Source organism: Lontra canadensis, unplaced genomic scaffold (assembly GCF_010015895.1).
Source record: "Lontra canadensis isolate GAN:19392208 unplaced genomic scaffold, GSC_riverotter_1.0 scaffold9, whole genome shotgun sequence".
In the NCBI taxonomy this organism is placed as follows: domain Eukaryota; kingdom Metazoa; phylum Chordata; class Mammalia; order Carnivora; family Mustelidae; genus Lontra; species Lontra canadensis.
In genome coordinates this window covers 19952502-20023725 of record NW_022631003.1, presented here as the reverse complement: position 1 = coordinate 20023725, position 71224 = coordinate 19952502, and the positions used below count along the sequence as shown (strand labels likewise).

General features: G+C 45.9%; 2 protein-coding genes across 3 annotated transcripts; one reads left to right on the top strand and one right to left on the bottom strand.

Moving 5' to 3' along the window:
• Nucleotides 1-3620: 3620 nt before the first annotated feature.
• GPRC5D (G protein-coupled receptor class C group 5 member D) lies at nucleotides 3621-11459 on the top strand. Of its 2 annotated transcripts, XM_032855417.1 has the most exons (3): nucleotides 3621-4515; nucleotides 10168-10235; nucleotides 11388-11459. In XM_032855417.1, the coding sequence occupies exons 1-3, from the start codon at nucleotides 3621-3623 to the stop codon at nucleotides 11457-11459; spliced, it is 1035 nt and encodes a 344-aa protein (XP_032711308.1). The 2 variants fall into 2 exon arrangements, with proteins under 2 accessions (XP_032711308.1, XP_032711309.1); XM_032855418.1 differs by lacking the exon at nucleotides 10168-10235 and having other exon boundaries at nucleotides 11388-11455.
• A 17495-nt stretch (nucleotides 11460-28954) lies between these two features.
• GPRC5A (G protein-coupled receptor class C group 5 member A) lies at nucleotides 28955-48648 on the bottom strand. Its single transcript, XM_032855034.1, has 4 exons — nucleotides 48287-48648; nucleotides 32557-33485; nucleotides 30246-30304; nucleotides 28955-29919 (listed from the first exon to the last, which is right to left on the bottom strand). Exons 2-4 carry the CDS (start codon nucleotides 33482-33484, stop codon nucleotides 29827-29829), a joined length of 1080 nt encoding a protein of 359 aa, XP_032710925.1. The 5' UTR covers nucleotide 33485; nucleotides 48287-48648; the 3' UTR covers nucleotides 28955-29826.
• Nucleotides 48649-71224: the final 22576 nt, after the last annotated feature.

The window sequence follows — 71224 nt, the reverse complement described above, 5'->3', positions numbered from 1 at the left end:
CGCCATCACACAGCCAGTCACGACAGCGATAGTGTTTCTCACAGGAGGCAGAGTATCTGATGCTCTCTCATAGCCTAGGCTTTTTCCTTCCTCCTGGTCCTGACCTACATGTCATGTCTAAGTGCTTGTCTCTTTCAAGGCTTGTCCTCCTGATATGGGAAGCGTCAAGAAGGCAGCCGAGGATGGCAACAAAAACGTGCCAGCAGCCGGACAACCCTGGCTGGCCCCTCTCACATTCCCTACCTTGGGTACCTCCCTTCCTCCCTCTGGGCCTCTGCCTCTGTATTATGAAATTCCTCGTGCCATAGTTTTGTTTTCCTTAGTATTAATTATCAGTGGAAGGGTTAGACCAGGTTACCTTCCAGCTCTGTTTCTAGAAGAGAGAGACAACACAAATGGGTGTTTGGCAAAAGGCATTTGACCTCTTGACTGTTTTGTCTTCATCTTTATTGGACTTGTTGTAATCAATATACTTGAATTCATCAAAGCCGTATCTGAGCTGTTTGGTGTGATGTTGTTGCTACATAAAAGTCAAAAGAAAGGAAACGTGAGTAATGTGGATTTGTGTAGGCAAAGGGAGACTTCGTTTCCTTAAAGCCTAGCAGCATATGGGTTAATTCCGTGACCCCAGGTTTTAGAATAGCAGTAATTAGTACCTGAGACGAGCTCTTTTATCTAACGTGCTCAAAGGGCTTTGTGGTTATTAACCCATTAATTCACCAGCCTCAAGCCATCAGGTCAGGAAGAATCTCCTTAGAAGACAAGTGAGCCAGAAATGGAAACGTCACCACAGTGAGGAGTGGCCATGAGTAACTAGCTGGAAGGAGGGAGGAGGGGAAGGGGACACCAGAACAGTTCTTTTGGAAGAATTAAATGGAAAACCCGCTGCGTTTCTAAAGATAGTAGTTTAACCACTCACCAAGCTCTTTGAGTGAATTCTCATGGATGTCACATCTCCTCATATATCAGGAAAATCTCTTTACCCTAATGTAAACTTTAGATTTGCTTTTACAGATTCTGACAGACAATAATTATGCCTAAAATAAAGGAGAGGACTCTCCTCCATAAAATACTCTTCTCTCTTCTAAGGGGAAAAAAATGGCTCTTTAAAGTTGAGGAGTCCTTAAAGATAGAATGCCACTTCAGAATGAATTTGTCTGGAGTTTGTTAAGGTCCTGACTTATTTGCAGGTGGTTTCCATTAAAAAGCTTCTGTTGGAAAACCACACCGTTAAAAACATACCTTCACAAGGCCTGGAATTCTGTCGTTAGACTCCCTCCTTCAACTGAACAGTCTACCCATCACCTGGGAGGTGATCGCCTCGGGGCCAGGTGCTATGAGGGTATAAAATGTGGAACTTGACCCCACAAGCAGCTATAAATCGAATCAAGGGGATAATGCTAGTACAAATAAAATAAATTAATAAATTTATTACTTACTGCTATTTTTAATTTATTGTTTTATTAAAAATTAATTGATGCAGATAAAATGGGCAGAAAATATGGTTTTCATAATCATGAACAGCACAGCCCCAACAGGCTGTGGAGTTGGCGGTAGGAGGTAGGAGTTGCTGGTAGGAGGTAAGCGGTGAGGGCTCCAGAGTTTAAGGAAGGCAGGAGAGTTCACCGAGGAGGTAAGAGCTATATCTTAGAGGTAGGGGAAGTATTTGGTTAGGAAACGGAACGGTGGAAATAAAACAAAAGGCAACTCAGGCCACGGACAACATCTAAGAGAACGCAAGCAGATGGGAGCTTTGTTTCTTTATGATGCAGTGGGGATACTGACCGGGGGAAACCATAGGGCCAGAAGACCTGAAAGAAATACGTTGGATGAGAAAGTTAAGGTCAGATCACAGGGGTAACTTGAAACCAGACCAGCAGGTACTGATTTGGAGAATCTGGAAGTCTTCTGTCAAAATGCAAATATCCAAGGAAAAGAAACAAGGAGTCAGTTGGAGTGGGGAGTGTGGAGGTGCAGTCAGTATAGGCTGAACACTGCTATGTGCTCCATTGTATGTTGTAGCAGGAGGAACAGAATTTTTATACCAATAGCAACTAGTAGATTCAACTGTGAGTTCTGTTCTGGGCCATGGGAGGGATGCCCCAATGGAATGAAACCCAGAACAAGTGTGTTCTGATGGGGATGAGGAGAGGAATGATAAAGGGAAATTATACCAAAGCCTTCAGTATTACGAGGAAGAGCTGGTCCAGGTAGGGGCCCGCACTTGATGGACAGCCAAAGCCTGAGAAAAGACTTACAATGGAGAAGAAAAGGGAGTAGGAGAGAAGACAAATTTCCCCTAATTCACAATTTTGCCAACTACTGGCCCTTCTAATGCCCATGACCCCTCTTTAAGGCCCAGTAAAACTCGTATTCCTTTGTTGAACGGATGCTCTTTTGGCTCTCACAATAAAAAATCGAGCTGTAAGGAGGACTCCAGAGAGGGCTCTTTAAGGAGTAGGTCAGAAGAAGAATGAAGTATCCCGATGTACTGCCAACCGAGGGCTACTGGGGCTTCCTAAACACAGTGTAGTCTACGGAGAGGAAGAAGTCTTCCCTAAAGTCACCTCCAGTACCTCCTAAGGCCAAGGTGCCTCTGGTTAGCAATAGAATAGAAAATAATTGTTCTCACCAAAGAAACTTCTGTAGAAAAGTTGCTGGGAAACTGGAATAGGCGTGTCTTTCTGGCCTTCCGGTTCTTTTTATAGGCAGTGCAGGAACCTGAGTGAGGGCCTCTACTCCTTCCGCCCATTTGGGGAGAGATTAAAGAAGCTGAGATTGTCTCTTTCTTACTCATTGGGAGTTACAACCTTGCAGCCAGTAGAGCCTCAACTTCCAGCGTGGACACAGAGAAGGTAGGTCGGAATGAAGGGGCCATGCCCGTAGCTATAAACCCGGATGGCTCCAGCCATCTGGCTTGGCAATAACTGAAGAGGAATAGAGAGCTAGGAGTATTCAATTGCAAGGTACTATTTTTCCTCATGAATAGGTGGGATTTTTTCCTAGGCAACCTCAGGAAATACATAGATTTTGGTGCTCAACTGTTGAAAGAGTTATCTGAAGGCAGGGACCGTTCTGTATAATTCTTTGATGAACAAAGAACAGATTTTTAGCAGTAACATGTTGCGTTGGAATGGCTTAGATTAAAAGAAGGAACAGCCACTAGAACTACGAAGAAAAATGATCTGCCTGTCTCCAGGCAGTGTGGCAGTATCTTGAATGATCCAATGATCCATTGATGTTGACAACCTTTGTTCTGGAGCCTGATATAACTGTAATCTCGCCCATCAGGCAAACATTGTCACACACCCTATTTTATGAAAAGCGTTCTGCCTCGAATTTCAAAAAGCCTTGGTACAGACTGCGACATGAAAATGGATGACATATCTGGAACCTCCGAGTGAAGAGTGTTCTGCTTTTCCTGGCAAGACAGAGCCAGGAGAATTTTAAGGGTCTGATGGTTTGGGGCTCTTGCATATTTGGGAAGGAGAGACATTATGGGGCCCAAACAGGACTAGTCAACAGGCACTTCTGCATGAGGATGTAGTCCGAAGTCTGTCCCCTCTTTCTTTTGCAGGGAGACCGAAGTCCGTTCTCGTGAGGTCCACCCACAAGTCACCATGTATGAGGACTGCGTCAAGTCCGCTGAGGACTATTATTTTGTCTGTGAAAACGAGGGCGCATGGGGCATTGTGCTCGAGTCCTTGGCAATAATTGGCATAGTGGTCACAATTATACTACTCTTGGCGTTCCTCTTCCTCCTGCGAAGGGTTCAAGACTGCTGCCTGTGGAACACCCTCCCCACTCAGATCCTCTTCCTCCTGGGTGTGCTGGGACTCTTCAGCCTTGCCTTTGCCTTCGTCGCTCAGTTCAATCAGCAAACTGCCCCTGTGCGCTACTTTCTCTTTGGGGTTCTCTTTGCTATCTGTTTCTCATGCCTCTTGGCTCATGCCTCCAACCTGGTGAAGCTGGTCCGAGGTAGAGTCTCCCTCTGTTGGACAACAATTCTGTGCATTGCTATTGGTGTCAGCTTGTTGCAGGTGATCATTGCCATTGAGTATGTGACTCTCATGATGACCAGGGGCATGATGTTTATGCATATGACCCCTTGTGAGCTCAACATGGACTTTGTTGTCCTCCTGGTATATGTCCTCTTCCTGATGGCCCTCACCTTCTTCGTCTCCAAAGCCACTTTCTGTGGCCCATGTGAGAACTGGAAGCAACACGGAAGACTCATCTTTGTCACTGTGCTCATCTCCATCATTATCTGGGTGGTGTGGATCTCCATGCTCCTGAGAGGCAACCCACAGCTCCAGCGGCAGCCCCAGTGGGATGACCCCGTCATCTGTATTGCCCTGGTCACCAATGCATGGGTTTTCCTGCTGCTGTACATCATACCGGAGCTCTGCATTCTCTACAGATCGACCAAGCAGAACTGCCCTTTACCGGGCAACACCTGCCCTGCCCCAGCCTATCAATGCAGCTTCAGAGTGGAGAACCAGGAACTCTCAAGAGGTACTTTCCCAGGGGATTTGGGGAGCAGGGAGGCTCTCCCAAGGGAGAAACAGGAGAGAAATTGAGAAACCGGGTGAACCAAGAGGGAACAATAAGGAAATGGCCACAATATAGGTGGGTGACTTCAGAGTTCCAGCATGGAGATAGAAACACCCAGAATTGATGTTAAATTTTTATGAGAAATCAGTGCTTCCAAAATACCAAGAGTTATGGGGAAGAGGCCAAGACAGAAATGAATCAAAGGCCCTAAATAAAGAGGGTGTGGCTCTAAGTGCTCACGCTGGGTAAAGAAAGGCACCCCCTATAAAGTGAGTTAACCACCCCAAATTAGGCTTGGACCAAGCAATTGCATGATGTATGATGCTAAGTCCAGATGTTTTGGCTATCAAGGGCACAAGTCAATCCCAGCAACGGTGATTGGGTTTTTTTTTAATTTAAGTCTTGAAATTAGTTTGCCCAAACATCATAATAAACTGATTCATAGGACTCATCACCTCATTAACAGCACAAAGCCCAATAACTCCTGGATTTCTACTTTTCATACCATTCACTGCATGAAAGTCTTCAAGGTTTGCAAAAAGTGACAGGAAGAGCCACTGAATCAGAATTCTAATAAAGGCTCAGATGTGTCATCACTAATAGAAAAAAAGCAACTTGCTTATGTAACATTTTCATAAAAATTTCTGGTCAGATTTTTATTGTTCTCAAAGACCAAGCCACCTGCTATACTTTTTGCTAATGAATAAAGTAGATTAACTTTGACAACAAAAATGCTTGGACCCTAACAACCTGGGGGAAATAGTGGCTAATTCTGGTTATCTAGAAATATGTCAAAACACATTCATTCCTTTCTGAAACATCTGGCCTGTTATTCATAACCCAATATCATAGTTTTACATCAATTTTTATGTCTTAATAGGCATCTGATTCTTTACAATTTATTTCTAATGTGCAAAAATTACATTATTTTATATATTGTAGAGCACACATAATGTTCACCAGGCTCAAAAAAATTAATAGAAGCCTTCCCTTTAAGTGCATACACATTTTTTGAGCTATAATCTATGGTTAATTACACATTCAAATTAAATGCTGCTTAGATAGATGCATCCATTAATTCTTTTCAGTGCAGTTGACAGAGTCGGAAGTTGACACTATACATCCTTCCTATAAGAGTTTTTCTTTCCTTGCTGATGGTGCATCATCAGATCACTAAGGTTTGTGGCAGAATTGCAGAGTCAATCCCCAAAACTACTTCTCAAAGTCCTCATCAGCAGATAAAACTTCTTGTGTCTGTTTTATTGTTGTCGTATGTTTCCAGGATACAAAAGTCAGAGAGAAAGAGAGAGGAGTTCTCAGAGTTTTATAATACCCCAAACATACCTGGATTTATAACAGCCAATATTCTATACCCCAAAACACAGGTGTTTCAAATGTTCTCAGGATGTCTTGGTGGCAGAACAAGGGCGTGCAAAAAACACGTTTCCCGGTGATATCCTCATTACTCATGCATGGTTAGAAAATCCGTTTCTGAGCAGGAAATGGCCTGCCAGTGATAGTCATTATCAATGCAGTTTGATATCGTTTGTTTGTTTGTTTGTTTGTTTTAATTTGACAGACAGAGATCACAAGTAGGCAGAGAGGCAGGCAGAGAGAGGAAGGGAAGCAGGCTCCCTGCTGAGCAGAGAGCCCGACTCGAGGCTCGATCCCAGGACCCTGGGATCATGACCTGAGCCGAACGCAGAGGCTTTAACCTACTGAGCCACCCAGGCACCCCTTGATGTTTTTTTTTTTATTAAAAAATTAATAATGTAGTAAAGAATATACAGATTGCTCTCCAAATTGGGCAGAATAACCAGAAACTTAAAAGCTGGACAACAGAATCAGATTTTAGGTCAGCTGGGAAAAATACAAATATCAAAAATTAGAAGAATGATTAAAACTTAGTACAAAATACAGGATTACACCAAGCTGGGAAAAACATACAACACAAGATAGATAAGAACCAGACAAGTAGAGTCTGATAACAGGAACTTGAAAAACCCTAAGTGTGCCCTGTAGGTCACAAGCTGGTGAGAGGAAAGCAGCTTACCACTGTCTTTGTTTTCATTGGCTCAAAAAACAGTCACAGTACCGTATCAACAGACGTGTGGTCAGCCAGAACAATCAGGCTATTGTATTTGGCACTGGTCAGTCTCCAAGGAGAATACCCATTCCAGTTCTGGCGTCCACCAATGAGAAGTATGGGGGAACTTGGGGAGGCTAAGGGAGAACCACAAAGATAATTAAAGGGTTATAACATGCAACCAAAGTGGAAAGGTTAAGACAATGAAACAGGTTCCCAATGTGCCTTCATCATAGACTATTCAAATTCTCTCTCTAAATTCTGTACCGAAACATGACATTTTGTTTAAGTCCATGAGACATGCATTTGTCATGTGACTCTTCTGATGACTACTGCTTATTGCTATGCCTCCGGTCACATAACTATTTTATTTACCACTGGGTTGTGGGACCAGAATTATTTATCAGAAAGAAGAGTAAGACCAGAGGAGATGAGCAGGGAATTTCACAAGTATGAAGACCTCTCTTGAAGAAGCTGCTGTCCTGTTGCTTTCTGTCTCCAACTAAAGACAAGGTGTAGAAATGAACTCAAACCAAAGCATGAAGGATTTAGATTAAAAATGAAAATAAGAGTAGGTAAACACTGAAATAGATTGGTAAAGGAGATTAAGGACTCCATTTCCCTGAGAGAGTCTTTCAAAAGAAGATTAGGCTTTATCTTCCTGAAGTGGTTATGGACTTAATTCCGAGATAGAAAAACATCTGGCTGGAGAACGAAAATGCATTCAGGAATGTTACTACGGACCCCCAAACAAATGGGCAGAAATATTTTTTGCCCTCTATTATAAATGCGTTCCTAGAAAGCTGTATATTGATTGCACTTTTTAAAAAATCAGTTGCCCTTTTAACTGAGAATTTTAAATGCCATATAATTTGTGGAGATCGTAAATATTGACTATCAGCCACGATTCTCTCTCTCTCTCTCTCTTTTGTTTATGGAGGGAAAACTCCTGTTAGGATTATCACTACTGTATCTGCTTTAGCGTACTTAAGATATTGTTATGTCAAGTTTGCTAAAAGCAAGACCCATGTATATTTTAAACTATCACATTGCTATGGGCATTTTTTTTTTGTTCATTGCTTGAAGGTATACAGACAAACCTAGTATGATTCTTTTTTAAGGTATTAAGACAAAAATAATGAGTCTATGCAGTGTAAAAGGGGGCCAATAACTATAAAATGATGTGAAACAAGAGAATGTTCTTGCAAACTTGCAAACTTAAGTCCATCAGGTTGTTTTCCATATATGTATATATGGAAAACAACCTATACATATATATATATATATATGAAGCTGGTATTTGCTATAAGGAAATTATATATATATGTACACACACACACACATATATATAAAATCCTTAATATAAGGGATTTTTAAAATTTATTTATTTGAAAGAGAGAGAGACCATGAGCAAAGGGAGGGACAGAGGGAGAAGCAGACTCCCCGCTGAGCAGGAAACCCAACAAGGAACTCAGTCCCAGGACCCTGAGATCATGACCCGAGCCAAGGGCAGACGCTTAACCGACTGAGCCTCCCAGGTGTCCTGCAAATACCAGCTTTCGCTGGACAACCCTTCTGGGCAATTTTCAGCGTTTTCGTTTTTTTTTTTTCTTCAAGACATCCCCCCAATCCTTCCTAGAACAAACCCAATTTCAACGGTCCCAAGCAGTGTAATTTTTGTTTTTTCGCAGGAACAAATCACAAAACTGTTTTCTCACCCTCAGGAGCTACAAGTGACAGAGAGACAAGTGGTATAAAGTAGGGAAGAAGACAGTGAGTCTGGGCAGGACTTGTTTGGTCTGAGGACAGATACGACAAGCATTCGACATTCCTGAAGAGGCAGGGAGCGTGAGAAAATTGGGCAGCGTGCGGCAGCAGAAAGAATGCAGAATCTGGGTGCCCTGACTTTGAGGCTCACCTCTGCTTCCTGCCAATTTCGAGGCAAAAGCAAGCTCCTCAACCTCTAGGAGTTCAGGCTCGTAGTCTTGAAATGATGGTTATAGTGTCCTCACCTCTTCTCCATGTAAACAGAAGGTCTTTCTTACTCAACTCAGATTTCATACCACGAAATGGTTGCAGGTTTAATAGAGAGAAACACTCAGCCTTTTGGTAAATCCATGAGCGACAACTAGTGCTGGAAACTTCTGGAGAAGGCGGCTTCTCCAATTTATGATCTAGTCTGATGAGAATGCTGGATGAATGTTGGTCACCAAGGAGCTGAGTGTCAGAAAGTCTCAAGGAACTCAAGGAATTATGCCTCAAGGAGCAAAGTTAAACCAAGAATTCAGCTTATTCTGCCCCCAAGGAAAGAAGGGCATTCCAAATTTCACGGGATCCAACCCTCTAAAAAATATCAGTAGGATGATGGTGTCAGAGCACCAGTTATGACCACACCACTGGATACTAATTCTCAAAGCACAGCAGTATGGTGTTTTCTTTTTCTTTTCTTTCTTTTTTTTTTTAAGATTTTATTTATTGATGGATAGACAGAGACACAGAAAGAAAGGGAACACAAGCATGGGGAGTGGGAGAGGGAGAAGCAGGCCTCCTGCTGAGCAGGGAGCCCAATGTGGGGCTCAATCCCAGGATCCTGGGATCACGACCTGAGCCGAAAGCAGACACTCAAGGACTGAGCCACCCAGGTGCCCCAGCAGTATGGTGTTTTCTATACGTCATGCCCGATTTGAAGGGCTGTATATGTATTGATTAGCTTAATTTTCAAGACAAGCCTATGAAGTAGATTTACTGTTATGATCATCATTGTCCCTCTTTTATTCCTATCAGGAAACAAAGGCAACCAAAGGTTAAAGAATGGGGCCCTAGGTTAGCCCACGGCTAGCGAGTGAGAGACCCGCTAAGCATGAACATTCAGGGTGAGGCCACGCCTGTGACCATCAAACAACGAATATGTATGGAGCGAGGCCCTGGTGTTAGGGCAGACATGGCCTGTCCTCACAGAGCCTACAGTCTTGTCGAGGAGACTGACATTAAACAAATAACCATGCATGTGATTATTCTATGACAGGAGAAAATTATCTCTAGGGATCTTGTTTTATTACATCTGGTATTTTATAAAGCTGAACCAAAGCTTGCAGAGTATCAAGCCTGAAGGGACTTTAGAGATGATCTAGGTAAGGCCTTGTATTTTCCTGTGGAGGACAGTGAGGTACGCAAGGTCACACAGGTAGTACTACGGGAACAAAGACCTTGACCCACTGCGAGCAACGCTCTTTCTCTAGGTGATGACCAACGTCCGGCATCTTCAGTCACAAAACACAGATGAATACGCAGATGCTACCCATAGCCAACCTTCCTCATAAGCTTTAAAAACACTCTTTTTAAAAATCATAGATTTAAAAAACAAACCAAAACCAAAACCAAAGACAGCAAAAAACAGCCTCAACTGAGAATTCCTTTTCAAAGGGTCAAGAGCCTCTTCACAAGCCCCCAGGTCTTCTCATAGTCCTCGTGTGCTGTTTCCAGGTGAATCTGACACTAACCCAGCCCTTCCCATCTTTGGCTTTCAGCCCGAGACAGTGATGGAGCTGAGGAGGATGTAGCATTAACTTCATATGGTACCCTCATTCAGCCGCAGGTAAATGTGCTCATCTACGGTCCCCGAGGGACAGAGCAAGGACTCCTTCCTTAGGAGAGTTGTCAGGCTTCATTTCCAATGTCTGTACCAACCTGAGAGAGGAGAGGTACGGTGGGCTCGTCTCCACAAGCATGCAAACCTTGAGCTATCCAGATAAAACCCGTCCTGGGGCAGGGCAATAAAGGCAAGGGATGCCGGCCCCTCTGCCCAAGCCCCTCCCGATCCCCACCGCCACGCATCAACAAGGTACTCGGCTATAGGCGAATGCCGCTGGCAAGGAAAAGCAGCTCGAAAGGTTGGTGTGAGTGTGACGAGGAAGAGGCTCACTCCTTCTCGCCTTGGGGACCGCAGGGAATTGTAAATACGTATGAGGTCAGATCTGTTTCTACTGTCTATTGGTGGTCTAAATGAATCCCCTGAGCCCTGCTAGCCGACTCTCTGTGTTGCTGTGTAGCTCCTAGAGCCCAAGCTGCCCCCGAGAACTGGGTTAGTGCTGTCACCCTCCCTCATCACCAGATGGGCGTAACCCATTTTAATCCTTTCAGGCAAAAGCGGAAGGAGCATGACTGAGTAGAACTGGAGGTGACTTGTGTTTGTGTCGGATGCCTTGAGGGTGTACAGAGGCAGGCAGCCAAAAATACCACACTGCGACACAGTTCTTATATTCTGGTCCCCATAACTAAAATCTGAGGGTGGAAGTCATGCTCACACTGGTTGTTCGAGGAACTGTACGAGGCCACTCTAACTAGCTAATGCCTCTGGTCTGTTACCTGAGGCTTGGCCTTTTCCTGGAAGAAGGGCACACAGACCAGGACACAGAGAGAGCATTTGCTGTAATTAACCCTCTAGAGGGCATTAATAGGATGAGAAAATATTTATCATCCTCTCCAAGAATTTCTTGGATTACTTCAATTTCCAGTGATCAGCTATTCAAGAATCTTGCAGAAATAGCTTGTTACTGGTTAAAAGGGAAGACGGCTTTAAAAAAAAAAAAGTTTTTATGTGCATAGCCTCCATGGTTTTTTTGTTTGTTTGTTTGTTTTTCTTAACAAAGGATTAAGTGATGCTGAAATGATATTTCAAACATAGCTCTGGAAAGTATCACCCCTTGCATTGACTCAGAAAATTGACAATGCCTTTCTTCTTTTCCAGACTGTTGATCCCACACAAGAGTGTTTCATCCCACCAGCTAAACCAAGCCCCCAGCAAGATGCAGAAATATAAAGTCCACAGGAAATATGCATAGTGGAAACTCAGAAGACCATCCTAATGTAGCCCTGATGGGTCACTGGGGAGCCCAGAGTCATGTTCCAGCCAAGTACCGGCTCATCCTTCCTTCCCCGCTTCCCAGCCCTTTCCATCCATCCGGACCCTTCATCAGAAGACTACTGTCTCAAGCATAATTACAATCTTGCTGGCCACCCTAAATTGACTATGTGTCTCTTTCTTCTTTCCTGAAACTGAAGGACTTCTTTCCTTAGCAGTGCGAGAACAAATTGGCAGCTCTTACTAATAGGGCCAAAAGACCCTGGCCTGAAAAAATTAGGGTCATGTACTTTGATAAAATATAGAGGTTAGTAGCAACTTACTCCTGCATTACTTCTGTAGTCATTTTTTATAAAGGGCCCCTGTATAAATATGATTGACCCAGAATTTGTGATAAAAGTTATAGCAAAATCCTCGGGATCCCCATGATTGGGCATTTTATTTTATTCTTTTAAAAATTTTATTTATTTATTTGAAAGAGAGGGAGAGAGAACAAGCAGAGGGAGAAGCACAGCATCCCGCTGAGCAAAGAGCTAGATGCGGGTCTCAATCCCAGGACCCTGAGATCATGACCGGAGCTGAAGGCAGACCCTTAACGGACTGAACCCCCCAGGCACCCCTCGATTGGACGTTTTAAATAACACAGACTTCAAGGCTTGGATTCTGGCAGGGCTTCTCCCATGGTTTTAGCACTCCATGCCAGCAGACATGGCTGAGGTCAGTGACCTGCTTTGATGAACCAACAACAGCAAAGAAAGAGCCACCCTAGTTGATGCTCATAAATGATTTTAGGTGGTGCATATAAAAAGCACAGTCTGCCTGTCTTGATGTTTCCAGTGAGCTGAGGCCTCTGCACTAATTACTCTGCCTTCATTGCTCCTGCAGTCCCACATCCTTCCCAACGGACCCACCTGTTCTCACGGCCCACGTGCTGTATATAACAGGTACAACAGGACCAGAGTTAGAAGTGTGCCACCAGAGGGCTTCTTAGGGTCTGATTTAACCCTCTCACCTTCCAGATAAGAAAACAGAACTCTAGAGCAATGAAATGACTTGCCCAGCGCCTCACACAGTAGTTAGTGGGAGTCCAAGTCTTCCAACTCATAGGCCACTCCTCTTCCCATTCAGTAAGGCTTCTCCATGCCTATATTTCTGTATTGACAAGTACAGTGTGGACCCACTGAGAACCAAATGTGATAGTTCAGACCAATGAGTGCTGAGTGCCTCCTATGTGAAAGCAATCTGAAAAATAGTTAAGACTCCATACATGGGGAAAAAAAACCCAGCCTTTTTTTGTGAGCAATATACAGCCTGAATTGCTCAATGCCACCAAGCATTTCCTGAGCACCTGTGAGGTACCAGGAGCTGTTCTTGGGTTGAGCCTTAAGCAGATAAGGCAGACAATGCTGCTCTGGTAGAGCCTGTGTTTTTCCTGGGGGAGATAACACAATGCAGAGAATTTCAGGAACCCAGCTCCCTCCTTTTCCAGATGAGGAAAGAGATTTGGCCAGAATAATATGGCTTGCTAGTGGCAGAATCAACTAGAATCCAGATCTCGAGCTACTGTTCAAAGGCTCCCTCACCCTCTGCACAATGTTCCCACACTTCATATGATTTTCTGCTACCCTCAGATAGCAGCAACTCCTTGTTAAAATCTGTGTCCTGAGCAACGTTCTCAGAACAAACCAGTATGTAGGTAAATGCCCAAAGAGTTTGACCTTCTGCCCTTATTGGTAATGCCAAATTGAGGGAGAAGGTTTAAACATTAAGACTCTGACCTATCTATTAGGTGGCACACTATTTAACAAACCACATAAAGAACCCAACCTGAGAGGGAAAACAACCCATGGAAACTTAGAACAGCTCTGGAAGAAAATCATCATCACTGATGCTCCTAGTTTTTAATCCTAAAAATGATGACAATGACACCTTCAACATAATTCTGTTGTGGTGTGGAGTGGAGTGGTGTGGTGTGGTGTGGTGTGTTGCAGGCAGGAAATGTTTCTGTTGAGTTGGCTGTCACATTTTAATAAACCCATTAAAACCATAGATGATGGCCCATTTTGTTTCCCAAAATGTTTTTCTTAGTATTAGTAAAAGTAAAATTGAACCTCTTTGTGCCCAAATTTGGACTACAAATTTTGGACTAGTTAGATTTGGGGGGATTGTAAGGTGACAAGTGCCTTGATCAGGCTGTTTCCAGAATGGAGTTGTGGTGTAAGGTTACATATGGCAGCGGGGAGACAAAACTCTTCTCTGCAAACCAGAACAGCCACTCAGCCAGCCTCATGGCCATGGAATACCATCAAGTGTTGGTAGGAGCACGTTGATCTCACCCCAGCCCTGCAATTCCCCTCAGCTATTTTGACACTTTCCTCACTGTCTCAATTTCCTTTTGAGGTATTTTCACGTACTCACCCTCTACCAGCTGACTGGTTCTCTCCCCATGTGTCATATTCAGATTCCTGAGAGGGAGCCTGAATGGTCCAGCTGACCATCATTGCTTCTGACTGGAAGATCTCTGGAAGTGGCCCTCTTAATTTACAATCAGCCTGTGGACCGACTGCCTGTGGGTCCCATCTCCATCTTTGGTCCATTCAGCTATGCCTGGCTTGGTCATGTGGTACAGACTTGGTCACATATGTCTGCTCCCTCAGCAGAAAGGTGTGGGCAGGGAATTATCCTCCAGCAAGCAAGGCATAGCCTGCACCATGAGTGGCCAACACAGGAGAGCTTGGTCCAGAAAAATATGATTTTGTGAAGTTAAAGAATATTCCAATGAAAATTAAAATTTGAAGTTTATGCAGCAATTTCCATAAAGCTAAAAACCCCAATAGTCCTCTAAGTCAAGAGCCATGAAGAACCACTTAAAAGAATAGATAAAACTATTTGTGATGGGCATATTGTACTCAATGACTCAATTCAACAATTATTACTTGAAGATTTAAACTCATTTACTGGGGCGCCTGGGTGGCTCAGTCTGTTAAGCTGCTGCCTTCGGCTCAGGTCACGATCACAGGGTCCTGGGATCGCGTCCCGAATCGGGCTCCCTGCTCAGTGGAGAGCCTGCTTCTCCCTCTGCCTGCCTCTCTGCCTACTTGTGCTCTCTCTCTATATATAAAATAAAGAAATAAAATCCTTTAAAAAATAAAAACAAACTCATTTACTTATATGTCCTGGGTTGTATAATTGGAAAGGCACTAATTCTCTTAAGTATTTTAGATAATCCTCTTCTGATTTGTATTTATTTATTCAAAAGGAAGTATATCGGTGAAAACCTTTATTATAAAATCTCTTCCTTTGTGGGGCACCTGGGTGGCTCAGTCAGTTAACTGTCTGCCTTCAGCTCAGGTTATAATCTCAGGGTCCTGGGATCAGGACACAGGTCAAGTTCTCTGCTCAGCAGGGAGTCTTCTTCTCCCTCTGTTCCTCCTCCTGCTCATCCTCTCTTTCTTTCTTCCTCTCCCTCCCTCTCTATCTCTCTACCTAATAAAGAAATAAAATCTTAAAAAAAAAATGAAGTATCTCCCTGGTGTAATGCAGCTGGTTATCTCAGTTAGAGCATGATGCTAATGAAATACCTATAGAGCTAACATATCCTTCATCTTGATGATTTTTTCCTGATCCTAAAGACCACCAAAGATTTGTTTCCCTCCACATTAAATTTCATGCTCTCCCCATAAGCTTTAAAGGCCTTCCAGATATCATGCCTTATCTCAAGCTGTGGTCTGGTTAGGCTAAAATTTTCTCACTCTATCATTATTCCTTCTCTCTTCTTTTAAACAAATGATCCATTTTCCTAAGATTATGTCTACTTCAGACTGGCCAGATTCATGCCTTATTATCCTTCTTTTCCTCTTTCCACAATCAGTTCCAACTCTACCTTTTCCCAGAAACTTTCTCTGATGACATAAGGACCCAAGATTGTCATACACCAAGCCCTTAAGTTATAGCAGAATGAGGTTCTCTTTCGCTCAAGCTCAGATGGTAAAGGGGATAATTCTATAGCCTTTTCCTCAGAGTAAGCCTAATCATCTATTTTAAAAGCACATTTAATTTATGAGCAATAAACTAGAAAATCTATTTGTGCTTCCTTTGGTACAAAAGCCTCTGTATTTTTCATGTAAAGAAGGTGCTTCTCAATTAACATTCAACAGGGGCAATCATGACCTTGACTTCTGAAAAGACATGTTTGACGTCTCCATAAAGATTTCGCCTTGGAGTCATTGAAAATATCTTCATGGCTCAGGCCACTTCTAAGCTGTTGGTCTCTTGTGAGAGATCATATTTGCTGCTCTTCACAGATAGATGAGTTAGAATTAGGTTTACATTTTAACATGTAGCAGAACTTACTTATTCAAAGGACTTCAACGTGGAAGACTCAGGAAGCACAAGGACGCATCCATCACTCACAACATTATTAGAATGCCTTCCCTGGAACTGCCTTCAAGAAATCCTCAAGAAAATCACTGGGATTGGATTGTGGTAATGGTCTCTGTCAGAACCGAGAGCTGAGTTGAATGCTGTATTTCTAATATTGATTTTCCCATCGTTCAAAGAATAACCAAGTGCACTTTGGAAATGCCATTGGACATCTTTCTGGATTTTTCTAAAGATGGTGGAACTATTAGAATTTAAACCACATTCAGGAAGTGGTTAAATCAAGTCTGGGTTTGGAAAAGTCGTACCAGATCACCAACAGCTTGAATCCTCCAAGCAGACTTTTTTTTTTAATGTAAAAAGTAAGAAGATTTTATTGACTCTTATATGTTCTTAGAGAAAACTATTCACATGTAAAAGTTTGACATTTGATAGGAGATGTATTTACACTTTATTTTACACATAAATTCTTTCATTTGGGATCAGACATAATGTTTCATTTCAACAGGACTCCCACCTGATTATAGTCCCAAGTTCTTGAGATAATGGCATCATCATAGGGCAAGGTAAACTACACTGGTAGGGATTTCACTTGTATCTGTTATTGTCCAATTACTGTAGCATAATGGAGTACATGCTGTAAGCAGATACAGAGGAAGCTATCCATAAAAAAGGTGTAAAACACAGGTAAAGAAAATATACAAATTGTGGTATTGCATATATATTTTAATCTATGGAACTGACGCTTTTAACTCACTCACATGTTCTTTTATGTGACATAAATGCACCAAGGGAGACAGCATTTAAAATTCCTTTTAAATGTGAAATTTACCTCTTAGTTATTCTCTTTTTAAGGGTCTACAAATGACACATCTTCGTAAAACAGGACCCACTTGAATATACAAACAGGGCTGGATTTTTTAAAAATATATTCTACAAAGGGAGCGTTTTGTTGTAAATCCCACCCGGACTTTATTTGTATGTATAAGAATCTTGGGGAGAAGTCATCTGCAATTCATTTTTAAATTCCTAAATGTTGAATTCAATGTCATTATTCCCAGGGCAATTCTGTCTGGAAAAACTGAGCTTTTTTATTTTTTATTTGAATTTACATCTGATTCACATTTAAAAAAAAATGTTTGCTATATCTCTGATATTATTAGGAATTTGTTTTAAGAGCAAATGAAAACCTAGGGAAAAAAAAAAAAAACAAGGAAACGCCCATAGCAGGATAAAATCTTAACATCTGGATATTTGGGATGACTGGTCCCTTAGGCTAATGGCAATTCACTTTTAAATACCACTTTATAGATGACAGTTTACAATTTACAAATGGTTTTCACATCCACTATCTCATTTCATCTATTGGATGGATTAGGCAGTTTATTTCAATGTGTGTGTATGTATATATTTATAGGTTACATATATATTTAATGTTTATATATATTAATACAATAGTTATATATTTAATTTTATGTATTTATACAGTATTATATATTACATATATGTATTTTTATATATACAGATACATATATATATGTATTTACACATATATATATCATTCTAAGATACTAAGAATCTCATTTAAATTGTGTTTGGGCCACAGCCACTCTGTTATTTTTTAACAGTATAATTTAAATTGCATCTGTAAAATGAAATAGTCACATATCCCATGAGAATCCTTATTTATGGGCAGAGATGTCACTGAAAGATTTCCAAAAAAGACTGTGCTTTTGGTTTTTAGCTACAGTTGTTACCACCATGTCCTGCTATTGATAACTCTTTTTTCTAAACACCAAAACAAGCAGCAGAACATGTTTATTAAGGAAATAAAGTCAATTTTATATGAAGTGTTAACTCTGATAGCCATAAGTGCTCTTTGCCAAATGTTTTCAAACTCTCCCGCCTCCAGGCACATGGCAGGATTGCACTTTTGAGGTTGGGTGGGACCATGACACTAATTCTGGTCAATACATTAAGCAAAAATGATGTCAGTTCCAAGGTCTATGCCAGGCAGAAGCAATTAATTGTCAGTCCAAGACCCTCAGGAAATTGAATTCTTACTACCATGGTGGCAAGCAGTGGCTGCTCTATCCACCTGGATTCCAAGATGAAGATGTAGTAGAAGCAAGAAATAAGACTCTGTTATTAAATCACCTAGAGTGGTTACCATGGCCAGCCCAGCCCATTCTCACTGACTTGTCCATGAGACGGTTGTTTGGAATCCTAAAGTAAAAGGAGGAGTTACTTGTCTGAATATTTTATTTTACCACTGATCATTCTCATGCTCTTCAAAGACATCCTTAGATTAAAGGAGAACAACCCTGTTCTTGACCGATAGATGCCAGAATGATCTGCCAGTCACGTCGATCCACCGTTGTTCCCACAATTACAATTTACTGCGATAGCTGCCATCCTAAAAGCATGTAGAAGGGTGAAGTGAGGTGGTAACTTAAAAACAGACTCACTCTGGCTGAGCCACTGAGGGCAAGGAAGACTTTCCAGTGAGAGGCCAAAAGCCTGAGCTCCGTCTTAAATGGTAGGCAGGAATTCCTAGGGCAGATGACGGAGGGAATGATAGAGCAGCCACCAGCAGGGTCTTTGTGCAAACTTGAAAAATGTGCCCCCTTTGGGTGGATGAATTAGAAAATGTGCCCCTCTCCCCCAACCCAGGGATGCAGACTTGTGCCAGGACATGGGGCTTATTAAGTGAAGCAAGGCTGCTTTCCAACTCCACTCATGATCTCAGCCAAGTGTTTCTGGGCAGTACAAAAACCAAAAATCAAAACACCACCACCAAAAACCTGCTCAGCGGACTGCAATGACCCAGATCTGCAAGGCAGGAAAAAAAATGCCTGGGGAAAGGCATAGCTGCAAGCAAAATCAAGACCCGTCCAGAGACCCGTAAAGCGTGCGTTGTTGCTAGAGCACACATGCACGGTATGGGCAGCGACAGGAGACGGCTGCGGAGCTGGGCTGGGTCAGCTCACAGGAAACTTAACATCCCAAAGGCAGGAATCGAGCCAGGGTGTGAGTGAGGAGCTTGCACGGGGGGGAGCCCATGCTGTGTTGAGCCCCACTGGACTCTTAGGCAGAAGGCAAAAAGAGCACTCCTGTTTACACTTATCCATTTGGAAACTCTCCATTGAAACAAATCTAAGCCCATTGCCCAATCTGTTTACACGACTTTGTCAATCCTCATAAACCCAGGGAGGGACATGACAGCCACACAAGCCTGGGAATGGCAGCCCCATGGGAAACCATTGCCCCTGTTGTGAAATCAGGCAGGGCAAACAGACAAACCACAGCAGCCTGTTTTTATAAAATGGTGATGTGTTGTTTATCATGGACTTTTGGGCACTGATTTCGGTTTTTAGACATATTGTCACTGGGGTTTTGGGTGCTCCCTTGAATTTTGTGCCCCAGGTAAGTGCCTTACTCTCTCCCCACCAGCCCCAGCCCCGCTGATCGGATTTGCCTTGTGTGGATGGGTGGGACTGGGAACAGAGATGGAACCTGGGCTGCACAGCAGAATCAGCTGGGACGTTTTAAAGGCTCTCCACGGCTTGACCTCATCACAAACCAATTAAATCTGAACTTCTGGGACTAGAGCCCAAACATGGGTGCATTTTAAAATCTTTCCACATGGTTCTGTTTTTGAAGCCAGGGTTGCAAACCACTGCCTTAAACAAGATATGTGGGATTAGATGTAAGGAACGAGGAAGACGGAAAAGTCAGGACCCTGGCCTGGGAAAGCAAGTGGATGATGATTCTGTTTTGTAGCGGAGCTAACTCGGAGGAAGGAGGGTTCCAGAGAGAACAGATCTGGGGGTGGAGAGGAGAGCAAATGTGTCCTGTCTTGTACTAGCTGACTTTGAAGTGGAAATGCACAGATGAACATAGGGCTATGGACCTTCCAGTAGAGACAGAGACTCAGGAAGGAGCGTAGAGGCAAAGGTAGAAGTTGAGAGGAGGTGCAATTATATCGGGAGCACAAGGAGGGGGCCCGAGGTGGGGACCTCCTGCTGGAAAAGACCATTCCATCCCTAAAGGGATTATCTCCTGATGCCCAGTTCCATCTTAACCACGCCAGCAAGTGCACCAAAATCACTCCAGAAAGGGGACCTGAGTACTGTTTGTAGAACCACATCATAGCACTGGAAAAACATACTGGGAGTCTTCCTCTGGCTCGGAATTCAAATGCTAGGGAGGCAGTGACCAGGGCATGCCTGCAAAATCCTTGGTTGATCCGCCAAAGAAGAAGAAACACAACTAATTATCCACTGTCTTTCCTCAAGCCTGCTGAATCAGAAGAATCAGCTAGGACACCTCTTCCAAATAGAAATGTTCATACTCAGACCCAGAGCTGCTCACTGAGAACCTCCAGGAGAGGGCCCTGGGACTCTGCATTTTTAACAGGTTCCCATGTGACTCTTAAGAGAGTGTGAGTTTGGGGGTGCCTGGGTGGCTCAGTGGGTTAAAGCCTCCGCCTTCAGCTCAGGTCATGATCCCAGGGTCCTGGAATCAATCCCTGCATCAGGCTCTCTGCTCTGTGGGGAGCCTGCTTCCTCCTCTCTCTCTGCCTTGCCTGAGTACTTGTGATCTCTGTCTGTCAAATAAACAAATAAAATCTTTAAAAAAAAAAGAGAGAGAGAGAGAGAAAGAGAGTGTGTGAGTTTGTGAAGCACTGCTCTGTGGACAAGAAAATTCTCCCTCTTTGCCCTGGTTTGTAGCAAAGACTGTCTAGGCTTTTCTAGATTGGCCCAGGATGGCAGAAAGTGATTGGCTAGATATGGCAGAATCAGTGGAAAGATTTTATGAGTTGGTCCTGTCACTGGAAACATTCGGTTTCCCATGTATGTCTTCTTTTCCTCCCCTTGCCCAGTGTGATGTTCAACCCCGGACACACTCACCCAGTTCTCCTAAGAGAAAACGTTACCAAAAACAGCTTGCTGCCTTGAAATTTAGGAAGATAAATCCTTCCTGAACCTATCTGCTGGCATGTTCATCTATTTCCAGTTAGCTTTATACAGACTGAAATGTCCATGTTCATCCATTTGGTTCGAATCAGTTTAGAAAAATAATGCCCTTGAAAGAAAGAAAAGATTACAATTGATCTTTGGGGGGAATCAATCTAAAACGTTTCTCCGAGTTTTGCTTTGGGGGATGTTTTCCTCTTTTATATTTGTAGCTTGTTCTTGTGTGGTTCTCCTAGGAAACTGCGCTTTCCCAAGCTTGACAAAGAAAAGCCTGGGGGAAATAAAACTTGGATGTGATGAAACCCACGCAGCCCAACAACTGAAGAAGCTCCTTTCTTATCTCCAAGCCTCAGGCTTGTAAGTAGCTCTTCACACAGTGGATTTAAGTGTTTATATATGAAAAAAATCAACTCATGGTTAATCAGCAGATATTCATCAAAATTATTTCAGGAGAAGCGGCACTGAAGACCCCTGAACAGACAAGACGGAATCTGACCGTGGTGTTCTCTGAATGAGGTAATCCATCCCAATCAGCCTGTGATGAGCAAAGAAATACGTCTCCCCAAAATTAAATTCATTCATGCAACAAAGGCTCCTATGTGTGCAGACACTATGCTGGGCTCTGGGAATAGAAAACAAGTTGCTGTCTTCCTGAAGCATACAGAGGGATAAGAAAAAAAAAAAAAAAAAAAACAGGTGAAACAGCAAATAAATACAATATCAAATTGTAAGTGCTCAGAAGAAAACAGACCGATCCACTGAAGACCAGCTACTGGGAGACCCCAGCATTGCCGTGATGGATGAGGGCTCACAAAGGAAGCCATATTGGACTGAGGTGTAAACACCGTGAAGATGATTTTGGAGAGCTTTGGGAAGAGCTGGAGTAAGACCCAAGTGGGAGGCATGTAGAATTGGCCCCTCCCTCAAAGGAGGGACTTAAGGGAAAATTAGTCTCTAAGGGAATGATTGAAACCATCCAGAACCCTAACTTGCAGATTCAGACCCAAGAAGGACTGGCAAACCAGACAGTGAGCCCATTACAAGATGGCGGAATGTTGATTCCCTAGATGCAGGGGCAGCCAGGCAGGGTTTGAGGTAACCAGCGCCCTAGACTGGCTATATCCGTCAATGAGTGGCAGCATCCATTTACACCCCCTCCCCATTCACCCCCATCCATTTAAAATATTTGTGTCACTTTCTAAGTGTCCCAATAGGTGAAAATGTTTGAGAGGCCCTGCTTCAGGGTTTAGGCCCACCCCAATAGCCTCGTAATTACCTACCTGGGACTAACCACAACTATGTGTATAGGATACCTCCTCAAGTTTCTTCACTATCTATAGGAAGCTCTTTCACACTGGAACACATGTCTGGCCGAAGACACATGCTGAGAAGAACAGGGATCTGGAAAGCTGCAGAAAGTGAGGTAATGTTATTTAATTGTGACACCGCCCTAATCTAGGGGAAGGTTGTGGAAAGCTAGGTCACAGGGGTGGGTTGTGAGCCCTAGGGAAGGGACAGCTGGTGGCATGCCTCCTTCTCTGCTTCACCACCAACAATCTTCTGTTTTGTTAACTAATGTGAATGGAAATTATTTTTTATCGGCACCGTAATCTGTATGCATACCTAGAGTTAGTTAGATTAAGGATATGATCTCATCTCACTGTGGAAAGGCCTGTGTACCTGATGGTCGACATCTGATCTATGTACACATGTATAGATGTGCTGTGGGGGGGCAGGGGTTGGTGAACATTCAGGTGCATTTACCAGCAGACACCCCACACATAGATTAGGGAGCTCAGAGACTCTCACAGACTGCTGGAAAAAAATATTTGGAGAGCCTAAAAACTTTTCCACTTTCCCTCTATGCAGAACTGATAAAGCATTATATTTCTTCCTCTTCTCATTTCCTCTTAATTTACAACACACATATGCATGTGCACATACACACACACACACACCAGCCACCTAAACAAAGAATTCAGGTTCCCATGTGGTATGTCCCAGCTACCAGGCGTGTCAGGAAAAGGAAGGGACAGAGGACCCAGCCAGTGCCTTTGAAAGGAGGTGGGGGGGGGGGGAGGTTGGTCAATGTCATTAAAAGAACCACCTGCACACGCCAGGGTCTGTGCCTTTTGGAGGCTGCTTCCCCTCACACCATCCCCCTCTCTCATCACAAATGACCTTCTGGGAACTTAGAGGCAAAAACAGCCTCTCTTACTAAGGGGTTCTGCGGTGAGGTTGCCTAATTGCACAGACAGTTCATGACACTCTGGGAATTGTAACTTTGTGTTTTCCTGAATTTCTGATTCTTAAGGCCTTAATTTCCATTTCACCTCATGATGCTTGTTTCTTCATTATTTGGCCAGCCCCTGATTCTCTAACCCTCCCTCCTACCTATCAGCCTTCTCTCCCTCCTGCTTCAGCCCACCCCCACATTTTCTTCCCAACTCAGCCTGGTCCTCCTCCCTCTCTCACTGCTACTTCAATACAGCCATGCTTACTCTGACCCGCTGCCTGCTTCCCAAGTGTTCACAGGGTTCATGGGTTTATGACTCAGAATCTAAGCTCAGGTTATGCAAGCACAACCCACAAACCTTTTTGATTTTGCTGAGCAATACAAACCATGATTTCTTTCTTATGCAATGAATCAGCCTCAAAGGACAACAGGGACCGGTTTTTTGGTACTTAAAAAAAATGGTAGCTTTTGTGTAAAGAACTCAAGCGGGCGATATTTCAGGCACTAGCTGCATGGACCTCAGGCACACCAGTTTCTGTTAAGTTCAAGTGCCTTTGCAGAGGAGTCTACATAATCATCATTTGCCAACAAAGTGTTGTTAACTATAGCACGCAAGGTCTTCACATGGCACCTTCCAGTCCTAAGCAAGGCTGTGAAGAATTGTTTTGTAAAATAAAACTACTAGCCGGGGGATAGATTGTGACCACCAACACTGACACACAAACAGGTAAGGGTGTGTCCCAACAATGAAGAGCGTTTTTGTTCTCACCTGAAGGCTGGGGGTGGGGTGGTGGGTTGGGGTTGCAGGTGTGGGAGAAGAAAACTACAGTAACACTGATAACCCCTCCATGGTTTTTAGACTCCAATACCAGGAGCAACACAGCAATTGCAAAGTCCAGAACCCTGAGAATTCCAGCACTCCCTGGAGCTTATCTACTCCGGCCGACTTCTAACAGAACTCCCCCATCATCCTCAATGGAGCGTCATTGAGCTCGAACACCTCCAGCGGAAGATGACCCACCACTTGGCAGGAAGCTCTTCTGGGATCTGCCTTCCTGAAATTTCTTACCGTTGAGCCACCTCTTAGGCTGTTCTAATTAAAGACAGCTGAGCGGCAGCATGGGGTTATGTGTAAGAGATCCTGCTTTGACCCTCCAGCCCTATCATTTGGTAGCTGTGTCACCTTTGTGCTTCCGTTTCTGCAGGTATGATGCAAAAGCAAGATCATAATCATAATAACTCATAATATTTCTATAAGTAGCAAATGATATTGCACAAACAGAGCCCTTCAAAAGGAAGCTGGCACAGAGGAGGAACATGGTAAGTGTTCCTCGCTATGCGAACGTGCCCTGCAAAGTCTCGCCCTCTCCAGGTCAAAGATCTCCATTCCATCAACCCTGTTGTGTATCATATTCTAGAAAGAGCTCCCGTCTTAGAAGCTCCTCCATCACAATGAGATGCACAGAAGTGGATTTAATATTCTGTTGTGATAGACCGTGCCCCCTCATTAGGCGGGAACAACACCCGCCCTGACCCAGGCTTCAAGATTTCACCTATGCTTGTCTACGATGCCATTGGCTCTTCGCCCTTCTAAACCACATCACTGGGTGTTGTCAGTCTTGTAGACACCTAAAACTACCAGCCCTTTTTCATGAAAACTACTGTCAAACCAAGCCTTTCCAAACAATGTTTATGTGATTTATTTTGGGGGTAAGAATACATTTACATCTATTAAAGTAAATTCTTGGTGTGGGATCTTGCTTCCAGTCCTTTGCAATACAATTGCCTTCCGTTTTATTATTCAGTCTTTCCTAATGTTGTGTCATGTGCAAAACTGGATAAATATGTTTTATTTTTATTCGAGTGTTGGATTAAAGTGTTACCCACACAGAGCCAAAGACAGAGCCCTGTGGAAAACCACTAGAGACCTCTATCTCTAAATGATCAGGTCTTCTGGAATGTTTGACTTAGAACTCCACCTAACTTTATTACCATTACCCCTGCCTTTTCCCATCTTGTTCATAAAGATAGCATGCCAAACGCAATATATGCTTTTCCTGTTTCAATTTCTTATGGGTAAAAAAAAAAGTTGATCTGGAATTATTCCTTCTTAGAGAGAAGTAATAGTTTTACGTAATCCCTGGGTACATTGCTGGCCCCCACCACCACGCCCCAGAGCTCAGGGCGTAGCTACATGGGCTTGCCAGAGGTTCTTTTTTTTTTAAATCGAGTTGATAAAAATCCAGCAGGATTAATAGATCAGAATACGGAAGGGAGCCTGGAGGAGAAGCAGCTGAGACCGGACGGTTTGGTGTTGTACCTGTGGTAACCAAATTCCATTCAAGCGTCACCTTCTTTTCTGTAGAAGATCCTGTTTGGATCTGGTACTTGAGACATGTGGCTCAGGTCATGATAATAGAAGGGTTACTCCCAAAGGTTTTCAAGGACTGCCTCGGAAATCTGCCCTCAGGAACTACAGGGGGAGTGAGGACGCCCATTCCCCTGGCTGTAGCAAAGACCCCTGAGGGAAGCACTAGCTTCACACGACAAAGGAGAGCAGGAGGGACCTATATGGGTTTTGACTTAATATGGGAGTCAGGGAAGTTGAAGGATTTTCATGCTGGCAGGGAAAAGAAGAACTCTGATTTTTTTGTTTTGTTTTGTTTTGGTTTTTTTTTTTGAGAGATAGAGAGAACACTCAAGCAGGGGAAGGGCAAAGGGAGAGGGCGAGAGAGAGGGAATCCCAAGCAGACTCTATGCCCAGTGTGGCTTCGACTTGGGCTTGATTCCACAACCCTGAGATCATGTCCTGAGCTGAAATCAAGAGTCAGATGCTTAACCTTAACTGGACACCCCAGGTGCCCCTTTTAAAATTATTATTATTATTTTTATTTTTATTTTTATACTTCTGCCTTGTCCTACAACTCCTCCTTTGCCAGTCTACTTTCCCGAGAGGGAAATGTTCATTTGGCTTGGAGCTCATGGGAGTGTGATGTGGGGTTAACCAGAATATGCCCATCTTTACCGTGTCCTTCTCGCCACAGCTTACATGCAGAAGGGAAAGATGATGACTAGAGGGGAGATCAGGGGAAGAAAAGGCAATGGATGAGGGGGTTGATGCAAAGGAAAATAAGAGGAAAACTTAAAATAGAGAGTGACCATGGTCATTTTATTTGATTCCTTACTCAGACATCCACTTTGGGGGAAAAAGGCCTAAAACTGACCACACAAGTGTTGGCAGTAGACAAAACCAGAAATTTGGTCCCAGTTGTCTTAACTCCATTAGGCCTGAGCTCTTTCCTCTGTACAATGAACGCCATGGGGCACCAACAAAAGAAGTTCTGTGACCTTCTCAAACACCGACATTTTAGGCACTGGCGTGTTCCTTTTTGAAGGGTTAAGAATCTTCTAGCAATCTGGAGGTTACAGAAATGAGGGTCAGGCCCTGATTCACGGCCACACAGAGCCATCTGCATACCCGGATTGTCCTAAAGCCAAGGCAGTGGCAAAGCATTGTCAGCCCTGTGTGGAAGGGATTCCAGATGACCAGAGGTTGAACCCCCAGAATGTGCAAAAGCCTCCCATCTACAACCTGGAGGCCGATCACCCAGATCTCAGATCTCAGCAGTCCAGGACGCTGGAGAAAGATTTCTCTGACGCCTCCACCTCCAGTTCTGAAACAATTCCATGTTTCAGACTGGGGCTGGATGGAGGCAGCCCTGCAAACTCTGAGAGCTACAGAAGGAAGCAGGCCAGGAAGGAGAAGTTGAGCTGGGCACAGTTCGGTCTCAGCAGTAAGGACAAGTATAGAAATGCAGGAAGGGACCCCAGAAGGCAGCCTGGGACTGGGGCGGGGGGCGGGGGGGTTGGGATTTCCATTTCCAGAGCCAGGCAGTGCTCTTTGTTTGGGCACACTTTTCCTGACAGAAAGCTGATGTTCTCACCACATAAATACTCGTCCACATTAATAACAGCATATGAGGCCGCTGTCTGCAAAGATGCCAGGTTGCATGCAAATGGGCTCCAAATACCTTGGAGGGTTTCACAAAAATAAGACACGGGGCCCCAAAAGTCTGTCAGAGGAGATGTGTCCTCTAACGATGGTGGGAGGGAACGCGTGAACAGCTCAGGCACAGGAGCCTTTTAAAATGGGAGGCATTGGCCCAGAGCCCATTGAACGTCACCGGAAAGCTGGGGCAAGAGGTTTGCTTCTCGGAGGCTCGGCTCCCAGAGGGCCATCCCTGAGGTTTTACCGCCATCAAGTGGACACCTGGAGTATGGCGGCCGCAGAGCAGCCCCAGCCTGAAGTGAGAGGCCCAGAGGGGAGACAGTCTATTTCCCACCTGGCGGTGAAAGCTGGGAGGAAGATTGTTGAGGTTCCTTTCATTACCTAGTTCAAAGGAGAGGCCATTTGGGTTCCCAATAGTCAATCAACGGGCATCACTCAGGGACCAGGCTAGGCTAAATCTGCACATTCTATTTCAGCCCAGGGATGGTGGAGACCTAACAGGAAGTCTTCGAAACCCTCTTCTCCGGTATCACAGCCATCACCAAGTGCCAACACTTTCAGTCCCTGCAATGTCCCTATTTTAACAGAAGAGTTTAATTATGTCCTGAACACGTAAGACCTGAAGACGGAGTAGCAGCCACGGGGATGACAGGGGCTGTTTGAATGGGGGGAGAGTTTATCTACCTCCTGGCAAGGAAAAGAATTCAGTGAGGGGATGGTCTACTTGTCCCAATGCTGTATTTCTTAGGAAAGAGTGCCATTCCCATGTTTCCCCCCGTTTTTGAAGAGGTTGAAGAGATACAAAGGTCTGGGAGATGCTTTTCCCTAACAAGAAAGCAGATCCAGGGTCCTCTGTGGCTTTACCTTTCACTCAGCCCCCTTTGCTTGGTTGATGGGCTAAAGTCCAGAGGAGGAAAGAAAAGAGGTGGCAGGGTGGGAGGGATGTGTATTTCTTGAGTACCTACACTGTGACAGACTGACTTGGAATTATATTGTGTTCCCCTCATAACAACCTCACCAGGTTATGGCCTCTTAAGAAAAGACTAAAATGGTCTAGAAGGATCCAAATCATGATTTGTAATTCCCCCTTTTCAGTGCAAAACTAGGCTAATGTTAGTGCAAAGCCATGTGAGAAACAATCAACCAAATCTCTGTGGCATGTACATATCCTTAATTCAGAGTGTCGTCGGTTCACCTCCAACATCACCTCAACCCTCTTCCCACACCAGGTTTTCCTTTTGATGAAAAGCAGAGCATCGGGCTCTTAGGAGGTAACCCCCTAACTCAGCTACAAGGTTTTTAAATGTCATCCAGTTTCAGTACATGGGGATTTTTTTTTTTTTCTTCGTCAAACACTGTTCCTTGTGGCCCTGCTCCACACAGCTGTTTCTGGAATAAAGTAAATAAAAACTGTCAGGTACTGTGTCTTCTCCAAAGGATATTATGAACCAATTTTGTCAAATAGGGATCTGAATATATGTCCTCCTACAATTAAACCTGAGGACCGTAAAGCTGCCTTTGAAAGCTCGTCCCTGTCTGATTTGGCCTGCCAAACCCCATTCCAAGGTCGTGACTCCTCTGCCTTCCTGCAGCAAAACCTCAGGATCCGTGACCCTTCCTGGCTCCCCGTTGTCACCCTTGCCCCTCACCTCAACAAATAGGGAAAACACACTTGTCTTTTACATAAGGAGGAGAAGGAGAAATGTCTAGAGAGGTCAAGTGCACACCCAGTGGAATTGAACCTTGAACTTCAGCTCCAGGACCTCAGCTCCATGTGAAGATGAGTACCCGCCGTCTCTCCTTCAGGTCCAGCGCACACCCCTCATACTGTCCCTCTGCCACCGTCAAGGACCTGCCACCATATCTTTATTGTGTCTCCACGTGAGGAGCAGGGAAAACTTATTCTACAAGGAACACTCCCCATTTGTAGACAATGCCCACTTACAGAACACAGGTGGTGAACACAGTGTGAAGCTATTTACAGAAGCTGAGAGGCAAGGGGAAGACAAAAGAATCCGTGCCAGGAATTTAGAGCAAGAACAGAGCATGAATTCTCCCACCAAGGACAAATCGGGGCTTGTCCCCTGCCCACGAGATACAGAAGAGAAAGTTGTGGGAAAGCAGACAGGGAACAAATGTCCGGGGATCGACACCAAATTTGGAAATGGAGACCAGTGAATTGGTGCTGGGGACCCACGGGCCCCGTGGTAGTGCCACAGAGATGGGTACATTTGGGGTGACCTGTGGCCTCTCATACCCAGGCAAGGTGGAGCGTGCCAGTCAGATGGCTTCCAGTGTAGATTTCAGCAGGGACAGGCCTTGGCTCTTCTCGCTCAGATTTGCAGTTCTGCTCTGGGCCGAGCGGTCCTCCCAAAACCAGCCTTGAGCGACCAGAGCAGGCTCCTGAAGCTCACTGAGCCAGGAAGCGTCAGATGACCACGGCTTTAGTCACTGGTGAAATGACTGGGCTCAGTAAGGGGCACACCCTGAGTTGCTGGAGGCTCCCTCCCACTTAAAAGAAGTGCCTGGGACAAAGGAAAATACTAGAGTGCTAGGCCTTGGAGTCTTGTTAGCCACCCAGCAACTCCAGAAGCCAAGGCAAGGCAAGTTCTTCCCAAAAGGTTTTGTACAGTTTCCTTGGGTGGCTTGGGATTTAGCCCATAGCCCTCGGAACTCCCCACTGGTTGGCTGACTTGCTGTCTGTCCCACTCTTCAGAACAGCTAACTGCCGTCTTTCCTTCCTTCATAGTCATTGTAAGGGCTAGTCCGAGTCTGGGCCCGTGGGATGGAGAAATCCTTTTGGGAGGTCCGATTCTGAAAAGGAAGCAGCCATATTGTTAAGCCCACTCCAATTCCCTGATAATTTCGACAGAGCTCCGATCTGGGCAGGAACCTTAACTTTCTCCCCCTTCTCCCATCCCTCCCCCTGAATTGCCCCTCCCTGTGCCCTGGGAATACTCCAGAACACTAGAAATACTCCAGTCTCCAGTGCTAACCCCTGAGGCAGATCACAGGAAAGGAGACACGTTGTCCTTCCAAGATGGCCATCTAGGGGCCCTCAGAATGGCTAAAGCCTGTGTTCCTGAAGGACAAACATACCCGAGAGCTAATGCCCCTGACGGAAAAGAGAAACCATTTACCTGCAGCTGAAAATGGGTGGAATAAGGAGCGTAGAGCGTATCCCCTAGCTCTTCAAGACCTGGAAGAGAGGGAGGGGAGGGGTTAAAGCTCCGGGGCCCAACGGGCTTCCTGCTCCGGCCTGTGCTCTCCCCCAGTCAGTCAGTCAGTCAGTCATGCCCTGCTATCCTGTCTCCCCAGTAGAACGTTAAGGTTCATGGAGGAAGAGACTGTCCCAGGCCCAGGGCCAGGCACAAAGCACGCACCACGCTGAAGGAATAAATGAACAGCTACCAACAGAGGATCACTAGGGATTGCACCTTTCCAGAAAGTTCCCTGCCAGGGCATCTCATCCCAAGACCACCCCAAAAGCGATTTGAAACCAGTCTTTTCAGATATAGATCTGGCCAGAAGTGAATCTCACTGAGGATTTACACACTTCCATAACTGTCCACAAGAAAAAAAAAAAATTTTTTTTTTTCTTTTTACTTTCTTTGGGAGGGGGCAGAACTTTTGAGCAATTGTTTTCTGTGTCTTTAGGGAAAATGAGAGGGATTTAAACTCTGGAACAAGAGAAAACGCATACAATCATCGTGAATATAATTAAAACAATCTGTTGACTTCCCCCCAAAATGTACCTGTTCAGTACACTTCACACATACCTCAGATACTTTCTCTATATAAGATCCTGTGGAAAATCTAAAGACCAGGGGCGCCTGGGTGGCTCAGTCAGTTACATGTCTGCCTGCGGCTCAGGTCATGATCCTGGGGTCCTGGGACCAAGCCCCACATTGGGCTCCCTGCTCAGCGGGGAGCCTGCATCTCCCTCTCCTCCTCGCTTGTGTTCTTTCTGTTTCTCTCTCTCTCTCTGTCATTCTCTCTCGGTCTCTCTCTCAGATAAATAAATAAAATCTTTAAAAAAAAATCTAAAGATTAACCAGAATGACTCCTGGCCTGAGGCTAACGCTGGAAGACTATCTGACAGCCACACAAATAGCTATGGAATGGGACACACTCTGATAAGAGCATTTCAAAGTTCTACAGCTTGTGGGCGGAGTGAATAATGAGACTAGGGAATGTGTGACTGCAAATGGATGAGGGCAGGGAGAAGGACATGCCTGGAGCCTGGACACACAGACAGGGAAAGGCGGTGACTGGGATTGTTTGGACCGAGCATGGCTTCCATGCATGGGTCTTAGGTTCTGGCTGTGAAAAGCCTCCTCCTTGAGCAAATATGGTGGGTACTGGGGAGCCAGCGAGGTATATGAGCAGGAAAATGCGGTAGTCCAAGAAGTATTTTAGGGAGAGGAGGGTGACAGTGGTCCATAAAATGAATGCAAAGAGGAATGGAAAAGAGGAATGGTAGTTAAGGTTTGATAACAGGGAGTCCAGGAGTGTGGTGATAGAGCCAAGGCAGGAGAAAGGACAGGAGCCGATGGGAGCTAAAATATCCCTTCCAGCCATCCCCACTTCCCTTCAGGCTTTCCAGTGCCCAGGAGAGGGACCGCAGCTGCTGTGAGAAGCACCAGGGAGCTTTGCACCCCCCGCTGCAAGGGCAGAGAAAATTGTTAGCTGAAGTGAAGAATCTCGCTCACTCCCATCCCTCTCTCCTGTCCCAAACCCATCCCCCTCCCTTGATTAGGCCCAGAAATCAATGTAAGCCCCAGAAACCAATGAATAGATTCCTTGGGGGGCAAGGACAGTCGGCTAGCTACCAGTTTAGCCCCTTGTTTGTTGTGAGAACAATGTAACATCTGGTTTCTCACAACTTCAGGCAGGAGCCAAATCGATAGACTCTTTCATGTCAGACAAAACCTCTTCCCTCCCACGGCCCCAGATGTGGCTCTTCAGGATAAATCAGAATCCCCAGTAGCTTTATGGAGATCCCTGCTGGTTTATGATAAAAGGGCTTTCTCCTGCCTCCGTGCTCTGTGACCATAGCAAGAAATCATGGCACGGCTTTCTCTATTCAAATCTATAAAGGTTCCACATTTCTGGAAGGAATACCTATTTCTCTTTTATAAAGAACACAATCTCACCTGCCTGTCTCTAGAGATTTCTTCAGTGATTCCTTTGCTCCTTCTTATTCTGACTCAGAGAAACCCACAGGGTATTGTGTAGGAAGTACGAGATTAAGACTCCAGAGGCCGGCTTCTAGTTCCATTAGAACTCTAACTAGCTGGATGTTTTTAAGCAGGATCTGAGCCTTGGTGACCTTATCTATTCTGTCAGGGGTATGACCTGGACTGTCTTGAGTGTTCCTTACAGTTACAATATCCTACGGTTCTGGCCCCATCCTTCTACAAGGGATTCTTGCCCAGCCATGCTCTGTACCTTGGGTGATTTCCTCTTGAGAGTAGGCTCTGTTCTCCACACCATAGCTCTGCTTCATGAGTTGAGGTTTACAAAACGTATCCTCAACGGGGTAATCCATGGGGTTCCGTTGCTTTGTAAGCAGCCGAAACTCGGGGGCAACATAAGCCAACAGGAACACCCAGCCATTGGCTACCAAGGCCGAGCTGAGGATGGTATCATCCCACGTGGGGCCAAAGGTGGAAATCAGGAGCAGGGTGATCCACGCCACCCAGATGGCGATGGAGAGAAGCATGGTGAGGAAGATGTGGACCCCATGTCTCTTCCAGCCGCTGAAGGCCCCACAGAAGATGAAGCAGGACATGAGGCAGGTCAGCGCCATCAGGAAGAGGACGTAGATGAGCAACATGACAAAGTCTTCATTGCGCCGAGAGGCTGAAAGCTCAGAGAAAATGGCGACATTGGTCCTGTTCATGGTGAGGATGAGGTACTCCGTGGCGATGATGTCCTGCACGAGGCTAAGGCCCACGGCCAGGGCCAGCATCACCAGCAAGGACAGGGGCCTCCTTCCATGCACCAGCTTCGTCAGGTTGAAAGCGTGAGCCAGGAGGCAGGAGAAGCAGAGGGAGAAGAGGACCCCAAAGAGGAAGAAACGGGTGGGCCCGGTGCTGCCGTCGAGCTGGATGATGAAAGCGAAGGTGAGTCCGAAGATCCCCAGAACGCCCAGGAGGAAGAGGAACTGGGTCGGGAGCACTTTTCGCCTGTTGGAGTCTTGTACCTTGCAGACGAGAATCAGGAGAGCGAACATGAAGGCCACCGAGGTCACGGCCCCAACTGCGGCCACTGCTTCTAGGACAATGCCCCAGATTTCAGTCGTATCGCAAAGTCTGTGGTACCTGGCGTCCAGGCTGGAGCGGCAACCATGAGGGGATGTGGTGGCCATTGTCATCCTGCGTGGAAGCAAAGTTGGGGGGAAGGAGAAGTGAATCTCCTAATAAACTCAGGCATGGGGACCCAAAAAGATTGACCAGGGTGTTGCCCCTGAACTTGCCTCCTTAGATAAAGCAACGTGTCTCCAGCTTTCCTGGCAAATTCTAAAGACTGATGAAGGAAAACCCGTAATCTCCCCACACTTAAGCTATACTAATGGGTACCCTGACACCAGATGACTTGGTGCTCTGGTTAGGGGTTCTGAGGTCTCCTTTCAAAAAATAACTTGCCAGGGTTCCTGATATTGGGCTAGTACTGTGTCAGAATTCATGAACTCGGAAATCTCTAAGCTTAAACTTTAATCATCATTTATCAGTCTTGAGGGTTTTTTCCCCACCTTTGCTGGTTTCAGGCATTTGTAAACATCCCATTCTTCTTCTTTTTTTTTTTTTTTTTAAGATTTCTATTTACTTATTTGAGAGAGAGAGAGAGCATGCAAGCACGTGAGCAGGAAGGAGCAGAGGGAGAAGCAGATGCCTCGCTGAGCTGGGAGCCCCATGTGGGACTCCCTCTGAGCTGAGCACCCCGGGATTATGACCCGAGCCGAAGGCAGGCGCTCAACCAACTGAGCCACCCAGGCGCCCTGTATGCATCCCATTCTTTCATGGATACGGGAGTTAATCTGAACTGCAGATTTCTCTGCAGAAGAACAAACATCCACTTCACCACCGCTGAAACCTCTTCGTCAGCTCTGCCGTCATATCTTAGAAAGGGTTTTTTTTCCTCCTTAAAGTCTGTAAAGCTGGCTCTAGTCTTATTCCAAAAAGTGATGGAAAGAGTCTTCTCTGTCCCAATGAGTTCTTTATTAACTATCTGTAAGGAAGGAAGTCCTGGAGGAGACACCAAAAACCAGTACATAATCCAGTGAAAGATATTACCGATAGCTACTGCTCATTTTTACTCTGGATCAGAAACTCTTCCAATCACCTGTCATAGTTATTAGCTAAATTTCACAGCACCCCCAGGAGGTAAAAAAATATTAGCCATGTATTACAGATGAGAAAACTGAGGCAGAGACAAGGGATTACTTCCCCAACATCATACCACAAGGAAAATGGCAGAAGCAGGATTTGAACGTAAGTTATCTGGCTCTAGGATCCCTGCTCTCAAATAAGTAAGTAAACAAAGTCTTTAAAAAAAAAAAAACCTGATTGGCTCTGCTTCCTTTATATCTCTCCTTATCTCCCACACCTGCTTCCTTCTCTGCTCCCACAACTTCAAGTCAATTTTAAACCCAGCTGATGTCCCAAACGTCACGAAATCAAATTCCTAAGAATTCAGGGCATGGTAGGAAGATACAATGGGAAACTGGAAGAGGAAGGAGTTTGTACATTGTACAATGTACAATTGTACATTAAATGTACATTGTACATTAAAATACACGGTACTCAAAGTCCAAAGTCAATGTCAGGAAAGACATTGAAATTCGAAAGTTTATTATTTTTTTCTAGATTATCTGGCTGTTTCTCTAGGACACAATTCCTTTTGTTTTGTTAAATGCTATTTGCAACAGATTTGGGGGGGGGGCTATAGATTTTCTTTTCCTTGATAGGATTGCTCACTCCACAGTGAAAAGTTAGTTGTGAACTGACTCGAGGAGAAATACAGTCAGGGCGGGGAGTAGGGGACTGGGCTGGAGGAAGAGAAGGTTCACTGAGAACCCCTCCACAGAAAATAACCAGTGAAAGATCTTGACCTCCTCTAAGGCCTAACAAGGACACACTGTGCAGAAAGGAATTGGAAGGAAGGGGAACCCCTGGACCAGGAAGCAGGAGAAGGTACAAAACATTCACTATAGCCTGTCTCTTTCCTGATAGCAGATAAAACAGCCAGAATGTCTTCACCACATGCCCATACATGCTTATAGACAAGATTTCTCTGGCCCTTCACAGCTCTGTGGGACGCTGTGATCACCCCAAGGAAAAAGAACACCCATGTCTCTTTCTTCTGTCTTACATCTTCAAGACCCAACTTCAACCCGGAGAAACAGCACAGTGGGAAATGGAAGGAGCCATTGCTCACTAACTGCGCTAACTGCCCAGGACAAGCGAGCATCTTCATCAATGCAGACAGAACTCAAACACCTGCTTCCCTTAAAGATATAAAATCCGGGGCGCCTGGGTGGCACAGTCGGGTAAGTATCTGACGTTTGGCTTCAGCTCAGGTCCTGATTTCAGGGTCGTGGGATCCAGAACGTCATATGTTGGCTGGGCTCTGTGCTCAGCTCAGAGTCTGCTTAAAAAATTCTCTCCTTCTGCTCCTTCCCACCCTCCAATAAATCAACAAATCTAAAAAAAATAATAATAATAAAGATATGGGGCACCTGAGTGGCTCAGTGGGTTAAGCCTCTGCCTTTCGCTCAGGTCATGATCAAGCCCCACATCAGGCTCTCTGCTCAGCGGGAAGCCTGCTTCCCTCTCTCTCTGCCTACTTGTGATATCTCTCTCTGTCAAATAAATAAAATCTTTTTAAAAAGATATAAAACCTGCATTTCATTTGGATGAGATAGTCATCACCCTAGCATTGTTTTATTCTCATGGCAAATAGGGGAAAAAATTATATATGTATATATATGCAATATAAAACACACGTACATATACACAATAATGCATCCGCTAGAATATTATAGGTGTGGTGTGTTAAAATAACTTAAGTGATATAAATAACAAATAATGTATAGCTTCAATCTATCTTCCTAACTTTTAAAAAAGATTTTATTTATTTATTTGACAGACACACAACAAGAGAGGGAACACAAGCAGGGGGAATGGTAGAGGGAGAAGCAGACTTCTCACCAAGCAGGGAGCACGATGCAGGGCTCGATCCCAGGACCCTGGGACATGACCAAGCAAAGCAGAAGGCAGACACTTAATGACTGAGCCACCCAGGCATCCCTATCTTCCCAACTTTTTAATGAAATTCGGCTTGCCACACTTAACTTGGTATTGTATCAGCCATTCACTCAACAAATGTTTCCTGAGCACCACCATGTGCCTGTCACTAGGCTAGAGAGTCCGTGGTTAAGGAGAAAACAGACGAGTGCCCTAGCAGAGCAGAAGGGACAGAAGACAGACTGTGCCACTACTGCCACAGGCTTCCCACAGCCCTTTGTCACCAAGGTGTGTCACTTGCTCTCTACTTCAGGGTCACGCCTACCACACATGGAGCACAGAGCAAAGAAAGGATCACAGTCCTGTTCTACCTCTTCAGGGCAGCGTAGGATGAGAAATGGGAGGAGGAGGGCAGGCATCCCTGAAACCCAAGTCCCCAAGGTCTGTTCTGCCTTGCCTAGATGCACACCCACTGCGGGGGTGGTACCGGGAAGGGAGGAGAAGACCGGCCAGGCTGGGGGGTGCCAGGAGCATGGGAGAGGGAGAAGCCCCCAGCCCAGGGCTGACTGCGAGTGCAGTGTACACTGGGGAAGGGAGAGACCCAGGCTGGGCACATTTCCTCTGCTCTCACCTTCCCCTCTCCACCTCACCCCTTTTCAAATCTGTCATAAGGCTGGGGCCTCTCTTCAAAGGTGGTTCCCCCTCTCGGTCCGCCCTGCCAGCTGATCCCTCCCCAGCCTTCAAGGTAGAAATTAAGGAGCAGTCATCAGCATGGCCCCATAACCACAAAGGACTTTGGGCCTGAGGATTCTAAATCTTGACAGGGATAGATGAGGTGTTTGCCTGAAGGACGGTTGGTCGTGGTGCTGGCCAGAGGAACAGTGAGGCCGGACCTCTGGCCCCCAGCTGAGACCGCCAACTGAGACCTCTGGGCCCCTGCCTTCTGGTGGCAGCTGTGCAGGACCTCCTGGCATCTGCAGACTGGGATCCAATGAGAGCAATGGGCCATGGGTGTGCAATTTCCCTCCATTTCACCTCCACCTCCCACCCCAATCATACACGGGGAGATGGGCAACAGTCCCTGAAGTGCCTTTGGAACACTGTTTTTAGGGGCACCTGGGTGGCTCAGTTGGGCAGTGGCCTTTGGCTCTGGCCATGACCTCAGGGTCCTGGGCTCAAGCCCCGCATGGGGCTCCCTGCTCAGCGGGGATCTACTTCCTCTGCCCCTCCCCTCCGCGCCTACTTGCTCTCTGGCTTTCTCTCTCCCTCTTAATAATTTTTTTGAAACCCACCGTTTTTAAAGAAATGTTGACATTTTCAAGCAGACTCGAAGAGCCCACAGGCTCATCACTTGGTTTCAGAAATTACCAATAGATGGCCAACTCTACTCCAACACCAGCACCACCCCCACTCACCAGATTATTTTAAAGCAAACCCCAGACATCCTGTCATTTTATGCACAAACACTCCAGTGTGTATCTCTAAAAGATAAAACTCCTTTTTAACTTAACCACACTTCAAAAGTTAATAGCCCTGTAATATCAAATATCCAGTTAGGGTTCATATTTCCTAATTCTCTCACAAACCTCTTTTTAAAATTTTTCTTAGCAAACACGTTTTATCTGAGTGACTAATTTTGTTGGAATTATCCTTACTTCACCTCTGTTAGCCCTCCTCCACCTCTTTCCCCAGCAATGACAGGCATTGTGCAATGGGTCTGAAATGTTCTAAGTACTTTGAATTTGGTCAGAGGAAAAAAAAAAACTCATCAGACTTATTAACGAGCAGCTCTGTACAGAGAAGACCCTGTGTCACCCAGGGAGTGGCCCAGATGAGTAAAAGAGACAGGGAAGGTGGCTCAGGGAAAGGACAGGGTTCTGAGAAGCTAAAAAGGACTTCTAGAAAGCGAGGTTTGTGGGAAAAGAGGAAACAATCAGCATTTGAGAATAGGAACTGCTGGGAGCTAGCGAAACCACCTTGGAGAAGAACGTGAGGGCGGGAGCAAGAAAGAGAAAATGGAATGCAACCCGGGGTTCTTTGGGCATCCACTGGAACCAAAGGCAAGGACAGAGAGATCCAGGTTCCAGCCAAGAAAGGACCAGCGCCTACAAAGACCACATGGGGACTGCTCTGAATGGGGACAGACAGTCTCGTCACGAACTCGCTCTTAGTGCACACCACGCCTGCTCTTAGGGCTCTCCTCTCCTAACCATCACAAGCACCTCGTGCTATAGCTCATGCCGTCAGGACCCCTGTCCTCCACCTGCAGCAACTGAGGCACAAGTCAGCTGACTCAGCCCAGTCATGCAGAAAGGAAACGGCAGGGTAGGGTTTCAAAGCGGAACTCTAACCCCAAAGTTACACCGAGGAGCCCTTGGTCTGGAAAGAACTTTAGAGCCAGGAGAGACCTGCCCTCGGAAATGGGCGTGACTACTTGGGACCTGCTCCAGCTGTTCCAGCTATGCATAGCCTCAGATTCCTATATGGGAAAACAGTGACTGTCTCCCAGACTGGCTTCAGGAGGCAGGGCAGGAAAGGAGGTCTTGGGAGAGATGGTGAGACCGGGCCAGGAGGCATCACAGGGGTCTCCCCATTTGTAAACTGGGGCAGAGGCGCTAAAAGCCAACTTCACATCTACCTCTGATTTGGGAAATGGCCTGAGAAATCCTTGTCCCACATTACCAGACCCAACACGCATGTCCTATGGTTTCCCTCTCTCCAATATCTCTTGAATATTCCATGTCTCCCCACCCTAAGGCTACCCATCTCTCCTGGACCACTTCAAAACACCCACCTGCTTCTCCAGGCTTGTCCCCTCTAAGCCACTCTTTGTGGGGAGGTGGGAGGGTGGGGGAGGGGGAGTTGGGGAAGAGCCATAATCCTGCCCTGTGCTTCCTATAGCACACACAGCCCTGCTATATGCCTATTGCTAAGACTGAATCCTCTGGATTCAAAGGCTCTGAGTAGACAGAGACATTCAATGTTTCTCCCTAGTCTCTGGACTAGCACCCAACACGTGGTAAAAGCCTAACCAGGATGGACAAGTGTGCACAGGGATAGGAGAGGAGTCTGGTGGGCGAGGTGGGGCTGCTCCTGAGATGGGGTGGGGTGGACCTGGTTTCCTCACTAGCTCTTGTTTGCTGTCCTGAGTTCTAACCTCCCTTTCTCCCATCCTCCTCCTCCTGCAGGCTGTCTAGAACACACTTTGGGTCCGAGGCTAGGGGCTCTGGGCCAGGTCTGGAGCCATGCTCCCGTGTAAATGACTCCAGGGGTATCCCAGGAGAACATGAATCCTGAGATTTCCCAGTAAGCCGAGACCGATTTACCAGTATTCGGTCCTCTGTTCCCACCCAGCTCCCTGATGACTAAATCCTGCACTTTGGAGGAACGTGGTAGTTTTAGTACATGTGCCTTTGACCTGGGACGTGAGGAAAGGACTTTCATTAGTCATAAGAGTGAGACCCCCTTCACTTATTGCAGCCGCTAACTAAGCTAACCACCCGCTGTCCAGTAACTCACCAACACCTACAAATGAGGCCTTGAAGTCACCCGGCACTGTCCTAAGTCCTTCCGGAATGAGTCAGGGCATGAAAAGTTATAAAGAAAAAGGAGAAGTAAAAGGCAGAAAGGAAGAAGCACAAGAGGAGAGGGGAGAGGGGAGGGAGAAAGGCAGGGAGGGAAGAGAGGAAGGGGGAGGCAGGAGTCACTTTCTGAGCTCAACTCCAAGCCCAGTCTTTACCCCACCCCTTTAGAAGGAAGGGGTTTCAACTGCATCAGATGTGGACACAAATCTCCTGGAACGTCCCTCCTCTCCCCTGTAAAGTGAGGGTGGGGTGCTGAACGAGAGGGGGAGAACCCACTCCAGTCTCACTGTTCACCCTTCTAGAAAGCTCCTTTCACACAACTGCCAAATCTTTTTCCCTCCCCTTCATTCTTCTTCTTGCCCCACCTCCCATCATTAAAAGCACACGTCCTGCCAACTCCTGATCAAACTCCCAAACAGGGCTAGAGGTGACTCAGGGTCTGAGTGCAGGCCAAGGAGAGGGCCACCAGGCGGAGGCATACCTGTGGGACAAAGCCACCGGGTAGTGCAATGCTGACCCTAGACCTAAACTCAATCTTCGCAGACACAGAAGTATGGCACTGGCTGCCAGGCAAGCACAAATGCCAGCGCTGATGAGTCCTCCAGCTCCCCCAGAAACTCCTCTCTCCTCCCCAGGGGGGTGGGATGCTGAAGCCTACCTAGACCTGGAAGGTGGCACAGGCTGGCAAGAGGTCCTGCACCCCTCCCCTCGCCCCACCCCACCCCAGAGTATCTGAGCATGAATAACCCGGGGCCCAAGGCCTTGCCAAAGCCACTCTTATCTTCCTCCTATGAGAGGTATCTCATTCTGTCATCTGAAAATGTAGAGGACAATACCTACCTGTTAGCACTGCCTGGGGAACAAATACCAAATAACCTGTGATTGTTGAAACTGAGTCCTCACGTACCCCAGCCAGGCAAATGTGTGAATTTTTAGCATTTTCGTTTTCTCCCTCCCTCCTGAATTGCCCCATTTGATATATTGTAATAGTCACTACATAATGACAAGTAAAAATAGTGAGGACTAGTGTCACATACTGAGCTCCCCCGAGCCAGGCACAAATGCAGATTGCTCACATGTTTATAGGTATTCTCTCATTTACATGTTTTTACATCTGTTATCTATCTCATTTACTATTTCTACAACCCATTTTACAGGTGAGAAGACTGACCCTTAGGAGTTACATGTCCAGGGGTACCAGGGTGGTGCAGTGGGTTGAGCGTGGGACCCTTGGTTTTGGCTGGGGTTGTGACCTCAGGGTCGTGGGATGGAGCCCAGCAGTGCTCTCAGGGTTATGGGATCGAGCCTCAGCCCCATATCGGGCTCTGAGTCTGCTTAAGACTCTCCCTCTGCCTCTCCCCCTCACTCACGATTGCTCTCCTTAAAAAATAAATAACTAAATAAGAATTTACATGTCCAGTGTCAAGTAGCTGCTAAGACTCTCCCTTTATAAGCAGTCTTCAGCATAATGTAATTTTTCATTTCATCACGAAATCACTGTTAGGATCTCTGAAGTTTTTCTCCCTGACTCCAGCCTCTCTCCACTTAAATGGGCTCTGAGAAGTCTCCACAGTGAGCGAGCCTACACTCAATCAACAAACATTTAAGTGCCTACTTTGTGTCAGGTACTGTGTGAGTCACACGGATGGAAAGTGTGGCTGCTGCCCCTGGGAGGACCAGTAGGGTCCTACCAACAGACAAACAAGGGGGCACAGGGTGTGCAAGGAAGGCTGAGGGCACAGGAGAAACAGTGAGTTCTTCCACCTAATGGGTCTTTTTTTTTTTTTTTTTTTTAAGTTATAGAGACCAAGGAGGTGAGGCATGAAAGATGTGCCGCAAATAGTGGAAGATTTTTAGGAAGGCAAACGAGACAGGGCTTGGGGAATGAAGGAGCCCAGGTTCGTTCTCAGATTTCTGGCTTACGCAACTGAATGGAACTTAGAAACGCAGGCCGGTGAGGACTGAGGCCAAATGGAGCTGTGCGGAATCTAAGATGAATATGGGCCATGCAATGGGGGGGCATCCAGAAACGATGAGCGCGAAGTCTTGAGAGCTTCCTCGGGGCTACACACGGTTTCATTCAATTCCTGAAACAACCCTTCTTCTTATGCCCCTTTGCCACTGCTGAGGCACAAAGAAATTACATAAATTGCCTGAGATCTCATGGCGCTTAGAAGCCAGGCTCTAGGACCCCAGGTTGTGCTGATCCCCGCCCCTGCCCTCGGACCTGCGAATCTGAGGCTTCCAACTTACATGGGTGGGTCTAGAGGAGGTATCTGAAGCTTTAAGAGGAGAACCAGATCACACAGGGAGCAAGTATGGAGAAGGGGGCCAAGGGCAGGACCAGGGGAATACCACCTCGTCAATGCAGGAGTCCGCAAAAAGCGCTTAAAAAAATGATCAGGGGTTGATGATGATGATGATAAGCCCGAGTTGTTTCCCGGAAGCCAAGGAGCAATTTCAAAAAGTAAATAAATAAAAATAAAAGAGCAGTCGATACAGTTAAATGCTGTAAGGAAGAGGAACAAAGAAGGAAAGGGATCTCTGGATGAACATATTAGCCCCTTTTTATCTGTTATAACAGATTCCGTCCCAATTTGAGCTTCATGGTTTTTCTCCGTGGGTCCTCCCACCCCTCTCCTCCTGCCTTCCTAACTCCCCCTTCTCCACCTCCACACAAGGCAAGCCACTCTTCCAAGAGCTATTTCTCTCCAGAAGGGAACTGGGGCTTACCCAAGGCCTTGTGATAAAGTCATGTTCTTTGCCTCCACGTGTACATTTTTCTCCCAGCCAGAAAGACCCTTCCCCTCCTAGTCACAAACCATGTGCCATACTGCTTCAAAACTTAGCCCAAAACTTACCTCTATCTTGAGGTTTTTAAAAAATTATTAGGCCTGGGGCGCCTGGGTGGCTCAGTGGTTTAAGCCTCCGCCTTTGGCTTGGGTCATGATCTCAGGCTTCTGAGATTGAGCCCCACATCGGGCTCTCTGCTCGGCAGGGAACCTGCTTCCCCCTCCCCCTCTGACTGCCTCTCTACCTACTTGTGATCTCTGTCTCTCTGTCAAATAAACAAATAAAATCTTAAAAAAAAAATTATTAGGCCCATCTCATTCTGAATTTGTGGATCTCTTCATTATTTCTTAGCTCTCAAGTTTTTCCATATATATGTTTTATGTTAAACATTAAAATCAATGTTGACTCAACCATCAGCTAACAAGCTTCTTAAGATAACAGAGCCAATTTTCCATTAGTAGATATTGTCCTCGATAGGCGCCCTGCTCTACACTGGGGTTGCTGAGCCAATGTCTTGGACTAAGACTGAACACTGAATATTTATTTACTCAAAGCAAGTTATTTATTATCAAGTGTGAGTAATGGACAAGGTCTGAAGATGAATATGTACTGATGCCTATCCTTGTATTTTTATCTAGGCTGAGTTCTAAGATGAGGGTGGAGTCCCACAGGAATTTCTCTGCCCTTGATGAAGGATTAGTTATAAATGGAAAGTGTCTGCAGGGAAATCTCCAGGATCCCCAGTTCCGAGGAGTCATCCTAATTCTGATGACATAAAAATGATTTTGGCAACAGCTTATGAATAACATCTGAATAACATCACTGAATTGAGTTTCTTTGTACTAACTGGGAGAAAAAAAGATTACCGAACCTCCTTGGGCAGATCTAAACAAGTATAATTACAGTGCTGATGGCCGTCTTGTCACTTCTGGGTAGTTCCCTGGGATCATTACATACCATCTTCCTCCATTCTAAACAAAGCACATGAAATTTAGATTATTGTAACATAAAATGCTGGAATATAAAATAAAATACTGGAAATCTTTTTATATTTTTTTAAAGATTTTGTTTATTTATTTGACAGACAGAGATCACAAGTAGGCAGAGAGGCAGGCAGAGAGAGAGAGGAGGAAGCAGGCTCCCCGCTGATCAGAGAGCCCGATGCAGGGCTCCATCCGAAGACCCTGGGGGATCACAACCTGAGCCGAAGGCAGAGGCTTTAACCCACTGAGCCACCCAGGCACCCCGGAAATCTTTTTAAAAACACAAAAGAAAATAAGATTTTGAGTGAAACTTCCAAAGCTATTAGGCCCAGGAGTTTAAAAAATAAAATATCCAGGAAAAAGATGGATAAAGTCCTCTACTAGTATACCAGCTCACAATCCTCAAACACACCTTCTTCTAAATATTTGTTTTAAGATTTTATTTTAAAACAAATATTTTTGTTTTAAATTCTTTATTTGAGAGAGAGAGAGCACAAGCAGGGTCAGAGGCAGAGGGAGAACCAGACTCCCCACCAAGCAGGGACTCTGATGTGGGGCTTGATCCCAGGACTCCAAGATCATGACCTGAGCCAAAGACAGATGCTTAACTGACCCAGACACCCCTTAAATATTTTAATATATAAAGGGAACATATTCATGTTTAATCCAACAAGTCCCAAGCTAAACTTACCATCCCTCCTTACAAGGCTGTGTTTCTAAGCCCTTAGAATAACACAACCAGCCACTTAAGCACCCAAGTAGATAGAGGCTATCTAATGTGGGAAAAGAATTTGGCAATAACAAGCAACAAAATAACAAAATAACAAAAATTATTTGGCAATAATAAGCAACACTTATTACAATAAATGTAAGTGGTAATGTTTTCATCTGAAAAAAAACTAGGAACACCTGTATGGCTCAGTCGGTTGAGTGTCTGCCTTTGGCTTAGATCATGATCCTGGGGTCCTGGGATCAAGTCCCACATAAGGCTTCCTGCTCTGTGAAGAGCCTGCTTCCTTCTCTGTCTCTCTGTCTCTCATGAATAAATAAATAAAATATTAAATGAAAAAAAGACTGAATTAAACTATATTAATACTTATAAGAACATCGCCTAAAACAACAGGATTCAGAAACAGTTCAGAGTCGGGGCACCTTGGTGGCTCCGTGGTTAAGCATCTGACTCTTGATTTCAGCTCAGGTCAAGATCTCAGGGTTGTGAGATCAGCCTCAGGTCAGTTCCCCCCCTAGGTGTGGAGCCTGCTTAAGATTCTCTTTTCCCCTCTCCTTCTTCCCCTCCCCCCCCCCAAAGATAAAACAAAAAAACATTGAAAGCAAAAAACGTAAATAAATTCAAATATAAGTAATAATAACAGTGTTTATTTTTCAGGTATTATATATCAAGTACAAAATTAAATAGCTTGCTGAAGGTAAAGAAATGAAGAAATAAAAGTTAAGGTATTAATATCACACAAAGTTAGTTAAAGCAAAAGATATTATATGGAGGGGCGCCTGGGTGGCTCAGTGGGTTAAAGCCTCTGCCTTGGCTCAGGTCATGATCCCAGGGTCCTGGGATTGAGCCCCGCATCAGGCTCTCTGCTCAGCAGGGAACCTGCTTCCTCCTCTCTCTCTGCCTGCTTCTCTGCCTACTTGTGATCTCTGTCTGTCAAATAAATAAATAAAATCCTAAAAAAAAAAAAAAGATATTATATGGACCAAAAAGCTTGCTTTTCAATAATTAGGGATACTACACATTTAAGATACAACTATTATAAACTTTCATGCACTGAATAACATAGTACCAAAATACGTAAAATAAAAACTACCAGAAATACAAGGAGAAATGAGAAGAAATACTAGTTATAGGAGACTCTAATACTTCAGGAGACTTCAATATTCTTTATTAGTCTTCAGCAGATGAAAAAAACAAAGGAAAAATAATATGGTAAATTTTTATAAATGTTCTATGGATACCTTAATTGAAATATTCTCTATGTTCATATGTTTTCTATGTTCATATCTATTGTTCATATGTTCATATCCCCATTGTTAATCATATAATTCAGATCCTCTATATCTGTGATCAGCAAACATTTTCTATAGAGGGCCAACTAATAAGTAGGCTAGGCTGTGCAGGTCATATGTTTGTAGCTGAAAGCAGCCATAGATATGAGCATGGCTGTGTTCCAACAAAATTATTTACAGAAAGAGGCTGTGAGATGTGTTCGGCCATGGACCTAGTTTATCAACCTCTGCTCCATATGATCACTTCTGTTGAAGTGGTTATGGAACATTTACAAAAACAGTATGTTTTAGGGGTGCCTGGGTGGCTCAGGGTTAAAGCCACTGCCTTCAGCTCAGGTCATGATCCCAGGGTCCTAGGATCAAGCTCTCTGCTCAGTGGAGAGCCTGCTTCTTCCTCTCTCTCTCTGCCTGCCTCTCTGCCTACCTGTGATCTCTGTCAAGTAAATGAATGAAATCTTTAAAAAAAAAAAAAAAAGTTAAAAAAAAAACACAACAGTATGTTTTAGACCACACACACAAAAAAATCTGAAATCCTAAAATACAGACTCGTATTCTGGCCTCAAGGCAATAAATACAGAAATATAGAAACAAACACACCAAACTACTCAGAAAATCTGAGACCCCTTGAGTAAAAATACTACTGAACTCATTGTTTTTTAAGGTCCTAATATACCAACACATCACTTCCTGACCATTTTCTCAGCCCCATCTGGATTCTTAGAAGCAGACCTAAAGACAAACTTCCAAAATCAGCAGAATGAAATCACGGTTAGAGTCCATTTTCAGTGGTGCCTGGGTGGCTAGGTGGGTTAAGCGGCTGCCTTTGGCTCAGGTCATGATCCCAGGGTCCTGGAATTGAGCCCTGCAAAGAGCTCCCCGCTCAGTGTGGAGCCTGCTTCTCCCTCTCCCTCTTTCTGCTACTCTGCCTACTTGTGCTCTCTTGCGCTCTCTGTCAAATAAGTAAATAAAATCTTTAAAAATAAATAAATAAATAAAATCCGTTTTCAGTTTTCACTAAGGAGTCGAACACAAAGAAGTAGATTCCAAGGTGGACTGCCAAAGGGACATGTGCAGACACAGAGGGGCTAGAATTTCAGCCATGGGAAGGAGCTGGGGGCCTTCCCAAGACTCCTTAGGAGGAGCATGAGGCCGGCCCAGGACCTGGCTGCCTCATAGCTACACTGTGAGGCAGAGCCTAGATGAGAAATCAGTCTTCCAGACTCAAGACCAAGAACACTTCCCAGGAATGTTCTGATCCTTTCTATCTGCCCTAGGAGCCCACATCTCGCCATACCCTCAGAGGAGCCCCTCTGTTTCCCAGGTAATGCTTTTGCTGACTCTTCCTTTCTGCCTTTCCTTCCCTCTCTGAGTAGGAGCCAGCACACAGACCTGGAGGCTGGACTTCTGACCCCCATCCTCACCCCTCCCATGGGCCCCAGCTCATCCTATCTGAAGCGGTTCAGGTATTTCCCTTCAGGAATGAGCCCTAAGCAGCAGCTGATTCAACTAAACCCTTCAACAGGTGTGGCCTGAGGAGAAAGCGTGGAAAGAAGTTAGGAAACAAAAATCCTTCAAAATTCCTAGATTCAGAGCAGACTTCCCCTATGACTAACCCTTCCTTCCCCGTGGAGTTTAAGGGAGCTCTTCAGACAGCCTTGAGGCCATACCTGGGTCCTATCTAGCTGTTGCCAGAAGGTAGGCTGTTACTGGATATTCAACTTCCATCTGTAACAAGGTTCCTGAGCAACTCAAAGGACAGCCAGGGAGGGAATGTGGTGGAGCCCACAGCCTGACACACAAAGGAAAGCCGTGGCTTCTACAGTCTACCTCCCAAAACTCAGAAGGGTATGCTTGTTGTGGAAGGACAAAATCAATAGAAACTTTTCAGGCGAGAAGTAGCAATTGTCACCATCTCCCCTACTCTCAATCCCCAACCCTCTCCACTCCCAATCCCTTCCTCTAAAATCTTCAGGGGGCAGGGAAGCACCGCCTAGGTAGCTCAGTCAGTTAAGATTAAGTGTCTGCCTTCCGCTTGGGTCAAGATCCCCGGCCCTTGGGATGGAGCCCCCCATTGGGCTCCTTGCTCAGTGGGGAGCCTGCTTCTCCCTCTCCCTCTGCCTGCTGCTCCCCTTCCTTGTGCTCTCTTTCTCTGTCAAATAAATAAATATTTTTTAATAAAATAAAAAATAAAATATTCTTCCTTCTTTTTTCTTCCCCTAGTAGGATCTCAAAACTGCTCACCTGCCCAGCTAGGATTCCACCTGTTAAAAAGTCTGTACAACGTGTCTGAGCACAAACTATTATCCAATCTTTTGGCTCTCCGCCTCTGTCTTAGCCTGGGAAGCTCAGCGGGGAAAAAAACCTGAGTTAAACTAGACAAATTCCTTTCTTGGGATTTTTTTTTTTTTTCTCATAGACAGTTGTAGTCCATCACCAAGGAGCTATCTTTTCTTGTACCCCACCCCACCCAGCGCTGCACCCCACCACTCCCCACCCCAGATTTAAATCCGGAGGCCCAGCGCGCCCCGGCGGCGTGCGCCTCACTTACCCTTAAGCCCTCGCTTTGGCGCGTGAACTTGAGCTGCTCGCTTCCCGCGCGTCGGAGGCGGCCCTGGAGCCCCTGGGTGCTGGGGAAGCCGGCAGGCGCTATCCCGCCCTCGCCGCGCCGAGCGGTTATAAAGGCAGCAATCGCCGGAGGGAGGGAGCAAGCGAGGGGGTGAGCAGAGGGACAAGGGGCGGGAGAGGGTCAGGGGGAGAGGACACGCCTATTCCAGTTCCGCGGCACCGCTTGCTGTCATGAAAATAAACTCCCCGTGCCAGGGAATGAACCAAAAGCCGCCTGACGTCAGCGGCACAGTCACCCTAGAAATGGGGGGTGGGGGGAGCAGGGGGAACCACCCCGGCCCCACCCAGCGCATCCGACGGCCGCGGGACGCGCGCACCGGCCGGTCCCAGGGACCGGAGGAAAGGCGACACAAGTGGACCGCTCCTTATCGAGCCGCCAGCTGTCACGTCCGGGGCGGGGGCTGCGGGGAGCGACACCCGCCCTCCCCGCCGCCCCCCCCCCCGGACACAACTCCCGCCGGGCACTCCCCCTCCGCCAAGGGCAAGGGCTGGCCGGGGTGGTAGCGCCTGTGTTAATCCCCGGTCCCCAGCTCGCGCGTGCGAGTGCCTGTGCGCGTCTGTACGAAGGAGAGCTGACCTCCAGGTGGGCCTTCCTCCCCTGCTGCGGGAGCAGCAGGATTTTCTCACCTTTCCCTCTGGCTTAGCCTTTCTATTACTCTCACCCACCCGTGCAGGATGGGAAGCCAGGCGCGGGAAACAGGCTGACCACACTCTGGCTTCCTAGCCAAAGCCAGGTGGAAACCAAGGAAATTCCTCGGCGGTCCAGAGTCAGCTCCGCAACTCCACTGGTCGATGAGCACCATTAGTGTTGTCCCAGGGCGCAGACATCATTATCTCTGTGCTTTCTTAACTGCCTCTCTGAAAGCCTTGACAATGAACGTTGATGAGAATGGGGACGCCAGATAAAATTATGAAATAAAGGAATTTGCCTTTGGCGTCTGGTTCCCCCTCCCTCGCGGCCCACTCCTCTTCCATTTATCAAGCCAATCCTAGTGAAACTTGGCTTTGTTTACTTGTCAAACAATCCTTGAGTAGCTGCCTCTCCGTGTCAGGTCTCAGGAAAGGCTCCGCCCCTACTGTCATGGTGGGGGGGGCGGTTCAGGGCTTTTAAGGTGCCAATTGTCACACCTGGTAAACTAATCTGTGTTACTGTGCCTGTGAATTCATAGGGGGAGGCCTAGGGCTCACCAGCTTTGTTCCCACACCCCAAGATTCCAGAGTCTATTGGGTTTTTTAAATGTGATTTTATTCGGTTTTCTTTTCACTCCCAAGAAACCACAGCCAACATCTTGAGTCTTGGAACATTTTGCTTGAGGCCTCCAGCCCAGGGTTCTGCGGTCTGCCGGCTCCCCTCCCAGGCTCCCAGGCTCCCAGGCTCCCAGGGGTGGGTATGTGGGTGTGTGTGGGGGGGGGTGTGTAGGGGCAACTGAGAGGCTGGTGAAAATTACAGTGTTTTTTAGTGTGTGCCATCTGCTAAGTGAGGTCTTTGGCCCCGTTTTCTTGTTTCGTGTTTCCTCAAGGAGGAAGTTGGACAAGACCGGCCGAGTCCAACAGATCTACCACTCAAGCCACAAATGGGAGCCACATATGTGATGTTAAATTTTCTAGCAGCCAGTGTGCAGAGAATGCCTCTCCAGGGAAACCGGGCATGGCCAGAAGCCCTTTCAATGGGGAACTGGGCACTAACCCATTCCTAGACCACCTGCTTCTGGGCAAGGCATCTGTAGGTAGCAGAGCAACTCCCTCACACGATCTACTGAAAGTTAGCCCCTCATACAAGGATTTGTGTAAAAAAAAATTAATATATTTTTTAAATGTTTAAATTAACAAGATGGGATCAGGAGAGAGACAAACCATAAGAGACTCTTAATCTCAGGAAACAAACTGAGGTTTGGAGGGGTAGGAAGAGGGTGGTGGGGTTATGGACATCGGGGAAGGTATGTGCTATGGTGAGTGCTGTGAAGTGCGTAAACCTGACGATTCACAGACCTGCACCCCTGGGGCTAATAATATGTTATATGTTAATAAAAAATTAAAAATTAAAAACATTTTAATTAAAAAATATTTTTCCAGCAGCCACTTAAAATAAGTTAATTTTACTATATTTTATTTAACCCATTAGATCCCAAACATTATCATTTCAGTATAGTCATGCTTTTAAAAGATAATTAGTGAGGTATTTTACACTCTTTTGTTTCAAACTAGGGCTTCAGAACCGCAGTGTCTGTTTTACACCTGGCACTGGTCAGTTTGGAGGAGCCACACTGCAGATGCTCTGAAGCCCTGTGTGGCTAGTGTCTCCCAGGACTAGGAGACTCTAAGGGCTCTCCAGCTCAGGCATTTTAAGACTCTGAATCAGCAAGCCCAGGGCGAGGTCCCTGATGACCAGAAAAAGATGTCAAGTATCTGAGGACGGAGTGAAAACAAAGAGGACATGACTTTGGAAATTTCTTTCCAATTTTCGTCTTCCCTGGGACAAGAAACTCAGGGAAACCTAATGAGAAAGTGATGACTGTGTTCTGTTCTCCCTACCGCTTCTTGTTCTCTGGGTAACATCTGGGACATCCCAGCCTGTATGTGTGTGAGTTTTGTGGGAAAAGCTACCCCTGACCACATGAACCCATTATTCTTGCCTTTTTTTTTTTAAGTTTTTGTTTAAATTCCAGTTATTGGGGGCCAATAGCTGGCTCAGTCTGTAGAGCACGCAGCTCTTGATCTTGGGGTCATGAATTCGAGCCCCATGCTGGGTATAGAAATTGCTTAAATAATCTTTTTAAAAATCTTTAAAAAATAAACTAAAATAAAATTCAGTTAACATACAGTGTAATATTCATTTCAGGTGTCCAATTTAGTGATTCAACAGGTACATATAACAGCGGGTCCTCATCATGGCAAGTGCCCTCCTTAATCCCCATCACTCATTAACCCCTTATACCCCCCACCCTGGGTGAGACCATCAGTCTGTTCTCTATAGTTAGGAGTCTGTTTCTCAGCTTTCCTCTCTTTTTTCCCCTAGGATCATTTGTTTTGTTTCTTAAATTCCACAGTATTGAGGTTCCTCAGAAAGTTAAAAATAGATCCAGTAATTGCACTAGTAGATATCTACCGAAAGGAAACACCCATTATTCTTCACTTTGCCACGATTTCAGATTCCCCATCTTGTTTTCTCAGCACTCAATCTTCTACCCTCCTTTCAACCTCTTTTTCTCCTCCCATCCCTTTATTAATACACCAGCCCAGCACCAAGCCAGGACACCCCAGAATACAAAATTTAAGGAGGTACTTATGCAGCCCTGAGAGTGAGTGCTTCTTTAAGCACTCACTTGTGAGCCTTGGGTACCTTGCCTGCCTCTACTAGTCCCTGCTCTGCCCCCAAAGAGCCCTGTGGGGTCTGGTTGTGGGGTGGGGGGAGGCTGGGGTGGAGAGCTGGGAGGATAGGAGAGCTGAGTAATTTTGAGTTACCCCTGATGGGGACAAGGACGGGGCCAGTAAATGAAATAATTTGTTTGCTAGGTCTCTTATTCTAGACTAAAATGGTCTGGAGAACAAGGTTGAAGGCCCTTGGAAATCCGTGGAAGAAATGGTATAAAGGGAATCTGGAGACCCAGGTGTGACTCCAACTCTAGTTAGCCAGCCTCCTTTGAGTGTTACCTGGCTTCAAGTGACAGGTAGCATTGTTAAGGGACACAGAAGAGAAGCTCACATGACTGGAAATGAGATGAGTAGAGAGAGCCTCACAATAAGGGTGCCTTGTTCCCCCAAAAAAGAGGCTGGGCTGATGCTGGAAAGGACCTTCATTCAGCTGTAAGGCCAGCAAGGGGTCACTTTCCATGGGGATGGGCCTGGGTCAGCCTCAGGCTGGGAGTCCCAGAACCCAGTCCCTGCTGACACCCCCTAACCCACCCCACCATCCAACATCGCCTAGATCCCCACTCTTTTTTTTTTTTTAAGTAGATTCCATGCCCAGTGTGGGAGCCCAATGCAAGGCTTGAAGTCATGACCCTGAGATCAAGACCTGAGCCGAGATCAAGAGTCAGATACTTAATGGACTGAGCCATCCAGGTGCCCCCCTGATCCCTACTCTTGATTGCAGAAATAAACCAGGAACCAATGTCCTGGTTCTGCCCCCACATTTTTTCTTTTTAAGATTTTATCCATTTATTTGACAGAGAGAGAGGGAACACAAGCAGGGGGAGTGTCAGAGGGAGAAGCAGGGTTCCTGCTGAGCAGGGAGCCTGATGCGGGGCTCTACCCCAGGACCCTGGGACCATGACCTGAGCCAAAGGCAGACGCCCAACGGCTGAACCACCCAGGCGCCCCCTGGTTCTGGCCCCTTAAGCAGCACTACCTCAGAATTCAGGAACCTCAGACCCAGGGCTCCCCCCATTTCTTTCCCTTCACTTCAGTGGCTTTTCCATTCAATGGCTAAACCGTACAGGAAGCTTCAGAGAGCCAACCGCACACCAAGCATTGTAGGGAATATAATACAAGTATGGGAAATATGCTCCTAGGTCTCTATCCCCTGAAGGGAATGTCCATGCTTATTCAGCCATTGAACAGCTGTGGACCATCTTCTGTATCACTGTGGGGGCCTCAAACAGTAGCTGCCTTTAAGGTGCTCAGTTTGGTGGGGAGGTGGGCGATAATGAAGGGAAAACAATGCATTGTGTTGGGTGTTTCGTGGGAGAAACACCCAAGGACCACAGCTGGGACGAAGGCCACAGTCAACACTCCCCACAGCACTCAGGGTGGCCCTCACGCAGGGGAGAGGCTTCAAGGATGCCTAAGAGCTTTTCACCTGGAGAGGGAAGAGGGGTGAGGAAGGCGGGGAGCATTCCAGTCCGAGGGCAAAGTGTGGGCAGTGGGGGGGCAAAGCTGGACAAGTGGACAGCGGCCAGATTGGGTGTGGAATCCCAGCCTCGTCTGGCAAGCAGGGTTCCCGCTGAGCAGGAGCCCGATGCGGGGCTCATTCCCTGGAGCAGGAAGCAGGGGCCCAAGAGGAAGCCATGTTAAGATGAACAACAACTCCAGGGGCCCAAAATCAGTGACTTGTGTCCTTAGAAGAAGAGGACACAGAGAGACCCAGACACAGAGGAGATCGAGAAGAAAGCCATGGGACACAGGCAGAGACTGGAGTCACAGGGCCACAACCAACAGCAAGGTTAACACCAGCAGCAGCTAGGAGGAAGGGCGGGATAGTTTCTCCCTCAGAGCTCCAGAAGGAACCATCCCTGCCAACACCTGGATTGCAGACTTTTAGCCTCCAGAAATGAAAGAATAAACTGCAGTTGTTTTTAGCCACCCAGTTTGTGATACATTGTGACAGCAGCCCTAGGAAACTAATACACGTCTGAAATGTGGGCGATCTTTCATTCCCCCCCCACACACCGCACTCCCTCCACCACCAGCAGCTGGTGATGGGAAATGGTAAAGGGAGCCGACCTAGCACAGCGGGCATCTCAAGGGCTTCAAGCTGAAGCGGCCCAGGTTTGCCTTCCCACCTCCACCAGGTGGAAGGTAGAGAAGTGGAGTGTGCAAAGGGTAAACACGTGTGGCTCGGGAGAGATGACACTTGAAGCCCGGGAATGCAGGGTGCAGGGAGCCCGCGCCTGTGGTCAGCACGCTGGCCAGCCACCAGCACCAGGACTCTAGTGAGTGGGCTAGGAAGCAGGCTCCCCACCGGCTTTGGGACTGACTTTACGATCGCGCCCCGTACTCAGGGTCTGAATTCCAGAGGGAAGTTCTTCGCTGAGGCGGCCATGCTGAAACCAGAGAGCTATTGCCAGTAACCCTGTGCCTGGGTTAGAGGATCGCATCCCATGAAGTGCCCAGACTGGTTCCATGCTGGGAAACCCAATGCAGCTTCCCTGAGTCTCCCCCTCCCAGGAGCTCTCATTCAGAGGATCTGTCCTGACCTCTCTTTCTCCTCTCCCATTTCATGCTCTCTTTCTTTTCCTCCCTCCCTCCTCCTCTTCCCCTCACCCTCTCTCCTCCTCTCCCCTCATCCTCCTTTCCCCCCTCCCTCTCTCCAGCTGGACTGCACTCCCTCCAGGGACTTAAAATGAGCTTGAATGATTGAACTTCAGAGTTAGGAAGACCAGGCTGGAATCCCACTAATGGCTCCAGGGGCTGTTTCCTCATCTGAAAGAAGGGAGTGCCTGACATGTAATTCACAGTGTTGTCAAGCACATCAAATAGAATTACACCCAGCACCTAGCAGGTGTTCAGCAAGACTCATTTACTCACTCTTGGATTTCACGCACTGATGGCAGTAAGGCAGCTTCTAGAGTCTGTACAAGAAAGACAAGCAAACTGGTGATGCTGGCAAAATTGCCTTTCAGCCTCTTGCCTTTGTCAGGCCTCCCGCCTCATTTCCAGTTACCCGAATGTTCTTATACTTTCCATATACTGCTCAACGAAAAAAAAAAAAAGAAATTCATTTCAGACTAAAGTGTTAAGGAACTACCAGGATTGCCAACTGCCCACCCTGGAAGGGTTTTCTATTTAATAGAATGGTCTGCTAATTTCACCTGGCAGTAAAAAAGACGAACCACTAATACGGACACCATCGTGGATGAGTCTCAAAAACATTCTAAGGAGCAAGAAAATGAAGGTACGTACTGTATGCTTCCGATTATATACAATTCTAGAACAGGCAGAATTTATCTGTGATGACGGGAAGCAGATCCGTGCTTATTCAAGAGCCAGCGCTCAGGACTGAGGACCTCCTGCCGAGGGACATGAGGGAATATTTTGGGGGGTCATGGATGTGTTTGATTGTCTCCACTGGGGTGGTTGTTACACTGCTGTGTGTGTTCGTCAAAACCAACAAACGGGCCCTTAAAAACGGATGCATTCTATTATATGTAAGTGCTCCGTCCATAAGGATAAGTACAAAAGGAAAAAAAAGGCCTATGAGAAAGGTTGATGCCTAGCACTAAAAAATTAATCACTGAGAGGAAAATTCTAGGGAAACTGAGGATAACAGAGCCAGGCTGTGGGAGGCATTTCAGGAAAACAAAAATCTTTGGTCTGGCAAAAACCTTTCCAGACATGAGAAGCTCTTTTGGAAATGTGTTCAGACACATGAGTGTTTAGGGCTCTGTGATGACCCACACTCTTATCTGTTTGTTCTGCACTCCCCAGTATGAGCCTGTGATATTTCATCTTACAACAGATATATACTGAGTATCTCTACAGGCCAGGCACTCTTCCAGAAGGTAGGGAGTCCACAGCGAGCAAGACAAAGTCTATCCTCACGGAACTTACATGTTAGTGGAGGGAAGAAAGCAACAATGAGATAAATCAGTTCTGATCAGCCAAGCTGGGCAGAGGAGGTGGAGGAACAGATGCTACCTAGGGGGCCAGGGAGACCCTGAGGGGGAGGCTGCATTTGGGCAAAGACCTGAGTAAAGGCGGAGTAATGGGGTGAGACTTGCGGATATCCAGGAACAGCAGTGCAGGCCCTGAACTTGGCATGTTCACAGAGCAGCAAGGAGGCCCCAGGGACTGGGGAGGAAGGTGCAAGGGAGAGAGAAGGAGCTGAAGTCAGAAAAGACGGGGGGAAGGAAGAGGGTACAGATCACCTCAGCCCTTGTGAATCCTCGTGAGGTCTTCAGCTTTTACGCTGAGTGAGACAGGAAGCCTGGGCGGTGAGGGGTGACACTTACAAGGGCGTCACCCCCGCACACCGTTGTTGAATGTGCACAGGAGGTATAGGGACAGAACTGGCAAAGTCTGGAAGCAGGACGCCAGTAGGAGGCCACTGCTAGAAAAGAAGACTGCAGAGAGCAGCTGGAGCAGTGGGGACAGTAGGAAGTGACCAGATTCCAAATACATTCTGGTGATAAAGCCAACAGAACTTAATGAATTGAATGTGGGATAGGAAAGGAGAGAAGAGTCAAGGACTTGTCTAAGGTTTGAGGTTTTGCATATACAGCTGACCCTTGGTTGGGGGGCTGACTTCCTGCACAGTGGAAAATCCAAGTATAACTTTGGGCTCCCCAAAAACTCAACTGCTAAGAGCCTACTGATGACCAGAAGCCTTAGTAACAATAGAAACAGTCGATTAACACATATTTCGCATGTTACTGTGTTATGCACTGTATTCTTATAGTAAAGCAAGCTGTTATCGAGACTATCAAAAGAAAGAGAAAATTCATTTACAGCATTGAACTGGACTTATTGAAAAAGCCACATATAAGTAGACCCACACAGTTAAACCAGTGTTGTTCAAGGGTCAACTGCAATTAAAAAGAAAATCTTTTTGTTGTATGTGTGTTATGAAGAAACAACTTGAGGGGCACCTGGGTGGCTCAGTCAGTTAAGCGTCTTCCTTCACCTTGGGTCGTGATCTCAGGGTCCTGGGATCGAGCCCCACATCAGGCTCTCTGCTTGATGCAGAGCCTGCTTCTCCCTCTGCCTCAGCCTTCCCTCCCCCTGCCTGTGCTTGCTCTCTCTCTCTCTCTGTCAAATAAGTGAATAAAATCCTTAAAAAGAAACAACTAGGGTTTTTGTTATAAATTATTCTCTAAACTAAATGACCATATTTTTAAAATTAAAAATGAAATCGCATGGGCCACTGAACAGCGCTGTGTCGCACACAGGTGCAAGAGGCAGTTTCAAAAATATAGACTTAAATATTGAAATTTATAAGACATTTTTAAAGGCCTATGGGACCAGCTGTGGGATGAATATTTGAAACTGGGATGATCCCATAAAACATTACAAACCAACTTTCCCCAACAGAATAATAGAAGCAATTTTTTCATTGATTCTCAAAAGCATGGTGGTATTATAGATTATTTCTTGGTCAAGGCCCTTGTGCCATCGTGGCTGAGCTGGGTGAATTGGAATACTTTTGTAGGGAAGCGATTTGGTGACACAATCAGATATTAAGATTTAGAAACTCACGTGAAGTTTGTCAGTCCCCAGAGTGATTTAGAATAAGTCGGTCATCATTTAGTCAAAGGGGGAAAATATGACAGGAGCCTAATGATAACTTTTTCTGTATTGTTTTTATCCTCTCTTGAGCCATCTTCCACAAGTTTAAAGTCAAAGGGTTTTCTTCTCAAGGATTTACAAGCAATGATTCATTAGTCCCAGCATAGAACCACACATTCTTTCCTCTGCCTTATCACAGCATTTATCGCTCAGCAAATAAAATAAGACGAAAGGGATGTAAACATTTCTACTCACAGAGGTTGGAGCGCTCCAGACTTTCAACTTAGGAAGACGCAGAAGACCTTTATTTCCAAAATTGTTTTTCTAACGAACTTGTCAAATGCCCCCAGTCTCCCTCTGTCCCTGATTTGGTAGGCCTGGCTAAGACCCACAGAAGAAAAAGGACTTGCTCAAAACTTACTTAATGAGACACTGGCACTGAGGAAAATATTCGTACCAAGATAAGAAGGTCAGTAAATAAAGTCCATTCTCCTCTGAGTGCAAGGGAAATATTTGGCTTTCCAATACAGACCAGTCTGAGGTTTTGGGGGAAAAAAAAAATTATATATATATATATTTTTAAATAAATATTTAATATATTTATATATATTTATATATATATATTTTTTTATACAGCCTCAATCATGATTTCCTGAGTCATGGGAAGAATGAAAACCTGAGGGAAGAAAGGTTAAGAGCCACATACTGGTTGAAGGCCCACTTTGTGTCAGCTCCCCCTTTTTAGCACAAAAGCACTAAAGAGAAGGCTCCGTACGTTCTCTCAGCAAACTTGTCCAATACGCCTACTGTGTGTCAGGTACACATAGTTTTTCAGATGAAAGTGAATCAATGAGTAAAAGAGCCTTATCCAAATCAATAAATCACCTTTGCATCAAAATGTCCTTAGTCTCCTCTCTTGGACTGGAAAATCAGCAGATTATTACCTTGCGTTGCTTGTTCTTTCATTGCTATTAGTTTATTCAGTGCATTGATGGGGGGACCCCAAGGAACATGGCCAAAAGGACTAGTGTCCCCTGGGGGTGGGATGAGAGGGGTCCCCAGTCTGCTTTCCAGCCCCAGGCCACATCTGGGTCTGATTCTGGTCTCATCCCAGGGATGGGCCAATGGCTCCAAGGAACCCAGGAGACTAATGAACTGATGAATTCCAAAGACAACACAGACCCGAACCAGAGTGAAACTTCTGTGGAAAGATTCTGGCCTGGCACTCAGGGAACACCCTGGGGCCTGCCAGCAGGACAGGTGGCCATGGCAGCTCCCAACCCACCCTCAGCGGTGGTAGGTGTGGAGCCAGAACAAGGGTGCCATTGGGCTGCCTCTTGCCCGCCAGCCATTTCCTTATTTCTCTTGTCCTACCCCAAACCACGACTGCTCAAAACACCTTCTCAAGAAACGGATGGGTGCGACCTGGGGAGGGAACAGTGTAAACAGGCACGGACAAAGGCGAGTATTGAGAAAAGAAGATGATTTTTAAGGGAAAGCGGGAGAAGACATAGCCACCTTCATCTCGTTCAAGGTGAAGGCCCCAGATATTTCTGGGTAAGACTTCTCAGGTTCCCCCAAACCAAGGCTTGTCCTAGATCACCTGAGAAAGAACTTCCGAAGGGAGACCTAGGGAAAGCTTATTTTCCTATTGTAAAGAAATATGGCTCTCTTCCCACAAAAGAACAGCATGTGAGTGTGTGAGTGTGTGTGTGTGTGTTATACATCCATGCTCTGCAATGTTGAACTATTAGTTAATAATATTTGTGGGTGTGGGTAGCACTTGGCATCTAGGTCTTGTCCATGATGCACATCCATAAAAGCAGGTGTAGTAGGAACAAGCTTGACCAACGACAAGACTGAAGTTCAGAGACAAAGGGATGTGGAGCACGTCCCTTCTAGTTGCCTGGGGAGTTCTAGTCAGGGCTAGAACTCGGGTCTCCAGACTCCTGTCCCAGGCAGCCAGCTGTTTATCACCCTAATCCCACATCAAGTCTTATTTAAGGATAACAACTCAGACAGCAAACTCTTTTACATTCTGCATTTTAAAAATCTGCATTCTTACTCCTACCCACAAAATCATGGAAGAAACTTCCTTGATACTCTCAAGGACCACCAGTACTCCCTGCTTTCTCCAGTGCAGGGGCTCAGAAACTGAGTTCCATGGGCCACACCAGGGATCCAAAGGGGGATTCCAAGCTGAGAACCCCTCTCAAAGGTATCCATGGAGTGATCAAAGGCAGAACCAGTATTAACCTATGTCCCTGGCACTGTACCTGCCAGCACAGATCAGGTTTTTCCTGGCTCTCAGTTGTAAAGGGACATCCCTACAAGTGGCTTAAAGGGTACAGCAGTGATATACCAACAAAGGTTTGGCTGAGAAACCCATGATCAGGGGATTAACATTTCCCTATTTTGACATTTTATTGGAAATATATTTTATAAAAACCAAGGGTTTCTCTCTCTCTCTCTCTCTCTCTCTTTCTCTAAGGGACATCTGGGGGGCTCAGTCAGCTGGGCATCTGCCTTCGGCTCAGGTCATAATCTGAGGGTACTGGGATCAAGCCCCACTTCTGGCTCTCTGTTTAGCGAGGAGTCTGCTTGTTCCTCTTCCTCTACCCCTCCCCATGCTTGTGCTCGCTCGCTCTCTCTCTCAAATAAATAAAATCTTTATAAAAAATAAATAAAAATACATCAGGGAGGGTCACCAGTCAGTTAAGAATATGACTTAAGTTTCAGCTCAGGTTGTGATCTCAAGGTGGTAGGATTGAGCCCCATGCCAGGCTCTAAGCTCAGCACAGTTTTCTGGAGACTCTCCCTCCCTCTCCTTCCACCCCTCCCCCGACTCAGGCCTGTGCTCTCTAAATAAATAAAGGAATAAATAAAATATTTTAAAAATAAGAACATAAAATACATTGGGGGGATATTCATAAGAAGGAATAGTTTCTTTTTAACTGGTATTATGGATTGGATGTTTGTGTCTCCCACAAAGTTGACATGTTAAAATCCAAATTCTCACATGTGATAATATTTAGAGATAGGGCCTTTGGGAAGTAACTAGGATTAGATGAGGTCATAAGAGCAGGGTAGAGTCGTGGGGCTCATGATAGGATTAATGCTCTTACAAGAAGAGACACTAGAGGGGCGCCTGGGTGGCTCAGCCATTAAGTGTCTGCCTTCGGCTCAGGGCATGGTCCCAGGGTCCTGGGATCCAGCCCCGCATGGAACCTGCTTCTCCCTCTCCCTCTCCCCCTCCCCCTGCTTGTGTTCCCTCTCGCTGTGTCTCTCTCTGTATCAAATAAATACAATCTTTAAAAAAAAAAGAGAGAGAGAGAGACACCAGAGAATTTGCTTGCTGTATGTATGTCTGCCCACCCCACCACACCCCCCCACCGTGCATGAGCGAATGCACACACACACACACCACACACACACACACAGGTCATGTGAGCACACAGCAAGATGGCGTCTCCTACCAGCCAAGAGAAGAGGCCTCCAATGAAACGACCCTGCCGGCCCCTTGATCTCAGACTTGGAGGCCCCGGATCTGCGAGAAAATACACTCTGTTGCCCCAGCCCCCCAGTCTGTATTTTGTTGCAGCAGCCTGGGCTGCCATTCCGTTTCTTTTTCACATCAGTGACAACTGGCATCCAGAATTTTCAGTGTCCACACACTTGTGCTTTCTTTGTCTCATCCTGGACCTTTACAGAAACCCTTCAAAGCAAATGCTATTTTCATTTTACAGATGAGAAACTGAGGCCGGGAGAGGTAAGCAGCCTTGGCGTGGGTCAGCCTTCAGAGAACTAGCAAGGCTCACACAGCCCAGCCCCTCACCCTGCAGGCAGGCCGTCCTCCCCCTCCCTCTGCCCTTGGCCCCTTGGCCCAGAGCATTACTGACTTTGCAGGGACGCTGAGGCTGTGTGCTCTCTGCCCTGTGCTCCCCAGTGGGCTCTGCCCTGGCCTCCCTGCCCGCCTCGCCCTGCTGAGCTCATTTGCAGCTGGCCTTAAACACTTGGCTTTTTAGACATGTAGACAGTTAGGTTTGGCAGGGACCGCAGCTCCTCCCTTTGTTTCTCCTTCCCCAGTGAAAATAGCTGGGGAAATTGACCTCACTGGGGCCAGGCTGGCATCTCTTAGCAAATGTCTCCATTCGCAGCCTGTTTTCCATGATTCATATTTGGTGCTATTATTTTATTTCTATGCATTCTAAGATGCACGACAGCCCGTGAGGTGGCTGTATCTTTATTTAGTATCAGTGAGGAACTTCATCTCATTCCTTGGTCTCCAGCTCACCTGTCATGTTAGGAGTTCCTGGCGGGCAAGGCCAGTCTAGTCTACAACAGGCTGGGAAGGGCATGGTCTCAGACAGGGGTCTCCTGCCCACCCCACTGCCCCACTCCTGCTAATTCCATATCCTTCCCCATATCTCCTCTGTTTTCTGAACACCTTCCCACTTCTAATCTGCTCTTTTGTCTTTTTCTGTTTTCAGCTAACATCTGCTGAGCACCTTCTTCTTCCAGGCACTGCATTACTTGCTCTGTATCCATTATCACAATCATTTTCCACGCCAAGAAGCTGTTAAACACATTCATGGCAAGGGATATAGAACAGATAAGGTTCAATAAGTTACCCCTGGGGCACTTTAGTGGAAACTGGATCTACACCAAAGCATGAGGCTGTCTTTATAAATATGAAAGTATTAGTAAGCCAGGTAAGGAAGGAAACGGCAATGGTTTTTTAGTTTGGTAGGCTGGGAATGCTTTCCTATAAGACCTTGAATCATTTTATCAGGTGTTCCTTCACCTGTTCCTCTTTTGCAAGACTTGGCAAATCAAATCAGTTTGATTCTGCCCAAGGTACATACTAAGTACCTACTATGTGAGGGCATTGTGCTCATCTTGCAACACCAAAGTTCTCTACCCGAAGGAGGCTCCTGGACTCCCAACACTACAGTAAGTTCATAAATGTCTCTGAATAATTTTTAGGAGAGAACTTTCATATCCTTTTGAGAGTTTCAAGGGTTTACAACACCCTAGCAGGTAAGAACGACTGCTATACAGAGGTAAGTTATAAGGTAAGCCCCCAGATGTTGAGATATTTTGTAGAAAGTGAGAACACAAAAACAGAACTAATACAGACACACATAGCTAAGTGAAGCCCCCCCCCCCATTACCATATGTCATGGAGGCATGTCGTGGCCCCGAAGAACAGAAGGACCTGGTCCCCACCTTCACTCCATCCTCTGCTCAGTCTGCATCAATCTGGACTGGAGCAGAAGGATTGGTTAGGTGACTCTACCTAAGGCACTTGGCTGAATTGGAAGGCTCAGGAACTAACCCATCTCTTAATTAGCCTTGTTCACTTGGTGTTCCTTTGCTATTACTGCTTATAAGTCAACTCTTTCATTTCCTTGGCTAGATTTGCCTTAAACAAATTTTAAGGACACACATATACACATTCATATTATAACTTAAGACAACAGGGTTAGCCATTGGCTTCATTCATACGTGCATTCAGTCAGTACTTACTATCCCACCTGGAACCAGGCTCTGGGATGAAGGACATAAGTAAGTCCTGTCTTTAAGGCCCTCATAATCTAATAAGAGAAACAGATCTAAAAGCACAGGATCACAATACAGAGAACTCAATACAAAGAAGTGAATAAACCAGGAATTTAATAGAAAGAGAGCAATTTGTCCTGGAGGGATAAAGAAAGCAGGAAAGATGAAATGAGCTGAAGAGTAAGTTAAGATGAGACGTAACAAAGAAGACACTTAAAACATGTGTCTCACTACAGGGTTGCTTTTCATTCCTGCAAGCATTCATTCAACAAACACCAATCCAGCGCCAATGTGAGCTACCAGCTATGCTCTGACTTCCCAGCCTTCCCATCCGTGATGGCACTAATGCATAGTCAAAGCACCCATAGTCAAAGCCCCCTGCCCCTTTCTCCAGACTAAAAGATAATTTGCATTGCAAACACCCTGGGTGGGGTGGAGGGTGCTTTATGAGCAGAGGTTTGTGAGTGGTTTACAAGACAAGTTCAAGTCTACTCCCCCACCTGGCTAAGGGAAAGCCAGCCTTTGACATGAGCTCTGTGGGGAAAGCCCATCTAACCCCCCAAATCTCTTGCCGGAACCCTGTCCTCCACCCCAAGGTGGGCCATGAGCATTAATAAGTCTTATTTCAAAATGTAAATATGGCATGAAATGCTAGTATATTAATCTATTACGGTTCATACCTTGTGTGTAAATATAATCCAGTTCTCCTCTCTGAACAGTTGCTAGACATCTTCTTTCTTCGGAGTCCACTTTGCCTGCATCCATGAGAAGCCAGTGGCATCCAGGAACTGATGCCTGTCCGTGGCACTGAACCAAGGTCTGGCTGACCCCTGATGGGTGCAGGTGTGTGGGCAGGGTGTGAAAGCTCCAACTCCCTTGGCTCCAGTGTGGTCAGGTCTCCTTACTGAACTCCCCACCTTCCGGCAGGCCAGGCCGAGACTGGCCCCTGCAAGGCTTCACCCTAGTTGGCTTCTTCCTCTACCCTGTCCGGCTGTCCCATTGGTCTCCCCAGGGGAGCACCTCCTCACAGAGCCTGACCAACAGATACCAACAGAGGACGTGCTGCACCAGGAAGCCACAGATGGGAGATAGAAAGGCCTGGAAAATAAATTCCCAGTGTTTGACAGTGTTGCCTTGGGACAACCCTTTGAGGGTTTTCACAGTGCCTGGTGTTGTTAGTACTGCCACTCCGCCACATTCTTCCCCAAGCCTGTGACTAGCAGACAGCCATGGCCGCCATCCACTGTGCCCTTTGACAAGGCCCACACACACATTTTCTTATTTAATCCTCACAACAACCCCATGAGGGAGGCAGTTCTTGTGTTCCACTCTCCAGGGAGAAAATTGAAGCTTCATAAGGTTAATAACTGACCCAAGGCCACAAACCTGGCCAGGGGAAGAGCCAGGACCAATCCCAAATCTCTGTGGCCGGAGACCGAGCTTCTAATCACGTCTTCGTTGAAGCTGATGGTCGCTCTCTCCAAGGGTTTGCCTGGATTGAGACTAATCCCTGCATCTGAAGGGAGGCCCAGCCCAGCAGGCCTCAGGCTCCCTGCACTCCCCAGTGGAGCTGCTTGTCCAGCACAGCACCAATCTCCTCCCACAGGCTTCCAAAAGAAACCAGGAAGCCACATTTCTCCTCACACATGTTTCTGATATCACCTTGAGGGGAGCAGATGTTCCGATGAGATCCTACTCTCAAAGGCAGCACAGCAACCCTAAGTCTTCTCAGGGAGACCACACTGACTTGAACTGCAAATAAGCTTTATCACTGGCTCTTTATTCACTTAGCATTTCCTTAACAGTGACTTCTAGATCCTGAGCTAGGCATCAGGTTCTGTGGTAGGCCTGGGGTTACCAAGATTAAAATAAAAACAACAGCCTACCCCCTACCCTTAGAAAAGGTAATGGTCTAATTTGCAGAGACAGGTAGGTAAACTGGGGCTACAGTGTGGGGAGTGCTGAAAATGCGAAACAGTGTGGAGTACGACCATCTGGGTTTTAGTTCTGGGTGGGTTTGGCCAGAGGCCAGAAGTGCTCTCAAGTTATTTAAAAACCATAAGCTTCAGTCTCCTCAGCAGCCTAATGTGGATAAAAGGCTTATCTCTTAGGGTTGCTGAAAAGATTACACAACAAATACATGCAAAATGTGTTCCTGGTTAGCTTCCGAGTAAATGCCAACCTTCACAACATTGGGCAGGTGACTTAACACCTTCCTCCTAAGCTTCCCAATCTGCAAGCTAGGGCTAACACATCTTCCAAACCTCTGGATCCGTCAGTCGACAGAGGTTGCCTGAAAACTCTGAGAGGGGTTCTGGGAACAAGGGAGAGAAAACCATCAGCCCTCACTCAGCCGGCTTCCTATAAAGCTGGGAGAACTCACAGCATGTGTGAGTTAGCACTGAGTTGTAGGGTGCCTACTCTTCCAACTGGGACAGGGGTGGGTCTGGGAGTGACCCACAAGGGCTGGAAGAGTGACAGGAGGCTCCCACAGATGTGGGACCAGAGCTATGCCTTGAAGAACGTGTAGGACTCGACCAAGGAAGGCCCCACATGGACCCATGAACAAGAATGGAGCATTGGTGGACAAGAGAAGAGATTAGAGTGAATCCCATCAGGGGTCATTTAAAATATCATCTAGACCTTCAGGGTCCTCTAAGTCAGTGGATGAACACACCAGGCTCATTCATTGCCCAAGTTCCCAGCAGCCACCCTTGCCTCAGATGTCTCTTCTCAGGAGCCCACTCCTCCAAGGAGTGGCTCCAAGAGCCACTGGGGTCACTTATTCTCAGCTGTTCCCAGTCCCTCTAAGAACTATGGACTCCGTGAGCAACCTGTGTCCACAGAGGGTGTTTGAGAAACACAGCGTGATAGGGCAAGAGTGCCCCCACAGAGTAGCCAATCAGAACTTACTGGTGTTCCATGTGCCAAATAAACTACAAAAAGCAAATCAAAACTCTGATTCTGACTCAAAGGAGAACAAATGAGGCAGTCATGAGAAAATGGGGTGTGAACTTCAAACAGAGTTGGGAAAAAAGCTTTCCTTCAAAGAAAATCTCTCTCTTTGCTCAGTTTCCCTTGGATGCAGTGATTTGGGGGGAGGGTGCCACATCTGTTTATTATTAGCAGTTGTAGGCATAAGCAATGAAACTGGAAACCATATGTCCCACCTGAACCATCCCTGCCCAGTTTTTTGTAGCTATGTATCTGGCTCCATCAAAGAGCACATATTACACTTGTGCCTATGTAAACAAGTGAAAAAGGCTAATTTCCTGGAAGGAAATTCCTGTGTGATTAGTCAGCACCTCCAGTCCCTGCTCTGTCACAAGCCAGCACTGTGACCTTTAGTAGGTTCTCCTTTCTCCATCCCCATTGCCATAACCTTAGGCCAGGCCACTACGTCCCCCTTGTGGACCACAGCAGCTTCCAACTCATCTCTGTTACCCTCCAAGTATTTCCCACCCTGGAGACCTTTAGTGTAGATATCTACCTAAAATTCCAAATCTGTTCAAATCTCCCCTCCCCAAAATCTGCAATGTCTCTTCATTTACTTTTGGATACAATGCAAACACCTCTGTACAACTTAAAGTCATGCTCTGGCCCCTGCTTAGCATTCTAGACTCAAACCTCCCCCTGCCCCCATCCTCTGGAGTCCTTTGTTCCAGCCATATTTAACTTCCATATTTCCCTGTATAATACTAACAATAACCAACACTTACTGAATGTTTTCCATGTGCCAGATACTATTCTAAAGAACCCCTCATGCACTACTGATTTAACCATTTCAGAGCTAGGAGATAATAATTATGATTATCCCCATTTCACAAAGGAGGAAACCGAGATGTAGAAAAAGTTAAATAATTATCCAAAGTCACCTGTCAAGTAAATGGTAGAATCTGAATGTCCCATGCTTATCAACCCCTCTTCTTATCTCCATGTCTCCATACATGGGTTCCCTCTGCCTGGAAGACCATTCGCACTCTCCTTCTTTTTCTTCCCCACTCTTTCTTCACTTGGCTAACTGGAAATCTTCGTCTGAGCATTCCCACATATGTATCTTTTCCTCTAGGTTTTCCCTCCTCAGACGGCCCTCCCCGCTCAGTGGTAGTTTCCAAAGATGGCGCCCAATGAATGATTCATCCCAATATGTGTGCCCTGATGTAGTTGCCTTTACGTACCGAATCTCAGTTGACCCTGTGACTCACAACAGTATGGTAGATGTGATGCTGAGTAACTCCTACGCCTCAGTCATTAAAAAGCCAGCTTCCACCCAAATCTCTTGGAACACTCACTCTGGGGCAAATCTTATAGTCACTACGTAAGAAGTGCCTCATGCTGTGAGGAAGCCTAGGTAACCACACAGAAAACTATGTGGAGTTAGAAAGATGCCCAGCCAGTCCTCAGCGATTTTAGCTGTCAAAGGCCATGCACTAGATATGTGATAAAGAAACAATCTTGAGGGCGCCTGGATCACACAGTTGGCTAAGCACCCAACTCTTGATTTTGACTCAGGTCATGATCTCATGGTTGTGAGATGGAGCCCAACACTGGGCTCTGCACTCGGCATAGAGTCTGCTTGAGCTTCTCTCTCCCTCTTCCCCTCCCCCTATCCCACTCATGCTCCATTTCTCTCTCTCTCTCAAAATAAATAAATACAGCCTGGGAGGAAGGAAGGAAGGAAGGAAGGAAGGAAGGAAGGAAGGAAGGAAGGAGGGAAGGAAGGAGAAAGAAAGAAAGAAAGGAAGAAAGAAAGAAACCATCTTGGATGGCCAACTTGGTTGAACCTCAGATAACACCAGCCTGAACCACCACCTGACTGCAACTTTATGAGGGACCCCAAGAAGAAACCTTGTAGCTAAGCTGCATCAATGCACTGAAATGTGATTTGTTATTTTGATCCACTCATCTTCAGTGTGGTTTTGTTAAGCAGGAATAGATAACCAGAATGGGGATACAGTAGTGAACAGGAGATTGTGTCTACCCCCAAGGAAGTCTTAGCCTAATGGCAAAGACAGTCAAGCAAACTGGCAAGTACAAGATGGTATAATGAGTTTGGGTGGTGGAGAAGGAGTAAGGGAATGACAGTTGGTCCTTAGCACAACCAAGCTGAAAATTAACAAAAGAAAGCAATATTATATTTTTGATATAAGCATGGGCTTTTGAGTCAGATTAAGTTGTTAGAATCCTGACCTTATACCTGTATTCTGAGTGACTTATGGAAAATTTCTCAAACTTTCTGAGCCACACCTTCATCATTTATAAAATGGGGGTAATAATGCTTAGTTTATAAGATAGTTTTAAGGGTTTAATTAAGTACTGTTCATGATGTTCATCACATAGCCTATTATGTGGTAACATTCTGTATATAACATCTATATCACATGTGATTAAATAGAGTTAATTACTGAAAAAGAATATGTTCTAACAATAGTCTGGGTTTATCAATGCTCACATCAAACTAATAGCAGAAAACTCCCTCAATGCATGGAACTTGTCTCCATGTTGCACATTTTATAACTAAGTCATGAGTTATATTCCACTTACTTGAAAGCCCGTATTTTGGGGAGAGGATGAGGAAGGGGATTATTGCTTATACCTTGGTGTATACTAAACAAGAGACTGGACTGGCCACTCTTGGAGAGCAGGAAGTGAAATCGCATTCATCCTCATTCCCCATGCTAATAATAGCACCTGCACGATATGTAACTGCTTCCTAAATATGAGTTGAATGAATGATTGAATGAACAAAAAAGAGTACTCACAACAACTAAGTGTGTACATAGTGCCAATACTAAGCTGAGCATTTTACCTAGAATATCTCATTGACTTCTCATAACCATCCTAGGACTTAGGCAATATATTTTCTTCTGACTGAAACCACTCTCCAGCATTCAACACCTTCTTTTATATTACTTGTACCATAAACTTGAGGCTGATCTTTTTCAGAAAGCAAAAGTGTGGCTTGACTTAGTTGGCTACAGAGAAGACTCTTACTGCCACACAGAGCTTCTCTTCTAATTATTCTGTAACTATGTGAATAACCTTTGAAAGCTAAAACAAGCCGGTGAAGGCAATGTAGCTGACGTAACTGCCCAGTAAGGGGAGTAGGATGAGGGCCAGGCATGTAGATCCTTTCAATACCATAACTGAATTTGCAATTTATGCATGACAGGCATCCGGATCTGGGAAATCCAGCAAGATGTCAGGAGAAAAAGAACGTCTCTACAAAAAGAGAAGGCTGTGCATTTCAGCTCCCTGTCAAAGTGGGGATGTATTTAGGTCAGTCTGGGTCCAGTCAGGAGGCAGAAACCACACGGTAATTCCAATAGGGAAAGTTTAATGTAAGAATTATGAGACCGTGACAGGAGCATAATTGTCAGATGAGAAGAGAACTGTAAAGGATGCTTTAGGGCTGAGGGAGAATATCCCAGGAGAGACAAGCCTGAAGGGGAGGCCGCATCCTGAGGCTGAGCTTCAAATTTCACTGGAGAAGATGTGTTTAGTGCTGCTGGTTGGAGAGGAAGTTCTCTGGGTTGCCCAGGCCAGAGCTGGTCCACAATTGCTGGGCAGGCAGGAAGCAACTCCTCAGGGTACATGCAAGCTGAGGCTTGTGGGAGGGTGGGCAGAGGGAGTAAGGGCACCACTGCAGGCCAGGAGCATGCAGAGCCACATAGGAAGGGCCACAAGAAGGTGGTCACTGAGCCTGCATTGTCTCCAAGAGACTGCACGTTCTGAGCAAACAGTGAGGACAGAGCACCATTGTCCTAAAGTGCCACACCACTGACTACTTGTTCTGCAAGAGCAAGAAAGGAAAACCACAATGCACCAGAACTACGAAGAACAGCCTACCATTTCCTCTTCAAGTTCCCTCCTTTTCCCTCTACTGAGACAACTTAACATCATTCTCAGCATGTACAAGAAATGCCTGGAGTCCAGCCTATCATCACAGAGCAGGTACTAAAGGGTGCATTTAAAGCTAAGAGGCCATAAAGTGATAACTGACATAGTACCTATGTATGAAAGGAAGGCAAACTAATAATACTTCATATGGGAAAGAGAATGAGCAGGTAGTCTTTCCCTCCTTCTACAAAAAACACCATAAGGCATTTTCTTGGTAAGTTCTCCATAGCAGGGCTCTGTCTCTGACAGTCGCACACAGAAGTAAGCAAGGATTTAGGTGTCCAATTTACCCTGCCTGGTAGCAAGCAATCATAGAGTCTAAAGACAGATCACAGAAAGTTCTGACTCACCTTGATGATTTCATATGGCTTTGTCACCACTGTTCTATTTACATGCTTTATCAAGCTAGCTATAATTTCAGCCTAAGCCACCCGCCAAACCCTTGAATATTTCTTATGCAATCAAAATGAAAGGTTCTCTATACATAGCAATGCTCCAGACAATAAATGTGGACTCCAATGTCAAGAGTATCTGTCATTTCTAGAGTTCTACTGTGCCCTGAACTTAGCTTTTGCTTGCTCTGGTCTACCAAAACTTGGTAGAGTCCGGGCCTCCTTATTTGTGTCCTAATTGTTTTTCTGAGCTTTGAGGACTGCTTTGGGTCCAGAGATAATTGGCTTAGTTTCCTAGGACTGCCATAAGAAAGTTCCACAAACTTGGATGGTTCAAAACAACAGAAATTTATTCTCTCCCAGTTCTGGAGGTTAGAAATTCTAAATCAGGGTGTCAGCAGGGCTGTGTTCTCTCTGAAGGCTCTAAGGGATGTTTCTTCCTTGCCTCTTGTTACCTTCTGGGGGTTGCCTACAATCCTTGGTGTTCATTTTCTCCTAGATTCATACTCCAATATCACATGGCCCTTCCCTTGTGTGTCTTCTGTCTCTGTGCCCAAATTTCTCTCTTCTCACAGACACCAGTGATTGGATTAAGGCCTACCCTTATCCAGTATAATCTCATCAATGATTACTGCTGCAAAGACCCTATTTTCAAATAAGGTCACATTCACAAGTACAGGGGATTAGAATCAGAAACATCTTTTGCAGGGTGGGGCACCTGAGTGGCTCAGTCAGCTAAGCATCTGCCTTTAGCTCAGGTCATGATCTCAGGGTCCTGGGACCAAGCCCTGCATTAGGCTCCCTGCTCAACAGGCAGTCTGCTTCAAACTCTCATTCTCCCTCTGTGTGCTCCTCTCTCTCTCTCTCTCAAATAATAAAATCTTTTTAAAAAAACACATCTTTTTGGGAGACATGATTCTACCCACTGAAGAGCACTGCTTATCCTTCTGTTTCCTCTATACATAAATATGACATGTTCAGAAACTGCTTCCCCATGCATCCAGCAATTGCCAAGACAGGCTGAGAAGTGGGAAAGATGAAGAACTAGAACATTTTGGTTTCTA

Coding starts and splice junctions, on each gene's coding strand:
- GPRC5D (XM_032855417.1), top strand. CDS start 3,621: ATGTATGAGGACTGCGTCAAGTCCGCTGAGGACTATTATTTTGTCTGT. Junction 4,516..10,167: donor GAACCAGGAACTCTCAAGAG/GTACTTTCCCAG, acceptor TTTGGCTTTCAG/CCCGAGACAGTGATGGAGCT. Junction 10,236..11,387: donor GTACCCTCATTCAGCCGCAG/GTAAATGTGCTC, acceptor CTTCTTTTCCAG/ACTGTTGATCCCACACAAGA.
- GPRC5A (XM_032855034.1), bottom strand. CDS start 33,484: ATGACAATGGCCACCACATCCCCTCATGGTTGCCGCTCCAGCCTGGAC. Junction 30,305..32,556: donor TCAAGAGGAAATCACCCAAG/GTACAGAGCATG, acceptor CCTCTCTTCCAG/GTCTTGAAGAGCTAGGGGAT. Junction 29,920..30,245: donor CCACCCATTTTCAGCTGCAG/GTAAATGGTTTC, acceptor CTTCCTTTTCAG/AATCGGACCTCCCAAAAGGA.